At 36.8% G+C, this 60,948-nt stretch overlaps 5 protein-coding genes, 1 long non-coding RNA gene and 1 pseudogene across 15 annotated transcripts in view; 2 read left to right on the top strand and 5 right to left on the bottom strand.

The window, feature by feature from the left end:
- The first annotated feature begins 4,302 nt into the window (after window positions 1-4,302).
- Window positions 4,303-7,483, top strand: LOC113313107 (receptor kinase-like protein Xa21). The gene is made up of 2 exons (XM_026561827.1): window positions 4,303-6,955; window positions 7,071-7,483. Exons 1-2 carry the CDS (start codon window positions 4,303-4,305, stop codon window positions 7,481-7,483), a joined length of 3,066 nt encoding a protein of 1,021 aa, XP_026417612.1.
- A 3,424-nt stretch (window positions 7,484-10,907) lies between these two features.
- Window positions 10,908-12,315, bottom strand: LOC113313106 (annotated as a pseudogene).
- A 2,855-nt stretch (window positions 12,316-15,170) lies between these two features.
- Window positions 15,171-20,461, top strand: LOC113310545 (protein argonaute 1-like). 7 transcript variants are annotated; one of them, XM_026559253.1, is made up of 10 exons: window positions 15,171-15,595; window positions 15,745-15,816; window positions 15,944-16,490; window positions 17,047-17,508; window positions 17,614-17,708; window positions 17,802-17,833; window positions 17,971-18,172; window positions 18,830-18,934; window positions 19,235-19,252; window positions 19,708-20,461. In XM_026559253.1, exons 6-10 carry the CDS (start codon window positions 17,811-17,813, stop codon window positions 19,720-19,722), a joined length of 363 nt encoding a protein of 120 aa, XP_026415038.1. In that variant the 5' UTR covers window positions 15,171-15,595; window positions 15,745-15,816; window positions 15,944-16,490; window positions 17,047-17,508; window positions 17,614-17,708; window positions 17,802-17,810; the 3' UTR covers window positions 19,723-20,461. The 7 variants fall into 7 exon arrangements, with proteins under 7 accessions (XP_026415038.1, XP_026415036.1, XP_026415037.1 ...); XM_026559251.1 differs by having other exon boundaries at window positions 19,235-20,461; XM_026559252.1 differs by having other exon boundaries at window positions 15,689-15,816; window positions 19,235-20,461.
- Window positions 20,462-26,895: 6,434 nt separating this feature from the next.
- Window positions 26,896-29,392, bottom strand: LOC113314152 (alpha-latrocrustotoxin-Lt1a-like). Of its 2 annotated transcripts, XM_026562918.1 has the most exons (3): window positions 28,358-29,392; window positions 27,840-28,127; window positions 27,516-27,673 (listed from the first exon to the last, which is right to left on the bottom strand). In XM_026562918.1, exons 1-3 carry the CDS (start codon window positions 28,940-28,942, stop codon window positions 27,653-27,655), a joined length of 894 nt encoding a protein of 297 aa, XP_026418703.1. In that variant the 5' UTR covers window positions 28,943-29,392; the 3' UTR covers window positions 27,516-27,652. The 2 variants fall into 2 exon arrangements, with proteins under 2 accessions (XP_026418702.1, XP_026418703.1); XM_026562917.1 differs by having other exon boundaries at window positions 26,896-28,127.
- Window positions 29,393-30,782: 1,390 nt separating this feature from the next.
- LOC113308561 lies at window positions 30,783-33,187 on the bottom strand. The gene is made up of 3 exons (XR_003339904.1): window positions 32,758-33,187; window positions 32,550-32,622; window positions 30,783-31,199 (listed from the first exon to the last, which is right to left on the bottom strand). It is a non-coding gene; the product is annotated as an uncharacterized LOC113308561 (long non-coding RNA).
- A 9,496-nt stretch (window positions 33,188-42,683) lies between these two features.
- LOC113309500 (putative F-box protein At1g53550) lies at window positions 42,684-46,907 on the bottom strand. Of its 3 annotated transcripts, XM_026557928.1 has the most exons (4): window positions 45,565-46,907; window positions 44,982-45,077; window positions 44,149-44,883; window positions 42,684-43,538 (listed from the first exon to the last, which is right to left on the bottom strand). In XM_026557928.1, exon 1 carries the CDS (start codon window positions 46,799-46,801, stop codon window positions 45,611-45,613), a length of 1,191 nt encoding a protein of 396 aa, XP_026413713.1. In that variant the 5' UTR covers window positions 46,802-46,907; the 3' UTR covers window positions 42,684-43,538; window positions 44,149-44,883; window positions 44,982-45,077; window positions 45,565-45,610. The 3 variants fall into 3 exon arrangements, with proteins under 3 accessions (XP_026413713.1, XP_026413711.1, XP_026413712.1); XM_026557926.1 differs by having other exon boundaries at window positions 42,684-44,883; window positions 44,982-45,053; XM_026557927.1 differs by having other exon boundaries at window positions 42,684-44,883; window positions 44,982-45,047.
- Window positions 46,908-54,974: 8,067 nt separating this feature from the next.
- Window positions 54,975-60,948, bottom strand: part of LOC113310541 (SART-1 family protein DOT2-like) — a 6,116-nt gene continuing 142 nt past the window's right edge. Inside the window, exons 2-13 of the mRNA XM_026559241.1 lie at window positions 59,690-60,300; window positions 58,686-58,827; window positions 58,477-58,531; window positions 57,851-57,964; window positions 57,659-57,755; window positions 57,512-57,578; window positions 57,382-57,441; window positions 56,674-57,280; window positions 56,176-56,540; window positions 55,769-55,989; window positions 55,453-55,537; window positions 54,975-55,349 (exon numbers count right to left, since the gene is read on the bottom strand). Of these exons, the coding sequence (XP_026415026.1) occupies window positions 55,257-55,349; window positions 55,453-55,537; window positions 55,769-55,989; window positions 56,176-56,540; window positions 56,674-57,280; window positions 57,382-57,441; window positions 57,512-57,578; window positions 57,659-57,755; window positions 57,851-57,964; window positions 58,477-58,531; window positions 58,686-58,827; window positions 59,690-60,297 (2,514 nt within the window). The 5' untranslated portion in view covers window positions 60,298-60,300 and the 3' untranslated portion in view covers window positions 54,975-55,256. The remainder of the gene's footprint in view (window positions 55,350-55,452; window positions 55,538-55,768; window positions 55,990-56,175; window positions 56,541-56,673; window positions 57,281-57,381; window positions 57,442-57,511; window positions 57,579-57,658; window positions 57,756-57,850; window positions 57,965-58,476; window positions 58,532-58,685; window positions 58,828-59,689; window positions 60,301-60,948) is intronic.

Below are 60,948 nucleotides of genomic sequence, written 5' to 3'. Positions count from 1 at the left end.
GATTTGTTCTTAAAGAAGAAGTGGGCTCAAGATTTTCCAAGCCCAAACTCATTTCCCTAACCCATATTCTATACCCGAAAGCCTAAAACCCAAATCCATACCCGCTTGCGTCTTCAGCCGTCAGATTGATCTCAGAGTCATCCTACGGTCGCCCCCTTGTTGTGCATCAAAGTTTGATACATCCGCTTTTCACTACAGTTCCTAACTCCATCGAGTGCCGTTAGTTTTGTTGTATCACTTCATCCGACGGTCGCTCCTCGCTTACCTCCGCATCGCCGTCAGATCTACCTACCATCTTCACATCCTACGGCCCAGATCGCATAACATCTTCACTCGCTGCAACTGCCCAACACCCTAACATCCGAGCCATATACCCCTACCAAACACCCCCTTCTCCTTCTTCCATCGACCTCTCCCCCTCCATGCCTGTTGCAGACCACCACCATCTTCTCCACCTGCTCTGCCTTCGCAACCACCACCTCACCTGCCTCAACTACCCAAACCAACCACACCCATCCTTCTCCCATCAATCCCCTACCCCTCTACCTATCTAATTCACTAATTTCTCTTCTCATCTTTCTCTGAAAACCTAGAAGAAAAATTGATGAATTAGGTTGAGTTAGTAGAGTAATTGGAGCGTGAGAAAGCAGCAGTAGAGTCATAAGAAGATTGGGTTAGCATGCATGCGATCAATTCCAACGAATTAGGTGAGTTTCACCAAACCCTAGTTCTACTGTTTTGGGGGAAAATTGGGGGAAAACCCTAAATGTGTAATTGGGTATAAATTGATGTCTCTAGTGATGTTAAGGGGGATCTCTGGACTAGCCAGTAGAAAATAAAAGAAAATTTATTTTTTGCAATTTCAATTTCAGTTATTGCATGACAGTTGATAGTGAATGTTATATGATGTTTTGATTTTTATCTTCAATGTTGGATATTGTGTTGAATTCATCATATATAATGAATGTTATTGCTATTCACATGTTTAGCATGAGCTAAACTGCTTTAAGCTGAGGCTCAGTTGAAGCCTTATGCACTGTCAATTGACATGTTGCTAGATAGTTAACTCCTTGCCCTGTTTTGCTTGAGCAATGGGAAGAGACTAATGCTCTTAGTGCCTGTGATTGATTGTTCTGTCAAAAGACAGTCAATGCTAGGGGCAAACTAGTGAGCAAGTTAGTTTTCCTCCCATTCTAGATGTATGCATATGATTTTTAACTCAACCTAGAAATATGTTGTTTGATTAGGACAAAAAGTAGATACTAAGCCTTAGCTTAGCCACAATCCATATTTCAGTCACTCAACTTTAGTTCTGTTGTGCTTTAAGTTCAGTTTATTTCATTTACTGTTTTTCTTGTTTGATTTCCTTGCAATTTGTAGCTGTTGTGCACTGAAATCAGTGCACAATCTCACTCCTGCCCTTGGCTTACAGCCTTGGTTCCTTGCTGTTTTTATTACATGTCATTTGCTTGCTTGGTTAACTGTTTTCCCATCTTTCCCATCTGCCATATTGTTTGCTTCCTTCATTGACAGCTTAGGTTAAACTTTTAAGCACTCCTACTCCCTGTGGACTGATCCCTTTCTTATCCCTATATTATAAAGCTTGACCTTGTATACTTGCAAGAGTTTTTGTGTGTCTTCCATTCCATACCAACAAGAAGCGAATATCTCTAGGTCTACTTTTCTTCTTCTTCTTATTTTTTGCGGCGTTTTACTTCCATCCCTATTGCTGAGTTCAAGAGTGGGTAACTTGCGTTGTGCTAACTCAAGTTATATCGGGCAGTCTTATCCTGGACACATCTTCGCACGTTGGGGTTTAGCATTACTTCAGAGTATACCCGTAAAATAATGTGTTAAGGACAGCTTGTTGAACCTGTGATTCTGCCCTCATCAATTTATTCGTGGTAGAGTTGTTTGATACCGTTCTTTTTATTTAATGTTTGATAAATCTGACGTTTCTTCTATTGTTGCAAGATCCCAACATACTATTCTCATGGTAATAAATGTGAAGGAACATGGAGTGACTAACGATATTCACAAGCTAAATCATTCATATGTTTTAAAGGGGACTATCCACTAGAGAAATGGGAAGTTCATAGCCGCAGTCAGTGCTAACCAAAGTTGCAAAGAGCTGCTCAATCGAATAGATATGGGAAAGAGAAAATTAATAGTCACTACTATTGTGAATTTTGTATTTGATCGTGGTAAGACGTTGAACTTGGTATCTACATTTTCCATGGAGCAAAAGAACTCTTATTCAACTCGAGGACGAGTTTTTTTCAATAAGGGTGGACAGGTGCTGGACATCTACCTTAGTATTTCTTTTTATTTAGAACTCTAATTATTTGAAGTAAGCCTATATAAACAGGCATCCGATTATCTTAGGGTTAATGAATCCATTATCAATCAATCAATATTATTATCATTTAATACGATTATCTTTTTATCTCTTTTATCTTTTCTTGATCTCTTGATTAATGTCGTCAATTTTTATCCTTTTCATCTCTTCGCATCCCTAACAATCTCCGTATAGTCTTCTTCTCTTATCGTTTTACATTATATATGGCACCTAACATGTAAGTAAATGCATACACAGGATCATCCCCTTCTCAAAAAAGAGAGACTAATAAGTCATAGTGAGATATGAGCTCAGAGTAATTTATTGGACAGGGGATTCCAATTAATATTGGTGATTATCCCTGATCAAGTTTCAAGAAGCGACACTTTGTACTTTAAACATACCAAAAAAAAAATGCTTTTATGCACATAAGATGTTGTTGCAACTTTGTAGTTATCGTGGTCAAGAGTTGCACCCAAAGACAGAATTTTTTTTTGCGGTGAACAGAGGAGAAGATGGTAGAGGAAAACTTTTTTTAAGTTTTGTTTTACGTTTTTTTTTTCTCTCGATGTTTTGCAAGTTATAACCGTTTGATCAATAGAGTATCGCTAGATGTCTTCTTCAAGTTTAAAGTGAAAACTCTTTTATTAACGAATCATGGCTTTCACGAAAACTTTTCTCTATGTGCAAACTATTTTTTCCTTGAACGGCGACCGCTCACCATTCAACGTAGGAGCTCATGTGACTTAGAATTTTATAGAAGTTAGATATCTTTTCAAGGATATAATTGAAAAACAAACTTTAATATAATATTTTTAAAAATCAGTGTTTTGAAATCTTATAAATTTTATCTGGTTAAAAAAATTATAAAAAAATCTATACAATGGGATATTTATTATTTTAGAAAATTAAATACGTATCCATTATGAAACCACCGATGAATAATCATATATATGTACTTGGGTTTTACGATTTGGTGCCTTGAAATGTGTGCCACAAGATTCAAGAAGTCTGATTGTGTTCGTATTGGCCGCTGCAAGCTTTTTGTTCGCCAAAAGTCTGAGTGTGAACACATCTACAACTTCTTTGCAAATGCTTTAAATCTCGAAACAGGAGAACACGTAATAAGAGCGAATCATGTACTATCAGACAAAACAATAAATGATGTCAACAAACTACTAAGAAACTACAACCAGACAGCGGAGACTTCAATTAATTAAAAGATTAAAGACATCCAGCGACTAGACCTCTTGGGGTCTACTATCCAAAGACTTTCAAAGTTTGTTTATTTCTAATTTTAAAAACACTCGTAGCTACTATATAGAGTTTGCTCAAGCTTCTACAGTTCTATTATACGTCGTTATGGAATACTCTATTATGAAGTCCTGTGTATTTAGTGGCCAAGAAATATATAGAAGATGGAGGATTATTGTTATAGACCATCCGAGAGTTGTGTTTCTCAGGCTCAAAAATTCAATCATGGTTTCAGAGTCTATTACAACTGTCTCCATGTGTGGTTTTGTCGCCTACTTTGCGGCCTCTATCACCGCTTTCCTTCTGCTTCCACAGATGATAGTCTGTGATGACTTTATAAAGCTTCCGAAAATACATTCACACAGGGCCTCTGGAAACTAGACCTCCACCCAATGCTAATGAACGCAAAGACTTCAAAGGCTGTCCTTCTGTTTAGACGTATAGAACACTCCTTTTTTAGGCTCGTTAACCTATAAAACCGAACTAAGTTCAACCTTCATTTCTGTACCTTCACAGTTTCTCCGTCAGATTTTTAAGCCTCTAAATCTGTGCATGTTATGGAGATGAAGTTTTTAGCACAGCATCAAAATTCTCTTAACTTCAGTACTGTACTACTACTATTATCCAGCCTTTTTCTCCTCATTTATTTTATGTCCAAGAATGTCATTTGCATAGCCGTGATCAATGATGATAACATATCAAATGACCGCATGGCGTTACTTGCTTTCAAGAATGAATTAACTGACCAGAATCCACTCGGAATTTTGAGTTCCTGGAACGACAAGAATAATTCTCTTCATTTCTGCGAGTGGAGAGGTATTAGATGCAGCCGTCGTCATCCTAGTAGAGTCACTGGGATTAATCTTAGATCACAAGGATTGGAAGGTTCCATATCGCCTTATATCGGAAACCTTAGCTTTCTTCAAGATCTTTTCCTCGGCAACAACAGTTTAACAGGCAAAATTCCACACGAAATTGGTCATCTTTTCCGATTGAAACAATTGGATCTTTCGCACAACTCCTTGGAAGGAAAAATTCCAAACAATATTTCTCATTGGTCGACCAATCTCATACACCTTGCTGTTTTTAATAACAAACTTGCGGGAAGAATTCCAAATGAATTTGGCAACTTGTCTAAACTCAAAATCATGTTGCTTGGTAATAATAGTCTTTCAGGAGAGATCCCAAATTCACTGGGTAACCTTTCATCATCTTTTACTGCTCTTGATCTTAGTTATAACAATTTGGAGGGAAGAATCCCAAACACTCTAAGCCAACTAACAAGCTTAAAATATCTGGATTTGACTTCAAATAGATTATCAGGTACTGTCCCTTCTTCAGTCTATAATATTTCATCACTGACATCTCTTTCATTTATGTTCAATCAACTCCATGGGACTATTCCTTATGATATTGGTTTCACACTTCCAAATCTCATTGATTTTTCGATAGGTCGTAACAATTTCACTGGACCTATTCCAGGTTCATTTTCCAATATGTCTAGACTCGAGAGATTACAATTACAAGTAAATAATTTAGTTGGATCAGTCCCTTATAATCTTGGTAAGTTAAAAAATCTTATAGTGTTGCAAATTGGGAAAAATAATCTCGGAAATGGACAAGCTGATGATCTAAACTTCCTCAGTTCTCTAGTCAATTGTACCAGTTTGAGTCGGTTAATTGGAGGAGTCAATAATTTTGGGGGGGTGTTGCCTAGCTCTATAGCCAATCTCACAGAAAATCTTTTTTATCTAGATTTCAGAAATAATCAGCTACATGGAAGTATTCCTCCAAGTATCCAAAACCTTGTAGGTTTAACGACACTCATTTTAAGTTCAAACCAATTCAAAGAAAGTGTTCCTCCAAGTATTGGGCACCTTCAAAATTTGGGTTTCTTAGATTTGGAAGATAACAAACTCTTTGGTTCCATCCCTTCTTCTTTTGGGAACTTAACCCGATTGATCAAACTATCTCTCGGCATTAATAACTTAACAGGTTTCCTTCCATTGAGTCTCGGCAACTGTAAATCTTTGCAGGTCTTGGACTTACAAAGTAACAAACTAAGTGGTAGTATACCCAAACAGATTTTCCAACTTCCCTCTCTATCATTGATTCTAAGCTTAGCTAGTAACTCATTTACTGGTGCACTTCCCATGGAAGTTGGTAACTTAAAAAACCTCGGGGTGTTGGATCTGTCTAGAAACAAATTATCTGGTGAAATTCCAAGTACCATAGGCGAGTGTTCAAGCTTAAGATATCTAAATTTGGAGATTAACTTCTTCCAAGGAAACATTCCTCAATCTTTTACTTTGTTGAAAGGTCTTGATGAATTGAGTCTTTCCGCCAATAACTTGTCTGGTACAATACCAAAAGGGTTTGAAAATTTGACGCTCAGTAAGTTAGATTTATCATATAATAATCTGGAGGGAGCGGTACCAAAAGATGGGGTGTTTAAGTTTAAAAACAGAAGTGTGTTTTTAATTGAAGGTAATAGTAAGCTTTGTGGTGGTATACCTGACTTGAAGTTGCCGGATTGCCCCATCCCTATAAACCCCAATATGGAGCGGAAACAGAAGAAATCAATGCCGATCAAAGTCATAATTATCGTCGTAGTTATTGCAGCTTTGTTTTTAACTTTGATCGTGCTCTTCCTCATTCTTTACCGGAGAAAAAAATCAAAATCCATATTACCTTCAACGCCTTTGGACGTGGATAATCGGCTCAAGGTAGTTTCTTACAGTGAGCTTCTTAAAGCTACCAATGGATTTAATGATTCTACCAACTTGCTTGGTGTCGGAAGTTTTGGTTCTGTATATAAGGGTATTTTTCTTCAACAAGAGGAATCCAAACCAGTTGCAGTTAAGGTTTTACATCTTCAGCAAAGAGGTGCAACCAAGAGTTTCTTGGCTGAATGCGATGCCCTCCGGAAAGTTAGACACAGAAACTTACTAAAGATCATAACTTGTTGCTCAAGTACTGACTTTCAAGGTAATCCATTTAAAGCTCTAGTTTTTGAGTTCATGGCCAACGGGAGTTTAGAGAATTGGTTGCACCCGAATATAGGTGCCACAAATAATAACGATCAGCAGCAGTTGAGGAATTTAAACCTGGAAAGAAGATTATGCATTGCGGTTGATGTTGCTTCTGCATTAAATTATCTTCACCATGATTCTCAATCACCCATTGTGCATTGTGATGTGAAGCCAAGTAATGTCCTTCTTGATGATGATTTTACTGCACATGTGGGTGACTTTGGCTTGGCTAAATTCCTGTCTAACGGCTCCAGTTATTCTCGTCCGTTGAATGGTCAGCGGAGCGCATCCTCAATTGCAATAAAGGGCTCCATAGGCTATATCTGTCCTGGTAAGAAAAGAAATGTCTTAATAACTAATTTGTTGTTGTTGTTATATGTGAAAGCAGATCAATTAGAAAGAGTAATATCTTGTACTGGGTCTAATCTTTATTTTGGCTTACGCAGAATATGGAATGGCTGGCCAAGTTTCTACACAAAGTGATGTTTATAGTTTTGGGATCCTTCTGCTAGAGATGTTTACAGGAAAGACACCTACTGATGACATCTTTACAGATGGTCTAAACATTCATAACTTCTGTAAGATGCACGAGTTGCCAGAACGTGTGGAAGAAATTATTGATTTGCGTTTGCTCTTGGAATTAAGAGAAGATCTTAATTGTGCTGAAAATAGCAACCACAATATGTTGAGGAACGAAAGAAGAAACATAACAAGAGATGCGATGATACATATCTTGGCTTCCATAATTCAAATTGGAGTTAAATGTTCTTCAGAGTTACCTTCGGATAGAAAGAACATGAATGAGGTTAATGTGGACGTACAAGCGGTAAAAGATCAATTTCTTCGTGTTGAAATGTAACAATGAAGAACTCTTTTCACAATCCATGTATCTGTTATCGCTATCGAATAATGAATAATTTATGTTAAAGTCTAGCTATTTTTTCTTCGTTATCTGTCTCTAGACTTTCCCTCTATGGAAACTTGTAATGCATAAAATGATGCAAAATATAATATTACATGTGTATTACCAGGAGTTCACCTTCAAAATGCCATGACTAAAACCTACCCACTTGCACTATAAAAGACTAACAGATTAAAAGCTTGTACACATGCATATGAAACGATCAATGTCAATTTTCAGACCAAATGAAATTTGTGAGTATAGTGCATGCATGAAGTAGGTGAACATAAGGACAATTAATATTGTTCATTCCCAGGCAGTTTTTGACATGCATAACTAAAACTACCAAGATTTTTGAGATATTGAAAGTGATGGCCAGTAAGATACCAATTCTGCAGCATCTCCATAACCAATATTCATGAACATGATGAGAGAATCGAATCTCAGAATAACCTATCCTCGCACAAAACTCCCAACTTCAAAACCATAAGAAGCACAGTTCAACTGGACCAGTCTGGAGGCCATATTCTGAGATAGAAATTCTTGATAACTGATGAGTTGAATTGCCTAAAATCTCATTAACATGGAACGTACAACTTAACAGCTCAATCTACCTGCAAAGAGGTGTCGGTAACAGAATTGGCACAAATGCCTTGATGAATCTGAACACCTGACATCTGACAACCTCCACCTACTTCTGCTGAGAGTCTCTTTAACTCTTTACTGGACCGTTGAGATCTATAAGGGGTGGGGTTTCAAGATGTGAGTGGGGCCTGCAAAATTGATTTGAATGGTTGGATTTCGTTGGTCCACAGTTAAACTATGAAATTTGGTCCACTTTTAGCTTTTTCGGACACTGTCTTGGCTGTCAAAGTCGATAGTCCCATAACCTCTCAAAAATCTTCGAACTGATTTCAATCTTCTTCCGTATGGAAATGCTATTATCTTAAATCTACATAAAAGGCCATAACAGTAACGGAGAACGTCAAGTTACCCAGCCTAACATACAGATAACCGGTTGTGCGTCTCAGTTTTCTTTTTCCAACTGATATCGAGTTAGTATTGATACATCTAACGATAGATGGTTGAAAAGTAGTAAATATAGATGTAGAAACACTAACCCAGTTCAGTTAGGAGTAATGGTTAATATTGCATTGGAAGACACGCTCCATCTGTTGTTGGGTGCAATAATCAAAATAATAAAAAGAAAATAATAAGCAAAACTTATTGATACTTAGCTCCTTTAAAATGGAAGTGGTCGATTCGATAAAACGAACGAGCTCCTCAAATCTCTGTAATAACAACAAGACAAAACTTTGGAAAAACATAGTGAGTCACGTGTTCAACATGTTGTCCTTAAGACATTAGCGCCCGATTATACTCAAGAGTGATGCTATAGCCCCCACATGACGGATATCTCCAGGTTAAAGCACCCTACTACACCTACTACTAGCATATGAAATAGATGCTCAACTTGATCTTGGCAACTCCGAAAAAACCCTTAAGGAAAATCGCGAACGTTAAAGAAATCATTATAAAATATTTTCCCTTGAAGGTCTCTCTAAAAAATAGAGAATCCCATTTTCCATAGATTTTACTAAAGTAGTGAATTTTTTTATATAATGGAATAAAACAACTTCAGAAGAGGAACTCCCCGATGTGGGACTAAAAAGCTTATATAGTCTCTTAAAACAACTAAAAAGTGGAAACTCCACGAGATAGTAAGTACCTCGTACAATCATCCTTATCCCTAAGCAAGGATACAAGTGAGCATGACTACAGCTGAATTATCCAAGGGTCTTTAATTTCGATGTAGTTATAATTGTATTAGGTTTTGTCCATACAGGTTGCCGGACGAAAAAATTGATGGTGTACTTGGAACCATCTCCTTTTCACTAAGTATCTTAAAAAATTAAATCCAAGTTTACTCAAATTTACTAGATCATAAGCAACTATACTAGTTATACACCAATTGCATCCAATTGAATTCGGGTTTTACTCAATTTCACTACGTCATATTCACTTTCACCAATGATCAACCAATTGCATCCAATTTTACTCAATTTCACCTATTATGTTAAACCGAGTCTAATTTTACTCGATATCACTAAATCGTACTCACTTTTCCTGGCTATCCTAAAATTACTTCCAAGTTTACTCAATATTACTAGATCATGCTCAACTCTACCAGTAGGTACCCACCAATTGAATCCAAATTTATTCCATTTCACTGGATCATAATCACTATCACCATTTATCCACAGTTAATCCAACTTTAGTCATCTCACTAGATCGGAAAAACTTTCAACAATTATTCACCAATGGTGTCAAATTTTGTCCAATTTTATTCGATTTCACTAGATCATATTCGTGTTCACTAATTATCCACAAATTCTAACCAAGTTTACTCAATTTTACTAGATCATACTCAATTTTTACCGGTTATCCACAAATTATATTCAAATTTACTCAGTTTTACTAGATCATACTCAACTCACAAAATATATTCAAATTTACTCGGTTTATAGATCATATTTAATTTTATTTGTTGTCCACTAATTGCATCCAACTTTACTCAAATATCATAAATCGTACTCACTTTCACTAATTATCCACAAAATAAAAATCAAGTTTACTCATTTTACTAGAAATTTGTACTTAACTCTATTAATCGTATCTATTACATCCGTATTAAAGTACAACATTACAAAAAACTTTATGGGATTATTAAAGAAATTGGTTATCCACAAAAACTGAAATTGATTTTCTCATATGGTGTCATTTTAATTCAGAAACTCTTACCAAGTACAAGCATTGGCTAGTGGCTTTTCTGAGGGCCGCATGTTCATACGTTACTGTTTCTAGCGATTTTTGTTTTTATTTAAGGAATGGGTAAAATGTCAAAAACAACATATCCAGATTATCAGTCATATATCCACAGGAAACTTGACAGCAGAGTTGTCATTAACATCGATATCAACTACTGTGACTACGCTTGTTCCTATTGTGATGTCTAGAAACAACCACCACAATGTCTTAAGTGCTGCTTGGAAGATCCCTGACGAGCTGAATTGCAACTTTTGTCTGCATTTGTGTGTCTCACATCTCTGATGTAGTTAAAAACAAGTGAAGTTACATCTGCATCTGCTAAAAGTCTTTCTCACAACTTCAAATTTACCCATTTCATCATGTTAGAATCCTCACATTGTACAGAGCTTAAATTGCAAACATCTTTATATGTGCATTACGAGATTCTGAAGTGAGCGACGTTATTGGGATGATGGCCAGCGAAAGATAAAACTAAGGATAATACAGTAACTAGAATGTGACGTTCACAAAAAAAAAGCATAATTGTACAAGAGTGATACAGTAAGTAGAATGTGACATTCTATATAAATGTCCTTTGGATTATAATTCAATGATCAAATGTGGAACAATTTAAGACAATTTCTACTCGTATGTAAGCTCGGATTCTCCAGCACTCTAAAATGTGGTTCTGGAGATCCATAAAGAAAAAGAAAATAGAAATGAAAACAAGACGGAGCCAACTTACACCTATAATACAAGTACAACTTGCAGTAATGTAAAGAATTGATGGAAGCGTTTGATGTGGAATGATTCTATCACAAAATGCTGGCTAACAACCAAATATGCAACAACAGACAGTAAGCTACGACACCTATTCTTGCTCTGGGACGACTCATCAAAATTCGACCTCCAGATACCCTGCAATTATCACATAATTGTAAGCAACTAGTGATCGGATTAAGTAGTATTTACATCCTTACTAGAAATGGGGAAAAAGTGAATTGTAAGATATTCATACACTTCACTTTGGTGCCCAAAAATAAGTAGAAACAAAAGAACAAGAAAACTGAAAATGTACCAGATCCCGTCATCCGATCAGCTAAAAGCTTTCCTTGTTTGGGGAGGAGGCCAGATGTATTTAGCGATTTGAACACATGACCTGCAAGAAAGCAGCTATGAAATCCATCCAAAGCTACTCAAAAAACCTAACTTTAAGTAAGTGATCATCTAGTACATAAAACCGCATTCTAACCTTTATCATCATCAGTTTCAGGGAGGTTGAGTAGCCGATCGGATTCAGAATCAATAGTTAGAGCAAGATGGTCACTTGATCCCTTCCTCATGGACCTCACATGAGCCGTAGAAGCAGCAGGGGGGGGATGTGGAGTTCCTTCCAGCTGGACCCTAGATTAGCAAAAGTGAATGATTTGTATAAGCAACCAACTGTCAAGACTAAAACTGGAGACCGTATTTCAAGGTATATGTGTGTATCGATCAACATCACAACCATGTATGGAAAGCTTAAAACCCAAGTCAAAATTGCTTACAACTGTTTCAATTTCAGATATCTCTGAACCAGATGCCAATGAAGGCCCTTCAAGTATGCTCCTATCCTGGACAGCATCTGATGGAGGCAGACCCTTAGGAACTGGAACTATAAGCAATGCAACTTTCGCTGACAGCTCATCTATAAACTTTTTGTTCCCATGCAATTCAACACCCAGTTCCTGGGCTCTAGCCTTTGAATTTTCAGATTCTAGATTTAGATCTTTGATCAGCTTTTCTAAAACCGGAAATAAATTTCTTACGGTAACAGATTTTTGTTCTTTAATTAACTCTTCCCCTCCAAATTTCTGAATTATTTTCTCCAGATCAAATGCTATCTTAGACAAATCACTCTTTGAATGCTCATCTTGCATTCTCAGCTGCCTTCTCAAACCAGCTGCATTCTTTGCTTGCTTCTCATACCAGCTGTAGCCCATCTTAGTTCTGTGAGGCACAGCAGCACAGACACAGGAGCAGCAGCAGGCAGTTTGCAGGCTTGTTTATCAGCAAGCTACAGCTGGTATGAGAATGCAGCTGAGATGAGAATGCAGTGAACAAACTAAGATGCAGTAAAGAACTAAGATGGGCTACAGCTGGTATGAGAAGCAAGCAAAGAATGCAGCTGGTATGAGAAGGCAGCTGAGAATGCAAGATGGGCTACAGCTGCCTATGCAGTGAACAAACTAAGATGGCAAGCACAGATGGCAAGGACAGATGCAGATATGTTATGAACATCACTGAGCTAAAGATGTAAAGACAGCAAGATATAAGCCAAGGATCAGAAAAGACAGCAAAATGCAAGGAAAACTTTCAACTACACAACAGCCAAGTCCCCGGCAGCGGCGCCAAAAACTTGGTAGGCTGATTAGAGTGTGTAAAATGAGATATGAGCAAAAAGATATGATGAAACAAGCCTACATGGTTATACCGCAAGTGCACGGTGTCGGTTGTAGCTTGTGCAAATACGGTGTGTAATTGAAGTTTTCCTAGCTGAGTTGTCTACAAGGCAGTAACTAAAGAGTAACAGAGAACAATGAGCTAACAGTGACACAATGGCATTGAGCCAAGGGGAAAGGCAGTGAGCAACAGTGACAGAAAAGGAAAATATGCAAACACTAGGGTGTGAATCCACCATTAAATCTCATGCCAAGCTTCCTAAATTCCATTGTTTCTTGTCCCATTGGTATTGGGCAGGGATGCAAGTTCCAGCTTGCATTTGTCCCAGGGATCAAATCAAATCACTAAGGAAAATAACAGACTAGAGCTCTTTCATCCTAGCACTAGTTGGCTACTTAAAGGGACAACCCAATGAGGATGAAAGCCTAGGTGCTTCTAACTAGTTTAGGAATGATGCACTACAAGTCACAAAGATAATTCACTAAGTTGTGGCCTAAGACTAAGGTTTCATCTCACCATAGCAGTGATATCTAAAACATATAGCTAAACATGAAACAATAAGGGACTAAACAGGAACAGAACATCAAAGAGAACAGGGACATTAAACTTTACAAGCTAAACAGCAAAACAATGAACTCTACATAGGATTGGACTAACAGTGAACATGGAATGGACAGAACATGAAGTTGAAATTGGAAACAAAACAGAAGTTAAACATGAAACAGTAAAAAAAAAACTTGAGATTGAAACTAAAATTAAACACTTATAAACATCAAATTAAACTAACAAGACATAAATTGAAATTGAAACTTTAAATTTAACAGAACCCTAAAATTGGATGAAATTGAAATTCTAAAATTGAACATAAATTAAACCCAAATTTGGGGTAACTCGGCTAACCCAAGCACACCCCTACACACACAGACATCATCCTCTATTTATATCACAAAACCCCTAATTTTTCAGAAACCCTAATTTCAAAATTAGGTTTTTTGAATTTCGAAATTGTCTCACCAATTATCGATTTTGGTCTCGACCCATGCTTTGTAGCTGTCCCTTCTGCTCCAATTGACGCCTCTGCTGATCCAATTGATCCCTAGTTCGAGTTATTTTACTCACCCCAAAACCTAGGGTTTCAGTGGTTGTGAGATGGGGAAAATAACTAGGCTAGGGAGATGGGTTTGAGGTAGGGGAGGTGATGGTGGTTGAGACATCGTGTGGAAGCGGCTGTGGTGGCTGGCAGGGTTAGGTGGTTGGCAGGGTATGGTGGTGGCGGAAGTTGCAGAGAGGGGAAAGAGAAGAAGAAGGAGGAGAATTCGATGGTTTGGGAAGAAGGGTGCGTTTGTTTGGGGGTAATAGGTGTTAGTTGCTGTGGTGTGAGTCTGGCACATCAAGCTGGATGTGTCGCAAAGATTTACCGTGGGATGTGGAGATGATGGAACGATCTAACGGCGACATAGAAGGAAGCGAGGATCGACCTTTGGATGCTTAAGTACAACGAAACTGACGGCTCAAGATGGAGTTCGGTGCTAAAGTGTTTGACAGGATCTTCAGATTTTGATGCCCTATAATGAAGCGACCGTAGGATGCTGAGATGATCCAATCTGACGGCTGAATATGAAGGCGGGTATGGATATTGGAAATGGGTTTGGGTGGGGGTTTTGGGCCTTGGGTATGCTAAGCCCATATCTTCTTTAAGAACAATTCTTCCACTTCAAGCCATTTCTAGCCTTTTTGTCTTGCGCACGACATTCTTCGCGGCTTCCTTGCGTAATTCTTCTCGGCTTCCACCACTTTTCAGCTCTTTTCGCTCCGCAATTCATCCAAACTTTATTTATTACCTAAAAATGCAAAATTAATTAAGAAAAATATTTATTCTTGATAACAACGAAAATACAGAATATGGGATAAAATGTAGAATTAATGCACAAAAGATGAGTTAAATGCCAATAAAAAGGGACATATATATACTATATTTGACATTCATCACTAGTCGAAATTCAAACCGGAAGCACAAAGAAAATGCACCAAAACACAGAGAGAAAGCACAAAAAAACATACCAATTATCGAATTCACTTTTCATTTTCCCGATTCATTCTTATACATTTTTTGGAGTTTTTATATCAGAATATCGATAACAATGTCCTAAATTTATTAATATTCTTTTTCATGTCAAAAATTGATAATTAAACCGAAAACATGAGTTCGTATTAACAAAAATAGAAAGCACAAAGAAAACACACTTGTCTTGATACGTATGACACTCTTAACTTAAATATATACTGTCCAAATATTTTCATAATCCGTATGACCCAGCCTACCGCATCTTATCCGTTCAAATTCTTTTAGATAAAAGGATTTTTTCTCTCCCACTTATCTTCATTCACTCACTTTTCTCTCGTTTCTCATCTTCTCCTCCCTCAGAAAAAAAACCCAAGTCAATTCACTGATTTCCCAAATCCCTGATTCTCTTTTTGATTTCATACTGAATCCTCACAAACCCTAGCTTTAGTTCAAGTGGAAACCCTTAATTTCATCACTGATTTTTGTATCTTCACAAAGACAGCAACAAGTTTCTTCCCATTAAACTCCTACAAAAGAATCCCTCCCATAAACATAGAATCTCCGTCAAATCTTCAGGGCATGTTCTTCAGTTAATTTTGATTACCCAGTCAAATCGTTAAACCGATTTCGAATCTGACTTCAGATTAATTCTCTGTATGTTGTATTCTGAATTAACCATAAAATGTTTTCGTATTCAAAATCCTTTAAAAATTACAATTTCCTATCTTATGGAGGAAGTCAGAGTATATCGGATTGTAAGTCAGTTTGATCTATTTACTTTAAAATCTTTTGAAGCTTTATTGCCTGTTCCCATCTTTGTTTCTAAAATTTCTTATGGATCGATTTAGTTTGTCAGAAATGATCGGAGGATAGAAACTGATTTGTTAATTGGGTTTGATGGAAGGATTCGGATGTTTGGGAATCTATCTGCAGCTGGAATATGCTTTTCTCAGATGACAATTGGGTTCCATTTCAAGTTAGTTTTCTGACATTCCATATCACTATTTTCACTCTCTTATAATTTGTTTGACAAAAATACTCTTAAGAGTCTCTCAGATTTGCTTAATTCCATACTGATGAACTAATTTATGTTTATGTTTCAGATGGAGTCTAGATTCTTAACGAGGTTGTTTGAAAGAGGGTAAGAAAATGAACAAGAAGGAACTTGTGGTGATTGTACTGGATGAACTGTTGGTCTGGTATTTCTGAAAGTTATGTGCTGAACAGGTAAAAGAAATATTGGTGAAAGTTATGTGCTGGTAATGAATTTGAGACGAATTACAGAGATAGAGTTTGCTAGCCTAGGGTTCAGTCAAGGTCAAATGGAACTCTGGCGGTGCTAGAATGGAGTTGTTGGTGGATGATTGCAGGTGTCTGTAATCTGTTAAAGTTGAGGATTTTCAAGCTCCCATAATTCTGACTTGGAAGTCTGCTCGATAGGCCTCAATTTCTGTACAAAAATTTGTGATTTTGCTAGTTTCAGTTTCTGTACAGTTTTTCTGAATTTGTGTTGGTTGTCTCAATTCTTTCACCGTTTTTCCTTTTTTCTCTTCTTTTTCTTGTATGTTGAGCTGAAGTGATTTTGATTGAGAAACATCCATATTTTGAGCTTGCAGGCTTCTCTAGAAGTGGAGATTGTTGCATATGGAGGTACTTGTTCCTGGCAAACTTTCCTAAAAATATTGCCTGTCAGTTACTTCTTTCTAAGATTTCGTTCTCTTTTTATAACTATGCATATTTTGTCGCTCGACTGCTTTTGAGAGTTACGTGTCTTTCTGTTACTGTTGATTAGATGAATCAATTGAACTTCTTCCCCACTTCCTTGATTAAAATGGTTAAAATTTTAATTGACTTTGTGACTTATTGCACTGGCCTCTGATATTGTTGTCAAGATTCTAAGAATATATCATAGTTACTTTCGACTGCATTATCTAAATCAATTTTGAACTTAATATTCATATTCAAGTTCAACTGCTCTGTCAAGATTCATTATCTTTCAGGTTTTTCTTATTGACTTATATACATGAAACTTTAGGCATATATTACACTGTAGAGAAGATTAGTTTTGAAGATTGAGATTTCTAGTAGAGAATAACTGAATTTGTATCCTGTTAAGTTGGTGGCTGGTTTAATGTGAATGACTTATCGTTATTTTCAATCTTTTGTTTAACTTCTCTGTTTATTTGCTATTCTATGGACTCCGTAGGTATTGCACGCTGGAAATACAAACAAAAATGCCTTCAAGGTACTTATTATTGTAGAGTACTCTGGGATCATCGGAGTTACATGTTCTTCTGGTTCTGAATCAAATCACGTACTCGTATTCTAAGTTTCTAACTTCTCAAAATACAGGAGTAGGAGCAGAACTTTATTTACTTTGAATAGCTAAGCAGTTGTAGGCTTGAATAGTAGGCAGTCCTCTTGCCGATAGTTATATCTGAATTCTTAAGTTCTTTAACCTGTGCTCCTTGGGGTTATACAAATTATGTTTTGTTAAAGTCAAGCTGACTGGTCACTTTCTCTTCACACGGGCGTCTGCTTCTTTGGAGCCAAACTACCAGCCACTTGTTACATTTGTTGTGGTTCAAAAAAGTCATCACACAAGGTTGTTTGCAAATAACCATAAGGATCGTCAAACAATTGACAGGAGTGGAAAACATATTACCAGGTAAAATAACATGGATCAATGAAGTTTTTGTATGTGTTTGTATGAGGATGGTGCCTTTGTTGCGAAGGATTCATGAAATTTGTGCTATGGGATAAATCAATGCAGGGCACAAGTCGTCCTGCTCACTATCACGTGTTATGGGATGAGAACAAGTTTACTGCCGATGGGCTCCAGTCCCTCACAAATAATCTCTGCTACACGTAAGCGATGTCTTTTCTTTAATGTTCAGTCACTGCTTAGTCTTATTAGTATCTACCTGCCTGATCTTCTCTATTATGTTTATTTTTTTGCAGCTATGCGAGATGCACTCGATCCGTTTCAATTGGTTAGTTTGCTAAACTTTAAATGTTGTTTTTTCGTACTTTTATCATCCAGTGTGAGTTTAGCTCTGTAGTAGCAGAGCAAAAGTTTCCAAAATTACAAATTGTACTGACATTGTGCTTTTGCCATACTTTTTAATAGTCCCACTGGCCTATTATGCCCATATGCTGCGTTCCGTGCTCGTTTTTACATGGAACCTGAGACATCTGATAGTGGATCCATGGCAAGTGGTGCTGCCGGTCGTGGTGGTGGAGCTGTTGCCCGCGGTGGTCCTAGGGCTCCTGGTGCGGGTGCTGGTGCAGCTGTTAGACCCCTCCCTGCTTTGAAGGAGAATATGAAGAAGGTTATGTTTTACTGTTGAGAGGGGATAGAGAGGTAGAGGAGGGTTTCTTTCTTAGGCAGTTTTATGAACCTATATAGTACACAAGTAAAATGATTAGCGCCTTAGTACACAAGTAAAACATAAAATGATTAGCGCTAATCATTTCTTTCTTAGGCAGTTTCTTTCTTAAAATGATTAGCGCCTTAGTATCGTTTCCTCTGTGCAGTTGCTTCTTCAACCGAAAACAGTCCACTCTTAGGATGTTCAGCCATTGACATGGTAAATAGTTGTATGGTTTGTACAATGGTTTGATTACTGCAAGTGGCAAATCATCATTTCATACATTTTTCTTGTGTCTCGTATATAGTGATTGCCATTTGTTAAATTTTAGATTAATCGTTGTTCAATATTTCTAAAACAATGGTAAAAATGTCAAACAAATTTGTATATATTTTTGCTTGCAGCAAATCCCTAATTTTAGGTTATTAGATTCTCTTATATTCTTTTAGTAGGTGTTTTGTCCATTAGGACCAGGTGCTATTAGGATGTTGATTCTGCAAGCAATTATTATTTTCTTAAAGGCCATATTTTATTATTTTCTCTTTCAGGGTTGTACTACAATTGGTGAAATTTTCCAATTGTTTCATTCTTCTCATTTTGTTAACTTGTCTGGTGCAGGCTCATATTGATCAATGGATTGATTTTTCTGCCATGGAGGTTGATGCTAATATCTTGCGCTGGTTTATCCCAAGAATTAGGTTTGCTCCATACGTCCAAATAAAGGTAACTCTTCTAAATAGCATTATGTAATATTGATTTATTTCCTTGTGCAAAAGGACTTCTCTTGTCTTAAAATTTTAAACGTTTCCGGGTCTTAGTAAAAATTGAAGTGTTACTGTTATATTACATGTTCATGACCAGTATTAGTGATGTATGGAAGTAAGCCACAACAAAGTTGATTCTTTACTTGTTCATATCTGTTACTGGAGGCACCAGAATGGTTATCCTGTAATGATTAAGGTGTAGATTAAAGTGTATATTCGTAATCAAGACTTGCTGTTTAACTTATATATGTTCTTGCAGGTTGCCTTCAGGACAAAGGTATTCCACCCTAATATTAACAGCAGTGGGAGCATCTGTCTTGATATCTTGATGAGGCAGACAAGATGTTGGACATGGATTCTGAGCCACAGATTCGGAAAATTGTTAATGAGATAGGATTATTGCGCGTAGTTTTCCATTTTCAGGATCCATTAATTCTTTGTTCGTTGATGTTTTAAATTCCTGCATGCTTTTGTGTTTTCGAACTATGATTTGTTATGAACTATTTTTTGTTTCCAGATTTTGGGTTCTTTGATGATACATAGAAACCTAATTCAGGGTAGTATTTGATCCATTCATCTTTAGCTTTTTTACTCTAGTTACTGCATTTGAATGAAATTTCTGCTTATTATATTACTGTAGTTTTGTTTTGTTGTCTTTTCTTCATTTTCTTCATAGTAGCTACATAAGCTTGAATTTTGATTAAGTTGCTTGTTTTTACAACTTGTATGCAGAAAGAGATGAACTAGATCAGTGAGCAGGTTCGCCGAGGAGAAGTCAACTACACACCTGAGGAAATATATGCAATGGTTGTTGATCCACGTCGTATAGGGGCGAAGCGTGCTCGTAAGTCAAAAGTTGCTGCCCGTTTCAGTTTATATGAGAAAAATGAAGCACGGATGGTTGCTCTCCAAGAACAGTTGGACTCTGAAAAGAAGAAAGTTGCGAAACAAGACAAAGAAATCTCAAAGCTTCAAAAGATGGAGCGTAATCTCAGAGAGTACCTGGATGATGTTTTGCAGAAGCTTGGTTGTCAACCTGTGCCAGATTATTCAGAAGATGAGTCCCAAGATGAAGGTGAACATGAAGTTGATGATCGATTTACTTGGGATGATGTGCAAGAAGACGAGAACAACTATGCTGGGGACGATGATGACTTGCAAGAAGATGAGAACAACTATGTTGGGGACGATGATGATTTGCAAGAAGATGAGAACAACTATGTTGGGGACAATGATGATTTGCCAGTAAATGGATGTGCCGATGATAATCAAGAGAATGAATTGTCTGGGGAGGATGAATAGACTGAATGTTGAATGTGCAGTTTTATTTTGGTGAACATACAGGTCCATTACCTTCACTGGCTCTTTTTGTTATTTTTTTGTTTGGACCTATATGCTTGGGTTGGGATACTGAAATACATACAACGTCTAATTAAAGAATGGTTTTTATAATTGGAAGTGGATAATTATAATTATAAAATCTTAATTAGTAATTAGTAATTACCTCCGGTATTAATTTTTAAATTGTAATTAATTTTCGGATTTTCTAAACCAGGAGCACAAAAATTTGGTTGGTTGCTTGGTCTAGCTATGAAGCAATCAGAATGTATTTTGATTGCTCAAAGGTGCTTGGTCTAGCTAAGAAGCCATCGGTATTTCACTCTCTAGTTTAGGTTGGTCTATCTATGAAGCGATCGGATTTCACTTGCTCAAGTATGGTTGGTCGAACTCTAAAGCAATGATTATTTTGCTTGTTCTAAGGAGGTCGGTCTAGCTGTAAGCGATCATTATTTTGCTTGCTCTAGGTAGATCGGTCTAGCTATGAAACAATGAACAAAGAAGACAGCTACATGATAGTTGGTTGATTATTAAAGCAATTGCCTACCTGCTCTAGACCTATAGAGATCCCACCTTTTGTAACTCAAGAGCGAGAGCCAAATTAAGCCGCTGTAAGTGTTAGAGCGACTCAATATGGGCTTTTCCAACCAAAACTTCCGGGTTGCTTAATCCAGTTTTGCTTGTAGTGGGAAAATTTGGTAAGATCCATAAGTAGTTAAAAAAACACTATATTATGGGATTGATCATCTCATCAGTTGCTAATATTTATACAAAATAGGAAATGGCCTTTACTAGCGAGGGAAAAATGGTTAGCGTTGTACCAAATTCAACTTGCTATTATTTAGCAAGTCCACGGTGTAATTCTATGGAGAACAAAGTTAAGTGGGAGAGAATGGGGTCATGCAAGATCAAGAGACATGTACCAAGGTAACAATATTAATGCACATATCATAAAACCAAATTGCATTAAACTATCAAAAAACTAACTGGAGAAATATTTACGCAGGTATAAGCTAGAATTGCGAATACAAGAGGACTCTGGAACTGGAACTGGAACAGCAACATTTGTTATCATAGGATCCGTTTGACAATGAAAGGTTCGCAACGTTTATGCCAATTAATACGCTGATGGGAAAGGTATAAGTACCGACCAATGATAATACATAACATATTTTTCTAGCATATGACGGCACCAAACTGAAAAATAGAAAGAAAAAAAGTTTGCAGAGAATCTGGGTAGAAGATGTAATTGACATATTGTCCGGGCGCACAAACATATTCGAAATCCAGATTATCGGGGGAAAAAGTTCTAAACAGGACTGTTTATGTGCAGAATAAATGATTTTGAAACTTCCTTACAGGAATGTAAATGGTTTTTAGTTTACTCTCTTCATTTAGCTTTTCAAATGTTTTAGATGCAGCAGTTCTGAGACACGCCATTAAGCCGTTTGAGGAGAGCTCAAAAGAAAAAGAAATTACAGAACAGTAAAGGTATTCCAGATATTTTTTTTATGGAGATGGAATTCTGACTCCAAAGTCCAAATACTTTAGTTGAGCTAAGTTTCTCTAAGTTCAGTCAAATATTTTTGGTCTACTATCAAAAAACTAACTGGAGAAATATTTACGCAGGTATAAGCTAGAATTGCGAATACAAGAGGACTCTGGAACTGGAACTGGAACAGCAACATTTGTTATCATAGGATCCGTTTGACAATGAAAGGTTCGCAACGTTTATGCCAATTAATACGCTGATGGGAAAGGTATAAGTACCGACCAATGATAATACATAACATATTTTTCTAGCATATGACGGCACCAAACTGAAAAATAGAAAGAAAAAAAGTTTGCAGAGAATCTGGGTAGAAGATGTAATTGACATATTGTCCGGGCGCACAAACATATTCGAAATCCAGATTATCGGGGGAAAAAGTTCTAAACAGGACTGTTTATGTGCAGAATAAATGATTTTGAAACTTCCTTACAGGAATGTAAATGGTTTTTAGTTTACTCTCTTCATTTAGCTTTTCAAATGTTTTAGATGCAGCAGTTCTGAGACACGCCATTAAGCCGTTTGAGGAGAGCTCAAAAGAAAAAGAAATTACAGAACAGTAAAGGTATTCCAGATATTTTTTTTATGGAGATGGAATTCTGACTCCAAAGTCCAAATACTTTAGTTGAGCTAAGTTTCTCTAAGTTCAGTCAAATATTTGCCCCTTTGAAATTGTACATATCACAGTACTATCTGTGGTTGCAGCTGGCAAAATTTCTTAATCAAGGTAAGGTCGTATTTGAAGAATGGGATGCATTGCTTGCCATCTTTTGTCTAATTTATACTCCCTACTCCCTCAGTTCCACTTTAGATGATGTTTTAGGGTTATTTTTTTATTCCACAATACTTGAAAGTTATCATATTTTTCCACAAAACTACCACCAATACCCTAACATTTTATCTTGGAACTATAAATTTGGTTTTAAATGTACTAATATCAATTAACGATGGAAGATTTTTTATGAGAATATAATTGAAAAATCTTCATATCTCTCTCCATTTCTTAATCTGCGTGAAAACTCCAAAAACATTATCTAAAATGGAACGGAGGAAGTATTTTAACAACAATTATTGTCGTAGAAGAACAATTAGATTATTTGGGTCAGTTATTTGTGTCACTAGCTAGAAGTAGTTGGTTAAACGTTAACTATATTTGTCCCTTCCAGTTCTCTGTGACCTATTGATTCATGGTCGCCCTAAATTAACTTTATTTCATCATGTTTCTCATTAGGGTAGATAAACTATATATGGTACCATTCACGGGTGACATGGATGCAACTAAAACATACGTAGTTTTTGGTCTTTACCATTTCAGTAGTTAGTAAATAATCAATAGTTTATCATAATGGTCTAGGAGGACTGGAGGAGTCTTTTAACTCTTGGAAGTGGTTCCAAGTAAGCGTGTGATTTCACTTTTCTATTTGTCAATAGGTAGCATTAATTTTTGTATATGAAATACATTTGTACAATGATGATTTATGTGTTGTCTGTTCGAGAGCGTTGGAGAAAATAATACAAATTAAAGGAGGAATATTAGTGGCGGTGTTTCTAGCAAAATGCAAGTAACTCAGGGGTTGGTGTAAATACAGGACAGGAAGCACGATCTCCATATTCATCCTTGGGCTCTCGAACTTGCTGTAACTCTTAACTAAACCTCTTGAATGTGATTTATACCATGTTTCAGCATTCACTTACATTACTATAGCATCAGTTATTAACTTATGATGATATGCTAAACTGGAGAACTTAGCTGTAATTTCATAAACAACCCATTAGTAAGGTCCATTGGTAGCACAAATCAATTTATGAGACGTGTACCGGAAAACTATTAATTATATAAATGATTATGTAGTTTTCTTGAAATAAAAAGATGTGTCTAATGCATCTTTCTTTGGCAAGGTTAATGCAGAAATGAGTAATCGCTCAAAGTAGTATTTTTTCCTGGAAATCTATGGATTATATGGTGTGATTTGTTTGAGTTAATATATGAATTGTAGTTCTGTGGCATATAGGATAACTACCTTGAAAAGTTCATAAGAACAAAATGTAGTATGCAGAAAATCAGCCATACATTTAAAATAACTCATTCCCATGGGATTCCTTCTTTAAAATCTTTAGCAATATCCACACCTTAACTCATCCAACTAGCCAGAGGAATTCAAATTCCAATTCACAAAAAAGTTCCTTAGTAATGCATATCCATAAGAAAGAAGGAATTCAAAATCCAAAATTAATAATTACTCGCACAAGTTCCATTAACCTTTTTCCTCATGGGTTGTATTAATTTCATAATTTGGTTTTGCAGGGCTTATATTTCTTAGGACTATGTACGGAACAAGGATGTTATTTTCTGACCACAACTCATATTGACAGAGAGACATTATTAATGTATACCAAGAGAGCAAACTATGAATAACATTGTATCAGTATCCATAAGAGATTTAATCCGAGTTTTTAAAACTCTGCAATGCAATTCCTATACAAGTAGATACTATATTTTGACGCAACAGGAGAGACCCAACTCCGAGTTGCTAATTCTCAACGATCCTTATACAAGTAGATACTACATTTTGACGCAATAGGAGAGACCCATCTCTACACCATCAACACAAATACTAAATCAGTTAACTTATCACGTGCAACGCACGGGCAAGACACTAGTGTGGGACGAATAATCTTAACATCTCCCTCACGTGTAGCCTCTTAGGGACAATTAATCGGGTGACGCGGAGTAAAGACGCGATCAAATGACTCGTCGCATATAGCCTGCTCTGGTACCATGTTAAAGTATGAGGATATCCAACTCAAAATCAATTGGCAATAAGTGGAAAAGCCCTAAAAATTATAAACTGCATGATCTTAGATAACTCAAACAATATGAGACTAATAATCTCATGGCTCCCTCCCATAGTCACCGTTAGTGTGGCCCTTGTTGGTGTATGTGATTCCAATTTTTTGTATACGTACCCTACAAAGCACCAACTTACAACTTATTTAGGGAAAAATATAGTTTAGTCCTTTTTTAGGTGGTCTTATGTTTGTTTGGTCCTTTTAGAAACACCTTTTCCATTTGGTCCATAATTATTTAAAAATATTAAAATATCTAAATCACTCTTTCTCTCTCTTAAATCTTTTTTCTCTCTTAATAAAAATAAATAAATAAAAACTTAAATATATTTTAAACCATATGTCCAAAAATGATAAATTTTATATATTTGGAAAGCCCTCGGCGATAGCTTTCCAACGAGTGTCATTGCAGTTATGTTTCGGAGCTTTTAATTTTTGCCTTTTTTTTAGCTATAAAATGAAGTAGAAATGAAGTCTGTTTTTATATGGACTTCATTCCTGAAATGAAGTCTGTTTTTTTAGGTATTTATATAGACTTCATTACTAAAATGAAGTCTGTATTTTTTTTTTATGTTTTTATATGAAGTCTGTTTTTTTAGGTTTTATATAGACTTTATGTCTGGAATGAAGTCTGTTTCTATATGGACTTCATTTCTGCAATGAAGTCTGTTTTTTTTTTTTTATATAGACTTCATTTCTGAAATGAGTTCTGTTTTTTTAGTTTTTCAATATGGACTTCATTTCTGAAATGAAGTCTGTTTTTTTGTTGAATGAACTCGTATATAGTTCATTTTATAACTAAAAAATAAGTTAAAAATTAAAAGCTCCGAAACATAGCGACAATGATACTCGTTGGAAAGCTATCGTCGAGAGCTTTCCGAATATATAAAATTTATCATTTTTGGACATATAGTTTAAAATATATTTAAGTTTTAAGTTATTTATTTATTTATTTTTATTAAGATAGAAAAAAAAAAATGAGTATTGATGACATCATCTTGTGTGGGTATTGTCTATCCCAGAACACTATAATTATTATTATTAAATAGGACCGAACAGACATTTAACCAAACTTTTCTCTAATATATTATTCATCTAATGGTATTTCCTACCTTATTCATGCATTTCTTTCTGGAAATCCAAACAACCTACTCTACCCTAGATAAAATCGACGGACTTTTATTTTTCCCGATTGGTAAACTGTAAGAATGATCGACTGGTGAAGGACTTGTCCATTCAAAAGTCAAATGATTAGTAAATCGTAGAGAGTATACTTTGTCAAAGCCGATTAACCAAACTCCCAAAGGTCGCGTTGGAAACTCTGTCTGATCATTTGACTTTTGAGAGATCCGAAAAGATTACTACTTGGATTATCAGGTTGAAATTAGAATAATCATGCGCTGTCAAGAGTGTCAACTCTCCAATTAACGGTGTGAATTCCTAAAATTATATGTGCTGGACTGGAAATAAAATAGTCGTCCCTACTGTCTAGGCTAAACACATCTTAATGAATCAAGTTGACATATATGTAACCATATGTAGATTGATGAATGATTTACAAAGTGGATCTTCTTAATTAGATTGTATCCTATTATATAAGGTAAAATTCTTTCCTTGAATGTCATTGATATTTTAAAAGTCTTTGGAAATCTATTGCTGATTGGTGGTAGTAGTTTTGCAGAAATCAAGAATGCGGCATGGATGCTGGCGGGTCATTAGCCTGCAGATCTGGCAGGGGAAGACCCAACACCTTAATGTCAACTACTGTGCACGAGCTTCGATACGCTAGCATTGGTTTCCTCTTGGGAAGCTATAGATTCGTTATTATCCATAATCTATAAAGGAACAATTTCGGTATCGAACGCTTCAGTTTCCCATTTGGAACCATTTTTGTAATTTTAGATATGGTTGAGGGTTGAAAAAAAGATGTGAACACCATCCAGCATTGTGAATCTCCTCAAACTAGTCATTCAATCTTTTAAGAAATACTAGCCAAGTTTAAATAATCATATTTCTAGTTTGATCGTATATATATATATATATAGAAAACTCGCTACAAACAAACTTGTTTGGAAACGATTTAGTAAGATCAAATAAAATTCATTCATGTGTTGAGGACAATAGTCACAAATATAAATATACCAAAAGATCCATTTTGGCACCATCATCATTGAAAATCTCAGAGATTGAAGTAGAACTTAATAACATTTACATTTTTTTTTTGGTATATCAAGCTAACTACGCGATTACAACACTTTTTTGATCGAAACTACGCGGTTACAACATGCATAAAGACATTTAATTAGTTATATATATCTCTAATGTAGCTGTACATATACCCAGAATAACGAAAAGCACAGATGCCAACAACAAACAAAATCACTTTTCCTGTACCTTTTGCATCTCTGCTGAACAAGAGTCCTTTAAGGTAGTAACTAATAACTCCGGTATGGTGGTGCTTCCTTTTCTTTCTTAGCTTAACTATAATCCATGCAGTCCAAATTAAGAGCCAAAGTGCTCCCAACGAGCAGCAGACTCCGAAGAATACATGGAGTACATAGAACATCATATGCGCTTCGGTATCGAAAAATGGCACCATAGACTGTAATGCGACCAAGTAACCAAAGGCGATGCATCCAATCGAAATGCACATCAACACAACAAGAATTCGAACTTGGGCGATCGATTTTTCCTTTAGAAACCCGCATATGACCAAGAACATTATAAGCAGAGACATAGCAAACGCAACTCCGTTAGTAGCCATGTAAATCTTGTAGCTGGGTGGGTCTGTATAAGCCATTATAGGCTGCCCAGCATAGCGTATTATATAAGGGAAAAACATATAAATACTTCTATCACGATCGGTACTATTATTAGGGAGGTTGCGAATAACACCATCGTACCACACACCGTATACAGAATGAAACACCAAATCTTCGAAAACTAAACCATCCTTGTATGCAGCTGCATAATCACGCATAGTATTTATTAGAGCCTCCGCAAAAGGATAACTATCTATATGAGTATATTGACTATATCCGCTTCGAAAGTATTTGGTGTAATCAGAGGTGGTACTGAACATTCGATCAAGATAATAAATAAAAGTAACAGGATCAGTTTCGGAGCTAACTTTAGAATCTTCTTGCCATAACCCCCCTGGTGGGTTCATTGCAGCTTGAAAGGCAATTCCTGCTACCAATGTTGCCACCACCATTAACGCATTCACCCTGTCTCTCTGCGAATTCTGATCATTATTATTAGGCACAGCTCCATTCTTATGCTTCTTGTCGTTTCCAAAGTACTCAAGAAACCTGGTTTCTAGATTTTCCCTATCAGCTGGTGATAAAGCTTTCAAGGCATCCTCAACTTCATTTACTTCAGTGTTTATATTGCTGCTCTCAAGTAAATACTGTATCATCTGCAAATACAATTGCATTAATAGGTTTCAAGATGCATGCACTGTATATACTACTCCCCAGAAAAAGCGTTCACTTTTACAATTTGGCCGATTTTAAGGAGAAAAATAAATAAATTAGAAGTATCACCTTTCCTGAAATGTCAATGAAATTTTCTGAAAAAAGAAAAAAGAAGAAGAAACAACCAAATCTCAATGAAAATCTTATTAATAAGCAAAATTCAAATGTATACCTCAGTTTTTCCTGTTTCGGCAGCAAGTTGTAAGACTGTTTTGCCATTATTATCCTTGGAGTTGATAATAATTTTTTGGTCCAGATCCCGTGCAAACAAAAACTTGTCTACCAACAACTCGAGCGTCTCGATATTACTGCTACTTTTAACACAGAAGTGAAGTATGGATTCACCATTTTGACAATTCCTCAGATGAATCAAATCGGGTCTTTTTTCCATCAGTGTCTCCATGATCTCAACTCGATCATTCATAGCTGCTAGGTGGAGAGGTGTTCTTCCATCATTATCTTGAATTATACAAGCAGTAGACCACGCCTTGAGCAGCAGTTTCACCATCTGAAGACTTGCTTTCGCTGAAGCAAGGTGAAGTGGAGTCCATCCCCGGTTGTCTTGTTTTGATGCAAGATCAGGTTTCAGAGACAGAATGTTTTTTGCAAATTGGATGTCACCAGACATAACTGCTATGTGTAATGGAGTTCTACAGAAACTTGAAGATACCGCATCTAGATTATCAAGACGAGAGTCTCTAAAGATGTTTCGGCAGTATTCACCAACTCTCTGTGACATCTCTAGGAGCCTCACCATCTTTCTCCCTTGTTCTTTTCTCTCCAGTTAAAATGTACTTTCGCATTTAGATTTTTAGGAGGAGTACGTTATATAGTACTTAAAATGTAAGTGGCCACTTGCCATTTTGTAATCATCTTATTGACAATCATCAAACAGGCAAACATATCATAAATCTTTTTGTAACAACATGCATTTACGTTAGAGAATTTTTATCAAGAAATGACTTGGGTGAAGATAGCATGGTGTTATGCTCGATCGCTAGCAGATTCATGCATATGATTAAGATAGCTAGAGCGATGGGGTCGGTACCGGAGCCAAATCTAGTGACATTTTGTTAAGGCTCACTCCGTGAAGGTAAGGCAACAGTTAAGGCGAGTACTACAATCGCTGGTCAAGTCTTTTTTCAAGTTGTAAATCCAGTTTTAGATCTTGTAAGGATGCGAAAATAAATTATTTACGTCAACTAGATTCGGTCCAATTTGGGCGCCCCGTTTTTATTTTTGAAACCTATTTAACTAAAAAATCTATCCCTCCAAATCCACTTAATCATTTTCTTTTCTAACGAAAGGCGGGAAGTTAAGAAAATAAAATAAAATAAATAGTTGGGTAATAAAACTGTGTTTCAAAATTTTCCCAATTTTTATGATGTGTCAGCATTTGAAAATGGGGAATATACTTCATCCTAGTTGCACCGCAATTCGGGTGGTGCTTGTCTCATTTTGATACTGATATATATTGTTTGTTTCAATTTTTTGGTTGCTTCGTTCTATAATGAATCTGAAAGAAGAAACTTTCACAATGAAATGAATTTAAATTAAGGATTAATAAAATTTAATGAAATTTTTTCTCAACGTTTTCCCACTTTTTTGTTTTTTAATAGTGTTAATCTTGTACGTCTTGTAAGTCCGGTCCTCTGTGTTATATAGTACTCCCTCCGTGAGTTTCATAAGTGTGGGTTTTCAAATTTTTTGCCAAAACAGATTAAAATGGAAAGGCTATATTAATTATGTGTCCCTAGTTTTAACATCCTACAAATATATCCTTATACTACAATAAATATATTTCTACTTTTTAATAATCTTATCCATTTAAAATTAAATTACCTAACTATCCTTAACAATATAATATTTTCTTGTATATCAAAATGGAACAAATTTCTTCCTCTACTATTTCACCCGTACCACCACCATTAGGACCACCTCACGTCCACCACCACCAACATTTAACTACCATTCTACCACCACCGTTCAACGGCCACCACCTACCAACCACCAACACCACTAATATTCCACTACCACTCCACCACCATTGCACCACCACCACCAGTCTGTCACCACGACTGGCGCCACCGCCACCAGCACTGGCGCCACCACCACTACTAGTCCGCCACCACCACCACTGATGCAATCACCGCCAGTCCACCGCCGCCACCACCTCCGCCGCCGCCACCCACCCACCGCCACTAACAATCACCACCACTGATGCAATCACCACCTCTGCCACCACCACCACCACCGCCGCCACCCACCCACCACTGGTTTAGGTATTTTGTATCAACAACAGTAGTTGATCCAGTAAAAAAAGGATCAACAACATATATTGACTTAATTTAGGGATCAACAACAGTAGTGATCCAAAAAAAAGGATCAACAACATATGTTGATCCAAAAAAAAAGGATCAACTACTGTTGTTGATCCCCTAAATTGGATCAACAATGGAAGTTAATCCATGTAAAAGGAGTCGACAACCAGAGTTTACAGAAAAAATTGACATACGAGCGAGTGAACTTGGTGTGAATCGAACACGCATCATCTGACATGGAGTCAGTCATGCTGCTATTGCACCACAAATTCCACATTTGGAGAATTTATATCTATAAAATGCATACATTTAAAGTACAAGCATAATGATACTAATCCAAATGTGCTCAAAAGCAGACATGTTATTGTATGCGAAAGCATGTAAAAAAAAACTAGGAGACTTAAAGTTAAAAAGATGTGTCAGCAATTATTCAAATTAATATGTGAATGAACAGTTGGATCTAATGCTTATTCCTAGTGAACTGAGGCTAAAGAAGTTCTTGAGAAGAATGGAAAATTCGTCTCCCCAGTTAGCATGTTATATCTTTTTCCCAATTCTCAAACACGGTAAAATACAAAAGTTTACTTACTGATGCCATAAACATTGATAAAAAGCTGACTTGCAGCGTGTTATCGTTTGAATTTGCTTTAGGGCAGTTGGCCAGTTGCTTTTACTTCTGTTATGTGTAAACACCTGCACATTTAAAAATGGTTATCAATTATTTTTCATCCCATCATTTTAGAGTAATCTAGAGCCAAAAATATTTATGACACTAGGCAAATAATACAAATTACTAAACCTCCAGATAAAAGTTAAAAACACAAACAAAATGAAACTGAAAATCCACATCTGAAACGACATGATGATCAAAAACAGTATATAAGAATTGCTCAGTACATGCCAGACGATTTCTCAAGAGTCATCAACACCTACGAAAATATCATAAAGTATTAAACAAGACAATCATATGGAACAACTATCATCCTCCAATCATATCAAAGCAACCACCGCCACCATCACCGCCGCCACCATCAGTTCAGATAAATTTTGTATCAACAACGGTAGTTTATCCATTTAAATTGGATCAACAATGGGTGTTTATCCATTTCAGTTGGATCAACAGTGGATGTTTATCCATTTAATCAACCATCATTTAAGTAATCTCTGAGTACTAAACTAAAGACAAAACACACCAACAAAAGCAATCAAAACTGGTTATAATTAAAATGATTCAAGATTACTATTACAGTCAACTCATATGCCGCATCATTACATGGACAATATCACTGGCATATCTCATGGACAGTAGGGAGCTCTAGGTATATATCATTGGCATAAAAATGTGTTTTAACATTCTAAACTAACAAGTCAATCAAAATTGCATTCATAAGGAGTATAAGACTAGCAACCTTAATATGTTCATGATAGTCACTGGATAATTAAATTAAATTTCCACTTTGCATATAAACTGTTCCAACTCCAGTACTTTCATTTAGAGGAGCAGTACTTGCATTTTGCATATAAGCTGCTCTTAATTTCGTCTTCAAGTTATGATGTTGCAAAAACTCTCAATTCAACCTGAGATAGTAATGACCACTGCCATTATTCAACACAATCTTTATGAAAACCTATCATTTCCAGCGCTTATTTCAACCATCGAAACTATTAGTCTATATACTAAGTAATAACACCATTGCTTGCAAGTATATCATCCATTAGCAAACTTGATAACTTGAGTCCAATTAACAACCCCTTGTAGGTGCTGGTCGAAATTAGGAGAATTCTACTTCAGTTACCACAACCACCACCACCACCACCATCAACAACTAATATAACAGTTGATTGTGAATCCAGTTAGAAAAATAACTTAGATGAATATACTAATTGAGATTCCTTATCCTCCACCACCACCATTAAGAAGTATCACCATTATTAACATCTCCCAAAAACCACAATCACACCCATCTCCACCACCACAATGACTGCAACCACAATAATCTAGAAATTGAATTTGGATATGTATAATACAACAAAAAATCATACCTTATCCACCACCGGCAGCAACACCATCAGCAGCAGCATTACTTTTTGAATTCTAAAATTACATAACCAAAACCTAAAGAAATCATCCAATACTCTCTAGATCAATCAAATCGAGATAAAACAAAAATTCAATCTAAATCAAATCATATAGATACAAACATGAAATCAGTTTTGAATAATCTCTAAAACCTAAAAGGAAATGGCATACCTCCTCCTCCCATGCCGCCGCCAGAACCACCATCATCATAGTTACTCCTCTCTCTTCGATAATTCGGAAAGTTTAACTATAATATTACCAGAAATCAAAACCAAACCTAAAATTAGATCTCGATATCGTTGAATCTGATTTAAAAAATTAATATTTAGACGAAGAAGAAGATGAAGAAGGGGGTTTCATCAGTTGCTGATAATTGTGGATCCAATCTTGAATCAGTTGGCGGCGACGAATGTGGTGGTGTTGTTGTGCAGAAGGAAAAGAAGATGAAGAAGAAGAAAAGAAATATCAACCTCTGGTTATGATGTTGGAGTAGGGATTGTGCAGAAATCATGAAAATAAAATTTAAGTGGCGCAGCTGGTGGTGGTAGTTACAGAGGTGGTGGTGGTGGTTGAAAGAAAATGAGAGAAGAAATGAAACTGAAAAAGGAAGTGAATCGATAAGAAATTAAAAGAAAAAGGGTAAATATGAAAAATAGGAAAATGTTGATGGACCCTTGATGGGCTTATAGATGAAGATGGATATATTTATTATTTGATAAGGATATTTGTGAAGTCCATCAAAACAAGGGACAATAATTCAATTTCCACAAATAAAAAATCATTCAAAGCAAGTAGCATTCGTGAAAGACGCGCGATTGGGATAGTAAAACTGATTGGGGATAGAAAAAAAGGATAAAAACCGGATCCAAATATCAAATCAGGGTCACCCCTTATCTAAGTATTTTACCTAATTCATAATTTACCCCTTACTAATTAGGTTTAGTGCTTAATTATAATTAGGAAAAATCTTAAATATTTGTTAAAAGATTAGTATGTGTTATTATTTGTATTTGGGTGAGTGAGGTGAGAGTAGAAGGAGGAAAAAAGTATTTGAGAGGGAACTTATTTTGGTGAAAATGGAAGATGATTGTGAAGAGAGAATTGTTGTTGTTGAATCTTTAGCTCAACTACAACAAGGAGCATATCTTGAATCTTCAGCTAATGACAACAATTCACAATTACAACTCTTTGTTGAGACAACACCCTTGAATGATGATTTTTACGAGCATGGATAGTTTTTTGAAGAACCTACACAAGAAAGTAAACTTGCACAACATACAAGCATCCCCAGTATACAGGTAAAGCTGTTAAGATGTTGAAAATTTGATATTTTTCCTCTAAATCCACCATTTTTGTAGCTGAAAAAGCTCTCTGCTGGCATGGATGTGGTATGAATACAATGCCGGAAGTAGCTATACCGGCATGGTACTCATACTACGGCCATGCCGGCAGCCCGATATTCCCCATTTTTAACCCAACCCGGCATAGTATTCAACCAAAAAACTATACCGGTACAAAAGTTACTTTTTACCTACCACGGAATATTCTATGGAATATGCTACCGGCATGGTTAAATTCAAAGGTTACCATGCCGATACTGCATGAAAAACATACAGGAAGCAGTGCCTTCCAAAGCTAAAAACCGGCATACTAGATTAATTAACTACCAAGCCGGAACTGTGTACCGGCGTGGAACCGTAGATGATGGAAATGCCGATACATGCACCGGCATTGTTCAATTCTAACGTTACCATGCCGGTACCTTCAAAAAACATAAAGGAAGCAGCGTTTTCCAAAGCTAAATCCCGGCATGGTATATTAATTATGGTCCACACTGGAAATATGAACCGTCGTGGAACCATAGGTAACGAGCATGCCGGCACTTCTGCTTCAGGCGTTCATTTCAAATGAAATATGGATGCCGAAAACAGTTTCAAATTTGGACTTCATTTTTGGTTCAGTTAGATCATGCCGGAACATTGTTCGTGCATGCCGAAACTGTGGTCCGACATACTATTTTAATTTATTTTGGAACTAATTTATTTTCTTTTCATTCGATCCATAGGTTGTCACATATATTGATCCAAGAAATGCAAAACCGTTTCATCGGAATACTAGAAAATTCCTCTGGTATGTTAATAAAGAATACTTTTCACCTAGTATATTGAACTTTACTAATGGATTGCTTCTAATGAACCTTATAATCTCCCATTTTTTGCAACGTAGGGAAGAAAATCTCCAATGGAAGCAAGTGCTTGGGTTAAAGAGACGGCTCTTAAGAACATGTGTGCGTTGGTGAGGAATACCCAACCTTCAAATAATCGTTTTGAGATGGTTTGTGTGAGAAGTGGGAAATACAAGGAGAAGAATAGCCACAAGAGAAAGGTTTATGTATATCCAAAGAAGAATAAAAGGGTATACAAGACTCGTACGATGAAGAATAATTTCCCCTTTAAGCTTGTATTTTATTTAAGAGACAGTGACAATGAATGGGATTGTACAGTGTTTTTCGGCCGCCAAAACCACCGGGATCCGAAATTTTTTGTTGGTGACTCCCTAGTTGCGAAGTTAAAACCTCATGAAATGGAGGATCTAAAGAGATTGACCAAAGAACTTATTAAACCAAGAAAAATTCTCAAAGGGTTTAAGGAAAAGGATTGGACGAACGTGTCTTCTCTAAGTACAATTTATAACGCACAAGCAAGTATTAGGAGGGTTGAATGGGAAGGGAGAACCTTTATGCAAGAATTTGAGAAGATAGTTTGGGATCAAAACTACACGCGAATCATTAAAACAAGGTCGGACAACAAGTCCCTTCAAATATTCATTTCGCATCCTTTGCTTTCACAATTGGCACATACATGTTGTTGTTTTCTTTTGATGGATTGCACCTACAAGACAAATAAATACAATATGTCGTTGTTCAACATCGTGGGGCAAACATCGGACAAGGTATCATTCACATTGGTTTGGTGTTTAATGGAAAACGAGAGGGACTATAATTATCATTGGGCATTACGACAATTGAAATTAATCTTCCGGGAAAATCAACTTCCGAGGGTCATTATAACCGATCAAGATGACGCATTAATGAATGCAATATCCGACGTCTTCCCGAATGCACAAAATTTCCTATGTACATATCATATACCTCAAAATATCATAAAAACTTTTCATGCCTTGTTTGAACCCACTAAGACGGATATTAACAAGAGAATGATTGTTCAACTAGAGGAAGATGTCTGCAAGAATAAACTATCACCCGAAAAAGAATAAGATGAGAGAAGCAAGATCAAACAACATGTGGACAAAGAACATGAGGAAAATCATAAAAAGTGGTTGGAATTTTTAAGAGATTGGGAGAAAGTTTATTGTTCTCTTACGTAGGATATGTATGAAAAGAGATTGGACAAGTTTATTTCCGACTGGAACAAAGTTTATCTGACTGCCGTTTGGTATTTTCGGACTCAATGGTTGGATAAGTTCAAGGAAAAATTTGTGCGTTCATGGACAAAACGGTATAGACACTACAAGAATGAAGCAACTAGTGTAGCGGAGTCTTCTCATGGGAGATTTAAAGATCTCATCCAGTCCGTATAAGGAAACATGCTTACAGTCACCGAGGAAATGGATCAATACTAAGATTGATATCGATAGGATCAAGAAGGACTTTGAGAACAACTCAATGGAAAGGATAAGTTCATATTTATAATATGGTAAGTTGCTCCAAGGCATAGAGTTCAACGTATCTCACTACGCAATAAAACATATGACGAGAGAAATGAAAAATGAGATAAACTACGGCAAACTAGGTGATTTGTGTATTTTCCCCGACATGTCTTCATTGGGGATTCCGTGTCATCATATGCTTATGAAGTACGAAGAGGTGATACCTATTGAGGTTATTGATCTGTTTTGGAATAAACTATCTCCCCCCCCCCCCAACCCTCGCCCATCCTACCCCACGAAAGATCCAGGACAATCACCATGGGATACGAACGAAGCAAAAGAATTCTTCGAAGCTTACTCATGTGGCAACTCGGTTATCCGAAAAGTCTTGTTGAGCCAACTAAGTCTAATTACATGCCCATGGACAACACAAATTGAAGAGCCAACAAAGGGAGATCCACCCGGTATACTGCAATCTAAAACGGCAAGGAGAAAATTAAGGAAAGAATTAAAAGAAATGAGTCAACGTGAACTCGAGGTAAGTAAGAAACGAGATCCAACAAGATGTCATATTTCGTAAGCAAGGTTAGCGGAAGAGCCGGTGCATGGTTCAACGATGCAATTGACTGTCACAGAATCACACTTCACATAATTTTCAACCCAAGCATATAGACCTGAATTTCTTACTAATCTTTGGACCTCTTCACATTCCTTAGACAAATCCGAATGAGAAGCGGCTTGGTTTCGGCAAACACGCACATCCTTCTTATGATCCTACAATTAGGTGATAGTAAGATTAAAAGATTTTACATAAATACACAAGAATACATATGCACAAGATAAAAAAATCTTACATAGGTTTGATAGATAGTACGATCCGGCGTGTCCTGGTAGCCAAATAGAATTCTCGGATCGTCAACTTCACCCCAAATTCTACCACGAGAAAGGTCAGGTATCATGTCATCAGAATGAGGAAGGTGGGAACCTTTAACTTTTACTTTGTCCTTGCCTTTGCCTTTGCCTCGTGTCGATTATTGACTTGGCCCACCCACTTCGCTTTGGCTTGCTAATTGACTTGGATGAACTCATTATCTTCCTCCTCACTTTCCTCTTCATCTTCCTCATTGTGCTCAACTGTTCCAGTAGGTTCATGAATAACAAGTCGACTACGGTCAAAACGAATCTCCCAAATTATCCCTCTTGTATCATCCCCCAAACGCTTGTTGCGACCTTGATCTTTCCCTCGAGGAGGCAGATACTAAGGAGTATCAAGACCGTCCTTCCTTCTTTTCTTAACGACAACATCTTTAGTTTTTCCTTTGTTAGCTTCCTTGGATCTATCCCTATATCAAAATACACACGAAATGAATATAAGACAACTCACTTTCATTCTTAATACCGGCATAGATTTACGAAAAACAAACCATTCCGGGACAAAAAATGGCATAGTAATTTGGAAAAAACAGCATGTCGATACACCATTCCGGCAGTGAACAATAATTATCGACAATGCCGGTAATTTATAGGTTTTTCCTGGATACCAAAAGAGCACTACCGGCACAGACGAAAAAAATTCAACTCCATGCTGTAACCGGGTACCGGCATACAATGCAACCTAAAGTCAATGACGGTACTGATAACAATTTCTAGTGGTTTCTTGGATACCAAAAGATCACAACCGGCATACTTGAATTAATGTAAACCAATGTCGTAACAAACTACCGGCATAGTATTCAACCTAAATTTAATGCCGGTACAGAACATCCAGTTTTAGGTGATTTTAGCATCCGTACCGGTATTGTATTCATACAAAATTTAACGTCGTTAAAAAATATCGACATTGCCTTCATTCTAGTTTGAATGTCATAATCCAATACCGGCATTGTGTTCATATTAAAATCAATGTCGGTACTCACTGAAACTCAACTGTTTGAGTTAGGGATTGCGATTCTAACCCAAACCCACTGCTATAAATCGATTCAAACACTTCTAAAACGGTTCAAAATCATTTACCTTCTCACAGAAGCCATGTTTACGAGAAGTTGATTGTCCGAGTTCTCTTCTTCTTCTTCTTCTTGCTCTTGAGCAATCAAAGCAAGCCTTTGTTATAATTTTTTTTGAGCAATCGATTTTGACTTCGATTGGGCATCAAATTTCTTTCTTGGAGGCATGGTTATGATTCAGGTAGGTTAATCAACGAAGAAATTTTTGAATCGACGATTAATCGTCGATGAATAAGAAGATTGAAGAATTTTTCTTTTCAAACCCTAAGCCTAGTGTGCCGGAACTGATTTGAGAGAATGGGGGATAAATGATTTGGTCTTTAGGTTTTAATTTATAGTAGAAAGGGTATTACAGTCTTTTCATAATGTGTTTTAATTAACCAAAGAGTATTTTAGTATATTCATACCCATAAATCAATCACCCCTTAGAAGACTAACTTGGGGGAAGTAATTTATATCCCCCAATCTCGCGTTCTTCGTCAAACCTTTTTTTTTTATTTTTTTATAAATTAGGTATTTCATTTTACATACTAACTTGTGGCTTTAGCAGCCGTTACAACAGTATTATAGCCATCTACTATAGTTAACAAATTAAAGGTATTACAAGAAAAATAAATTGTAGATAATAAAAGGTAAGTGATAAAACCACCAAAAGATGTTGGAAATGCATATGTTACCTCGTTAAAAACCTTATCAAGAAAAACCCATTCCCAAATGGATAAAACCTTAACGAAGGAAAAGAGCACAACACGATGAGTCCTAAAGCATATTCTAAAACTAAAATTACAAAACTAACCATTTGTAATTCTTCAATAATCTAAGAAGCATTCGTTCTCCATCGGTACCCAATGGGTAGTCTTCTAATACTAGCAATATGTAAGATTGCAAGTTGTGAAGATTGAGCGTCTTTGCTCACGATAGAACTATCAAAATGGTTTCTTGAGCCCTTCTATCACGAACGAGTCTGATAAAAGTGCACGACGGCCTGTACATGAGAGAGATATCTTCTTAATGATTGAGGATAACGTTTTAGCCTTTTCCACAATCGAAGATTTGGTTGTTGAGAGTTGCATCTTCGAAAAAATGCAGCCATATACAACATAGCCAATATTGATTTCAACATCATGTTGTTTCACATGAGCATTCAATTTCCTATTCCAAGAAAAAACACAAAAGTAGGTTAAAATATACACCAACCTTATACAGACACAATATATTTTAAAGTAACCAAACCGAAATTTCTAAAACTAAATGAAAAACTTTACAAGGTGTGTGCAAATTAAATAGCCTAGTTTACTGTCTAGTCTCAACTGGTTCAGGGAAAAATGGAGACAACTTCACGTAAAAAGAAAAAAGGAGCAATCTAGAGTCAACTAATAATCAAACCTACTGTACAAGAAGTAAGAAAATAATGGTAACCAGACATACAGGAGTTACAGGATGTACCAGCTAGAGGATTATTGTGATACATGCGACCATAACCCGCTAAATAGTGATAGAAATAAGCAACACAGTCTGACGGTTACATAATATAATTCTGCCATGTATGGTGGGTTTCTCTTAGGTTATAATCTTGGAATTTCAGATATATATATATATATATATATATCAATTTATATCCTTTTGTTTGTATCATGGGTAGAAATGCCACATATTCGGCCAGATTGTTACTCGAACCACCATTTGGCCGTCATTCAAGTATGTCACTCCGACGACCAACTCAGCATTCAGGCTAACCAAATCTACCGATCGGTTAGCGGTCAAAATCAATGACCGGTCAATGGTCGGTCCGCACCCGGTCAATGATCAAAGTCAACTATCCGTCAATGGTTATGTGATTGGAGTGTTTCTATGACTCCACGTCTTTGGGGAGGGTTCTGTTTCTGAGAAACAGGTAAAGGTTGTATTAGAAAATATTAGTCCTTACAAGAGTTATGATTGGCTATTTAAGAGACCAATCCTGCTATAGTGTTACACAGACTTCTCACACACTTACAATTACAAGAATAAGTTCAGTCAACTAATTCTGACTTGACTGAACGCACACACTTTATCTAATAGTGTCTGGTATGTCGATTGAAGTTGCTGTATTAACTTCTGTCAAGAACGAGTTGCGTATTTTAGACCTTGATTGCAGCAGTAGTTTTTGTCAGTTCAACCTCTAGTGTACACGCTAATCTTGTGGTATTGTCCGTCATAACTTGGCAAGTTGTTTCTTGTACCGATGCTATTCCTGGGTAGCTGCTTACAGGTAACATACAAGTTTGTCATTTTGAATTTTAAACTGCCTCATTTGATCAAGTATTAACTTTTTTTAAGTGTATTTTCACCCTTGGAGAAACTATTTAGTTTGTTCTTGTCTACAATATTCTTGGGTCATCAAACTGCTGCAGACAAACTCTTTGAGATTTTAGGCACATAACATGGCAATGCTAGTCTTAGTAAATGCAGCCAAATTGCGGAATGCGGGGGATTTCTCAGTAGTATGAGGGAATATATTTTTTCTTACTTCTTACTGTTTATCTGATACATAATCACACGGATGTAAATTCATAGTTTTTCATATTTTTGTCTAGTGTATTGACAGTGCATGGTAGAAAGTTAGAGGCAGCTAGTGTTGTCCCCTCCTAGCCAGGATTAGGACGTGTTAATCATCCGTAAGGAGATACACAAAGAAAGCCTTTCACTATTTTGAACAAAGTAACCTCACCTGATTCATGATTCTCAACTCTTCTAAGTTCCAACACTTAACACTTTAGGATATGAAGTGACTTTATAAGCTTAACCATATTTGCAATTGCAAGATTAACCAGCGTTGGCAATGATGGTAAAAAAGGATAAAGGCCTGAGACTCTGCGGGATGGGATACCTGGCATTGCTTAGTCCATGACTGTTTTGTGCACGATTGTACTTTGGGACTATTACTAACCCTTCGCAGAGCAACACCAGTTTGTATTTTGGAGGTAGCATTTGCGCAGCATCAAACCCTTTGTAGTTATGAAGAATTTTAAAAATCAAGATTTCTTCTTGGAAATTGCCTCCTGTAAACCCATTGTATACGTTTTACCAAGATTTGGCTTCATAAGAGCATTCTGACCAATTTGTACATTTATTTCTTGCATGTTAAGTTTAGCAGCAGCAAGCATCCATTTGTTAAACATATCCTATGACTGTTACTGTTCTCTTATATGCACTGCTGTCCCTATCTGTAGTGAGCTTCTGACTGTCTGCAGTAAAGACTGATACCATGACTGCAGAATTTATGAACCTGACACTAGTTTGTACTGCATTACATTAGATATGGTGCCTTTTGAACTAAGATGATCTTTATAAAAAGCATATGTAGCACCAAAAAATGATAACGATCCTTAATATCAATTTGGAGCTAGAATGGCATGGTTTAGTACTTAGTTGCAGGAAATTAGAATATCAGTTTTGGTTCTTTCCTTAGAAAGGAAACTTAGATTTAGATTGAGTTTTTAAGGATGAACCAGTAAAAGCTGGAGTACACAGCTTTATTTCATATTTTTCTCTTCAAGGAGTACTATTTTCCGAGTCGGTATGCTTGAATTTGTTGCTATTAAGGTTTACAGTTCCAATGCAGTACACATCTTTTCTCCTACACACAAAACACTCTGAAGCTGATGAGAAGTCTCTTGTATATGCGTCGAAGTGGAGCTTGACAAATCCTCAGGAGGAGGCTGACAAATAGGTTGGCCTTCAGCTGAGATCAAGACTGGTTCATTGAGTTTTACCTCCACTTGATAGTAATCTCTGAATAGAGAATTTGCGCCAACAAGAATGCACTAAACAGGAGTAGCTTGCTTATCAAAAAACAATAAATTTCTAGATTTCCACATACCCATAGAATATTAGAATCGGAGCAGCAATTTTTCTTGCAGTCTCCCATATCGAGCCAGCCAGCTATAGTAGATTGGATCATAGTAATAGGGTACTTCCGTTACTCTAAACTGCAGGTGTTATGCAAAAAGTTGTGGTAACACAGTTGCCCTAATTGTTCTGTCCTCTGTATTGCTGTGCAGTGTAAGGTTGCCTGTGACCTGCCCAAGCTGGTTGAAGGGCTTACGCGTCTGTTCAAATCTGATTTCTATGGCGTGTGTACCATCGAGTAGTCGCACAAGCACATTACTACTGGTGCTGGAGCACTCCATCTTGAGATCTGACTTGCGGGACGATTTCATGCAGGAATTCTGATGTCTGACCCTGTTGTTTCATTCCGCAAGACAGTGCTAGGATAATCTTCGAGAACCAAGTCTCCAAACAAGCACATCCGTATATGGAGGCACGCCCTCTTGAGGATGTACTTGCTGAAGCATTGATGATGGCTGTATTTGGCGAAGATATGTCTTATTTTGAGGACAAGAAAATAGTTAAGTGATTTCTTTCTTCTTATTTTGAGGACAAGAAACCAAGTACAGATTCCCAACCACCAAATCCAGCATACAATAATATATTCAAGACAAACAAATTCAAAATACATTGATAAAGATTTGATTTAGCTCCGAAAGAAGACTTTATCCTCTTTGTTTAGAGGCTTCCAAACCCATATGGCAATATCTCCCAAGTCCCGATCACCAAATACAACACAATGTTAAAAGGACTTGAAATTATAATCCAGAAATGCCTTCATTTAACAAAATAAAATGGAAGATCTTCACAAAATTATAACTCAACGGACATCCAGTCACTAAGTGCTGTAAAATTACTCATCCATCGTTCTTTATCACCTGGCTCCACAGCCAGATTTTCTTAAAGTTTTGACTTCTTAATATCATTCTTGAGTTTCATTCAGAGACTTGATTCTCCAGGTTTTATTTCTCAGCCTTCTCTCGATCATTGATTGATACCAAAAGCCGACTGATACTAGAAGCCAATTTTGAAGCCTTCTCTGGACTATTGATTCTGTAGGAGCAAAGCCGCCATCTATGTATCCTACCGCTCCGGATGGAACCAAAAGGAACAAGTAGACCATAATGGGGCAAGTTAACTACATCATGTGAACAGGGTTGCAAGCTCTCTGTCTATCTAGAGGAAAAGTTAAGCCAAACCTTGACAGTTCAGTGCAATATATCATAAAAATTCTGCCAACGCGTTGAAATTGCTTTTTTCCCCATGTAAACGGGTAATCACCCAAAGACAGATAGCTTGGCTACCGAATACTATCTTAACCCCTCCATAAGCATATTTCACCAGTTAAGAAATCAAAAACCATTTCAGAATCTTTAAACCAGGACATGGGAGAAGGAAAAGGATATAGTCCTGCATACCATCACTTAATCGACATATTATTCATTTTCATGCTAGAAACATCATATTTTCAATTTTGGAAAAGTAGAAGTACCAATACTTCCAACAACAGGACTCAAATATATCTACAGTAATCATAAACTACGTGATGGCTATGCCGTGGGGGTCAAAAGAAAAAGGTAAGTGCTGTGACTAATCTAAATAGATTCTCCGTCTTAATATTGCAAGTTTAATTTCAGATCATAAATATTGTGACAGAATCCAAACAACCTATATACAAAAGAAAAACCCTCGAAATTGTGATGCCTTTAATTTCTTGATTTTCTAAGAACCCTGTCACGATCAGTGAGAGATGTTTCATAATGTTTGGACATGGATCTCCTCCAAAAGCTCAGGAGCTACAGAAACATAATTCCTGTCCAACGCACCTCTGAGATAACATTCTAAGTTTTAAGCAGAACAGAAGAGTATGCTTTTGTGCCTAGTAAATCCTTATCCTCAACTCTGTAGACCTAGCAAATGTTTAACTTGCTCGAGTTGGGAATAACTTTCATGTACTCTATGGGAGCGATATAAATGTAAAATGCAAGAACATCATAAGCAAATGAATTTAAATATGTACCTTTTCAAATGCATCGTACGATTTGTGAACATGGTAACTCCTCTAAAGCCTGCGGGAACCTTCTGGCGTTCCAAAGCAGGCAGACTTTATCGACAAAATGCTCTGCCCTGGGGCACACCTTAAACAAGCTTCGATCTTCTTGAAGTAACATCGGCACAAAATTTTCAATAGTTCTCTTAAAAAAAGATGTCCCGTTGAACCACCCCACATTCATCAAAATTACCAGTAAATTTCCGGCTGATTTCAGCCATTAATGAAGAACATGAAACAGATATTAATAAGACTTAATATTTTTGGACAATCAATGCTATCAAGAAGTTTAACATGTGCTACCATCTCTGCGAGGTTCTTCCATAATTACTTTGTATTTATCCTTGTCGCATCAACCAACAATACATTCCTAGAGTTAGCAGAAGCACAAAAGGCTTATATGGAGGCCAACAACGAGTTATGATTTTGAAACAGTTATAGGCTATCATTGTGGGACTCCTTAGAGTGCTTCAGAAGCTTTTACCTCGGAAACTGTGAGCTAAGGATTCTTCACTCGGATCTCTCAAGTCGCTAGTAATAGGAAAAGTAAAAATGGTACAGAAGCCTAAGGAATGAGACATCGATAACAGTTTTGGCAGAGCTAGTGTTGGGCTACTGAATAAAGCTTACATCCATATCCATGCTATTGCGAACAGACTCAGACATCTCCAGAAACTTGTGTCAAGAAATGGTACAACTTGAAACCTAAATGAATCAGAGTTAAGGAAAGGGAAAATTAATACAACTGAAACTGGAAGTAGGAATTAAGTATGTGGATAACTAAAATTTATGTGCAAACTCACCCATTAAATGAAGATGCCAAAATCCTCGATGCCAACAGAGTGATTGTTCTTAATGCTGGTTGTAGCCTGCAACTGCAATGTACCTTGCTCATTGATCTTTCCCATAGAGATGGAAAAGTAGCATATTGACGACAAACAATTCAGCTGGTTGTAGTTGATGACAGAATGATAACATAAATCATTTTAGTTATTACTGAGAACTGTGCATAATTGACTCTCCTGTTCTTGTGAAATTTGTGATGGATAAAGACACATTTCAAAAGAGTTTATGCTTCCTCGACTCCCATGTATAGACGAAATAGTCATTACATTGTACATCACACACCCATCGAAATAGGGTAGTGTCACTAACAAAATGCACACTTAACAAAGCAATAGAGCTTAACTAACATAAAAACCACTCCCATAAAGTTGGGAAGACGATACAAAGACAGAATAGAAGTAATCCATGCATACATGTTACTCAGTAACACAAGTCAATAACATTTAGGTTCACACAAAGGTTACTTATTCAACTTCAAAATTAAACTCACAAGTCTACAGAATGATATGAATATTACTTCAGAAGCTCAATGGAGATTACCAGTATACAAGTGCGTACGCAGTGATCTCATCCTTTTACAGCTGCTTCAATGGCTGATCATGGCTTCTATTGACTCCATTGTTTTTGTACCTTCTTCCCCTAATTCCTTCAACGAAACTAAGGTATTCTTGTGAGGCAATACTTGAACTACCAGTTTCTTCAAATCCACAAGCCATTTAGAGGTTGCGGCTTTTAGGTCGTAAAAGTTGAGATAATTATCCCAGAGGCATAAAACACCATCACTCTTTGTAATGGCTAATAATTCGATATCATATATTTCAAACTCTCGACTCCAAATGAATGACTGATGTTCCTCTCCCTGATCTTTCATGTCGTGATTGCCATTCTTCTTTTTGAGTAGCCACACGTCATAACTTACGACTCCTTGGATAACTGAACAAATAGCAAAAAAGAAAACCCCATCCAAAACCCCTATTCTGTTACCTAAAGAATAACTCTCTGGTGGCGAGGGAGGTGTCAAAAGATTTTCACAAAAGATTTCCTGAGACAAATCAAAGGCAATGATTTCGGATATATCGTTTTTCAGCTTCAGCCAACAAAGAGCTCCATTAGCAAAGATACCTTGTCTATGTTGCCAAGAACAATTGTTGATATGACAATCGAAGTTTCCAATGTTTCTCCATCCAAACCCACTGCCTAGAGTATAAATGTGGACTTCGAGAAGATGGGTCTTCTTCAACATAAACATTCCTACAACTTTGTACTCATTGGTCGAAGAAACATAACCAAATCCGCTCATGGAGACAATATACTGACTAATATTACAATTTATCCTGATTTCTGGAAGCAAAACATATTCTTTGGTGATGGGGTTACATATGCAATGAGGTCGTACTTTCAAAGATGTGCCTCCAGAAGCAAGACAGATCAAGCCATTACATGAACCAACAATTCTAGTATCGATAAACGGGGATATTAAATTAATCCTTCTAATGCTTTCAATTGGTGTAGACTCATTATCTTGATTATATTCAAAATACTGAAAATTTTCATTATTTCCTATTTCAGACCGAGTCATAGCGAGAAAACTTAGCTTACCAGAATCAGAATCAGGATTTAAGAGATGATGATGGAAGTGCATCTTTGAGAATGATGGGTGAAGAACAAGATTTCTCCAGGTTTTGCTTACTAATTTGCATCCCAGAACTGATTCTATTGGTAAACCCGTTAGAATCTCTAATGCGATTTCCACAGGGAGAGACTTGAAATACTCCATGAACGAATGATAAAACCCTGGAAGTGGAAGAAACGAGGATTATTATTCAGAAAGAATGGTTTAGAGAGATCTCAATCTGGGGTTTATAGGAAAACGGAGTGATGGAATTGGGGATTTATTTTTGGTCTGGAAAGAGTTAAGCAGGGAAATAAATATAGAACCGAAAATTGTGTTGTAAATAGTCCCAGGTGCAGTAATTTCTTTTTACTCTTATTTCGTGTAAAAAAAATTGTAGGGTAGTCTGGGGTTAAAACGGGTGAGTACATGGTGGTTTAGCTACAGAGCCGAAGAGCCTGATTTACTTTCCTCAATGCTTCTCTACGGTATCAGAGCCGAAGAGTCTGATTTCCAATTTTCTTTGCTTCTGCCGTTAAATCTGTAATTTTTTTTTTGAGTTTTATTTCTTTGTTTTGTAATGGATTTGATTCCTCCTAATATAATTTCTCGTATTGTTCCTTTGAAACTCCGGGATCATAATTTCCTAACCTAGAAAGCTTTACTTTTACCTTTATTCAAAAAGTTTAATGTAATCATATTCATAAATGGATCTTATCTTTGTCCTCTCAAATACGTCTATATTTCGTATTGTTCCTTTGAAACTCCGGGATCATAATTTCCTAACCCGGAAATCTTTACTTTTACCTTTATTCAAAAAGTTTAATGTTCTCAGATTCATAAATGGATCTTATCCTTGTCCTCTCAAATACGTCTATACTACTCAAAATGCATAACCTATGGAAACTATTGATCCGGAGTATACTTACTGAAATCAAGAGGATCAAATTTGATACTTTGGATACAATCAACAATATCAGAAAATGTGATTACTTATGTTGTTAGACCAACAACATCCTATGATCTATGGAAATCCATTGAGGAAAGATTTATTCATGTTTCTTCAACTCATGATGGAACTATCTTCTTTAAAACAAGGTAATACTTCAATTGTTAACTATTTGAATGAAATAAAGAAGATCTCAGATTCGCTTTTTGTTGATGGATCTAAAATTGGGGATAGTGAAATGATGGTTTATGTTCTTAATGGTCTCGATTCTGCTTTCGACTCTTTATTTACCTTCATTAGAGTTAGAAATCCACCAGTTAAAATTGGAGAGCTTCACAATCTATTAATGAGTGAAGAAATTATATTGAAAGATAGATCCAAAACATTTATTCAACTTGGTGAATCTAAAGCATTTACTGCTTTTAGACCTCACAAATCATAATATGTTCAGAGATTCACTCATCCTCCATCATACTTTCGACCTAGATTCAATTACACATTCATACAAACTCAACCATGCAGAACACCTCCACTATCTCAATCTTTTCCTTGTCAAACGTCTCCTCAATTTTCACTACCCTCCACTTGATCGGCTTCATCTTTTCCTATGAGAAATCCTTATAATGCACAAGTTACACCAATAATGTCACAAGCTCAAGGCTCCCTGCCATATATATTTCAAGAATGGTCATCCATCTATTGAATGCGGTCGCAGAATGAATTTTGCATATCAAGGTATGCCAATCCACATAATTTGCATGTTGTGATGGCTACCACTGATATTCTTGATGGGAATCCTTGGTATGCTGATAGTGGAGCAACAAATCATATTACTTTAGATTCTTATGATCTCACTGAGTTCCAATCCTATAATGGTAATGAACAGGTTTCTACAACTAATGGTGAAGGTATTTCAATATCTGAAATAGGTACTTGTACAAAAAAAAATATTAAAAATAAAGTTATTTTACCAAATATATTACATGTGCCTACTTCTTCTCATAAATTTCGTTCAGTTCACAAATTTACTAAGGCAAAAACTGTAATATAACTTTGAGGCTGATAAATTCTATATTAAGGATCTCAAATCTGGGAGGAGTATTTTCCAAGGGCATAGTAGGAATGATCTTTATCCGAAGCATCTGTCGGATACTTCTTGTGCTTCTACAACAACTGATACTTCAGATGCTTCTTCTCCTACTAATCTTGCTGATGTTCAAGTTTTTGCTGCGACTCTTCACAAAAGACTTAGATACCCCTATTTTCAGTTTTTACAAAGAGTATGTCATTGGTTAGCTATTAACCTTTTGAAACAGCCTATTTTCTACAATGATTGTACTCTAGGTATATCACATAAGCTTCCCTTTGAGGCTTATTCTTTTATGTCAAGTAAACCATGGCAACTATTGCATATGGATTTATGGGGTCTAAGTCTTGTATCATCTAATAGTGGATACAATTACTATTGTAACATTATCATTGATGATTACAACAAATATTGCTGGATTTTCCCATTATTAAGGAAATCATTGTTTCAGTCTTTATTGGTTTTGCAACTCAGGTCCATAAATTTTTTGTATTGAACATTAAGATAATTAGAACTGATGGAGGTGGGAAGTTCATATCTACATAATTTCACTCTTTTCTTACTTCTAGTGGTATTCAACATCAATATAATTGTCCACATACCCCTGAGCAGAATGGGGTGACCGAGTCCAAACATAAACACCTAGTGTGAGTGGGAAGAACTCTATTACTTCAAGCAAATTTAGCTGACTCTCTAGGTTGATGCTTTTCAGATAGCAAATTATTTTATAAATAGACAACCAATTGCAAGTTTGTCATTCATTTTTCCATATAAAGTTCTTTATGGTTCTTCTCCTAATTACGATTCATTCAGGGTGTTTGGGTGTGCTTGTTATCCTTGGTTAAAGCCATATACTCAATCTAAACTGAAACCTAGAAGGAAATTGTGTATATCTCTTGGTTATTCTCAATGTCATAAAGGATACAAATGTTTTGATCCTAAGACTATAAGAGTTTATTTGTCCAAAATTATCAAGTTTGATGAAGCACATTTTCCTGCACTTGCACGCAAGCTTTTTGATTAATAAACACGTAAGTGCGACACAATTATACCCATATTTACATTAGTTAGGACCCGTTATTTTGCTAATAATATTATTTTAGTGTTTTTGTAGAAAATACACACAAATATGATCACCAGAAGAATCCGATAACCGTGTCGTAGTTGGTATCCGAGGAAGATGAGCCGTCGGCTAATGTGGTAATTAGTTATGGGGATGTACCACTACTTTGATTTCACAGCGAGGAAGTCATTAAGCAAGGCAAAGAGTTAGGATGAGTCAGGCCCAGTTGGAGATACAATTGACGTGGCCTCATTATCACCATATTTTATGTTGTTAATAGGGGTGAGAAAAAGATACTGTGGATTTCAGCCGTATCCATCCGTAAAATTGCTGGTGAAACCCAGTCCGCAAGTTTTATAGGCTAGATACGGGTGGGATTTTCAAATCCGTATTTTTAACGGTTTGGTTGCGGTTGGACTTTGAGATCCACGAATTCACCCGCACCATAGGCACTAGGTTTTACTTTGTTTTATGACCGGTGAGAATCAATCAGTTAGGGTCAACCAGAACTGAAGCAATGAGTTACTTGTCTCTTCTGATACTGGTGTGCCATTTAGAATGGAGGTAATTCTCTTGCATTGTTTCTATTTTGTGGATTATTTCCACAGATTCCATATCGAGCTTTAATCATCTTCCTTCCACTATTAATATTAATTGGTTGCCTTTTGTTATAATATTGTCGCGTGATAGGAACTGTATGTATCGTTGTTATTAACCAGGATTAACACAGAGAGCCAACACGAGAAATTATGCAGATGGGTTCTTTGATAATGCCAGCAACAGCACATGGCTTTTATTATCAAGATCAGATGGTAAGCATAGAAGGTTTCCTCCATTCGTTCTCTAGTAAACACTATTTACTGAACTAAAGAAATGTCCATCTAACCTGTTATCTTATATAAGAAGTATTAGTTGCTCCTCCTAGCTTGCACCAAGCTTTTTGGGGGTGGTCTTCTTCGAAGATGTGATTATACATTTCTTCCCCACATGATATCCATATATTTGCTTTTCTTTTTTTTTTTATTATATCCGTGGTTAATCTGCATCCGGTCCGTCTCATCCACTTATCCGTGGATGTCAAATCCCTGGATAATTGGGCTGGACATAGTTGGATTTTCCAAATCCGCGACTTTGACGAATTGGGAAATGCTCTTTTATTATTCTAGCAGCAGCTTGAGTTCTTATCGAAGAAGATGGATCTCGAATGAATTTCGTGGCACATTTTCAGTTCTCCAAGCAAGCTGATACCACGGATTGTCCTTACTGACTGCAGTTAGTGCCGGCGGTGGTGTTTGTGTTTCTTCATGATTTACTTGATGGGTTTCCACCCAAACATGGTGTTCAGTAATGGAGTAGAGGTGAATCTGTATGAGAAACTCTTGAAGATGCCGAGATGGTGAAGCGAGTCTCAGTCCTGGTGATGTTCTACAACAGCAACAATGGGTATGATCTCCAATGTCGAAGCTGGGTTTCGCTGGTGGAGTTAACTGGTGGTGCTGGTTTGTTGTGGGGCAGCAGCAACATCAACAGATGAGTTCGATGGGTATCAGCTGCCGGTGGTGAAGGGTTCAATGTAAATGGATGGACGTTAGTGCCACGGAGGAAGATAGCAATTAGAGTTGGTCTGAGCCGTGCAGTCGATGGAGGAAAGTTGGTTTCTGTCAAAGAAGGTTAAGGGAGATATAGTCGACGAAGCTTCTATGGAGTAGTTGTTAGTGTTTTCCCAAGTTCGAGATGGTTATCAGTGAGCAATGCAGGAGGTGATTGATGGTGGTCATTTGCCAAGAAGAATATGGTATCAGTACTCGAATATTTCAGTCGGGAATGGAGATGGAGCTGACTGTTTCCATTGTTTTCAGTTAGCATGATCAGGCGGTGGCAATGGCAATGGTTACTCGGATAGGGACTCGATGATGGGAGGGAGAATGGATCGTTGAGTGAGTTGTGCGGTGATGGTGGTATTGGGATCTGTCTGGAATAGCTTTACAAGCTAGTTGAAGATGGATTCTAGGAGGACAAAGAAGAGCAGTCGAATGGAAAATGACTCGGCAGTAAACAAAATACATTCAGAAGATGATGAAGTTGCTGCATTGTCCTGAACGTGGAAGCAAATATGTGATTGTGTTCGACTGGTAGTAATGGGTTTCATGATTTCATCCATTGAGGCAGTGGTGGTTGTCAACAGATCTGTGAATGTGAATCGAACAGAAACGGACGATGTTTGTTGTGGCTAGATTTTGAAGGGTCAACGGAAAGGAGTTGGATTTGGACGTTAGGTCAGTTGTTGGACCGTAGAAAATTTTTGATGGGGGCAAAATTCGAAGGAGGTATTGGGGACAAATGATATGTTGACGTATGTCTTTGATTCCCATGAATTCTGTTTCCAAAAATACCAACAACAATTAAGAAAATTTTTGTCCCCCATACCCCCTTCAGATTTTAGCCCCGTCAAAAAATTTCTAGTTGGACTGGGCCTTGGCAGATTTGCTAGGTCTTAGCTTTATACTGTCGCAGCAGACTATTGAGGGACGAACAGAAACTGAAAAGAGGAGGCCGGCTGGAGTTTTATTTTCGGGGTACTACTTTGGAGGCGACGACGGTCGGCTCCGGAGCCATAGAGAAGAAGACGGTTTGAAGTTCCATTACCTCGATTCCTTTTCGATTTGCTATTGATTTTCTTTCATTTGTTTAAAGCCATGTTTGGCTAGACTTTTGTAACTAGGGTTTTTGGGTTGAAACCACTTTGGGTATTAGGCTAATTTGAAATGATTATATAGCATTAGACCATTATGATTTGAACTAATTAATTCTTGAATAATGTTTATTGATTGATCGAATAAATAAGTTGTTGCTTCACCGATTTTAAAAACATATGTGCGTAATTGATAGTGTTACAAAATATACTTGTCTTATTATTTGATGATCCATGTTTCGCTAAAAACTTTGATGGGTTATGCTTACAAAAGCCATATAGAATTTGTGAATCTATATTTAGTTTCAACCAGCCAGCTTTTACATTCATATGCATCTGTGATGTCATCATATGCATCTGTGATGTCATCACTTTCAACCAGCCAGCTTTTACATTCCTCCGGAAGATCAAGATCGACAAGAGACTGTAAATAATCCAACATTGTATCTTTCATCTGCGACTTACAGAAATCCAACATTGTAGCTTTCATCTGTGACTTGTGAAACTCCAACGTTCTAGCTTTCATAGCTTTCATTTGTGACTTGCAAAACTCCAACAACGTAATTTTCATGTGTGACTTTAAAAAAAACAACAATGTAGCTTTCATCTGCATAATAGATTCAAGCAGTAAATTAGCTTTCAGTGGCACATAAAGATTATTGACATTGTAGTACGGTGACCGGAGTTCAAAACTAGAGTAAATATATATAATCAAATATATACTGCTTAAAAAAACATGAAAAAAATAATATATAAATATATGCATGTAACCTTGAATAATTGTTTTTTGGCTTCATAAAGTTTAATGCAGCTAATGTAAGAACCTAGTAGGAATTCACATTCATGAGCATCGAGTTGTGAATCCATTCTCTGCAAATCTTGTGTGGATTCATGCAAACCATGACTATCGGCATGCACCTTGATATTTTCTTCCTCCCGGTCTAAAACTGCTTGTTCAATCATGACAGCCATAGCTAAAAACACAACAGCATCTTAATTTGGTTAATAATACATGCATAGATTTGATCATGGAATTACCTATATATGAGCATCCGATTAGAGTAATCAAAATCTAGGGAACATGGTTGCTTCTAATTCTCCTGTGTGTGTGGATGAGAAAGAAGAACCCTTACAACAACAATGGCTGCATGTATTTATAGTTGCGAATTTTTCTCCTTCTCCTATTAATTAACCATATCCCCTGCAAAATTGCATGATTATTCACGTCCTTTTGAAATTTTGCATGAATTAACCACCATGGCCATAATTTTTTCCTTTCGTCCTTGGAAGAAAAAGATTGTTGCTACTTGTGCATGATCAGTAACCCAGTACTTGTGAATTTACCCTTTTAATATACCGGAGACAGTTGATTTTCACTTAATTTTTTGCCGTCATAGTAACCAGATGCTGTCTCTTTTTTCATGATATTTTTTGCCTTTATTGAAGTTTGTTTGGTTCCGTGGGTGAGTTTTTATGTACTATTAGCTGTGATCTTCCAACTAACTTAATAAAAAAAGAAAGGTAAATGAAGTTCTGAAACTTTTTTCCTTTTTCTTTTTTTGTTCTTTTGTGTGGAGGTATATTAATAAATAGCTAGATAGACATGTTGGCCAAGATGGCTAGAGGCAAAGGAACAAAAATTCTTCCAACCTAATGCTGGATTTAATTAATAAATAGATGAATTTGTCTCGTGGGGGTTTACAGTGTTGTCTCGTGAGGTTTTACAGTGGATATACCCCACAAAATCCAAGACACTAAGTTGTAATCCATCAACCCCTGCATTAGCCTCCTGAATGGGTTGTACTACGTTTTGACATTGTGCTGGATGCAGGTTCTGGTGCAAATCTGATAGTTGGTGGTAATACCCCCTTTGAACACAAAATGTGGTATCTTGGGTTACTCCATCAACTGCTAGTATTATTTCTTGATGTGCATAGAGTCGCTTCCATACGCCATTTATGTTGGCTGATAACATGTAAAGTTCTCTACAATTTGTTGGGATTGTCATTCCGGATTGTATCATTGATTTCTAAAAGCACTTCGTTACCATATTTGCTGTCTTTGATTTTGAATGACATTTTTTGTTTTTCAAATCGCTGGATGTCTTAGCCTAATTCTTATTTCTTCACAGCTGAAAATGGAAGGAAGAATCGCTGCGTTCACAATTGAGAAAGGTAGAAGATAAATGAAAAAAGATGCCCAAGCATGAAACCCGTTCAGCATGATTCACAACAATATGCTAATTTAATTGTCGGACTCCTGGAAGATGTGAAAAAGCAGACAAAGGAAATCCAAATTTTGCATTCCCTGCCCCGACTCCAGCTATCCAAGAGAACCTCTTTTTAACAGTTTTTGACTTTTTTAGACCAGACCAGTCAAGATATTTCGTAGGTTTGGCGGGGCCCTGTGTACTTGCCAACTTTAGATCGTGATGAATCCAATTCCAGACCAGGACAACCAACTCGTCAAAGTACAGGATCTACCTAGCTGATGCTGTGAGCACAGAGGACTTGGGAACGGGGAAGGTGCATTTTGCTAGTGGCAGACTGGAGAATCCACAATTTAATTCTTGAAATCAAAAATTATTTTACATTTTTTTACCTCCCGAGAGTTGCCGAATTACAATCTGAACTAGATACAGTCAGTTGATAGAATGAGTGGAGTGTGGCTTCTTTCACCTCCCAGCAATATCCCTACTCAATTGCTGGAAGATGCAATTGCAAACCATGTAAAAACTCCTACTTCTCGTTTAATAAATTTCTGCAGTTTCACAAAAATAAATAAATACTGTGACTATTGATTTAACATCCCGCTTTTCTATGACCTATATCAGTTCCTAGGCTTCTTTGGAGGACCCATGCTAGTAGAATCATCTCTGTCACTGGTATTACCCTTGCGCTTGATTCCTAGGAAATGCTCAACCTGAAAGGAAAAATGTAGTCAATTCATGTCATACATAGCCATTATACTAAACATTAGAATGCACAAATCCTACCATAAACACGGACGGAATGAGTTAACTGACCTTGGTGTTGCCAAGCATGGGTGTCAAGCCACCACCAGGAAGGTCTGAAACGGTGGCAAAACCACTACTGGGATCACTAGTTTGCCTGGAAAAGAAAGTATACTATATTAGTAAAACTCCAATCAACCAAAAGAGAAGAACTCCAGCAAAATCCAAAACCATAAGCAATATCTACGACGCCCTTGCAGTTACAGACCGCTTTAGATATTAGAGCAGGCATAGACAGAACTCTTAATTATTCAGTGGCAATGAGTGGTAACCAACTTTGATCCTACAACAATCCAACAGCAAAAGCAAAAGGACGTAGATAACATACCCTGGCCTGACATGCCCACTTAGTACAAGATACGGAGTCCTCATCCGAGCTTGTGCCTCCCTCATTCGCTCCATTGACTGAGAGGGTGTGTCGGAATTTTTCATCTGCTTCAGCTTCATTTCTTCTTGATACTGTTTCTGGCGTTTTTCTTGCTTCATCTTGCCCGGGCCTTTTCCGTGGAACTTATGAGAAATATTCCTGAAAGCTTCTTTTGGAGTCATCTAGGAAGGATGCGGAGAAAATAAAATGAGATCAGGACATAATGAAATAAATCACAGAGTAAATGTCAAATTTTTTTGATGCTTTGTAACTAAGTTCCAGGAGGCCTTATAATCTAAAAAGTAGGTCATCAGATAAGAAAATGAAAATATCAAAAAGAATGTGAATATATCAGAAGAAACACTTACAATTCTACCAAACTCGTCTCTCCTGATAATCTGAATTTCCTTTGACCCATCATTGTCGTATATCCCCACCAGCTTACTTCTCTTCTTGTCCATGTTCCTGCCCCCCCATTCCACAGTATCCTTAAGCGTTCCCCTTTCTTTAAGGAGCTGAAGTGTAGCTGATAAACCTTTACCAACAGCAACTTCATGGATGGTCGCATCTGGTAGAATATCCACTTTCTCCTCGTTAGTCAAGCGCTCATCTTCATTGACATCATTTACCTCTGTCCAACCACCTGTCTCAACATCTTTTATTTCTTGATCAGAAGACTTGGGGATTTCATCTTCCTCCATGAAAACATCTTGACCTTCGGGTTTATCAGCTTCTGAGAAACAAACAGTAAATATTTATGAATGAGATAAATAAAAGAGAAAAATCAATCAGAAAAGATAGTGAGTAAGACATCACAAAGTTCTTTCAAAAGGAAAAGCCTAACAAAGACAAACAATAATATTTACCTTCATCAAGCTGAAGACCCCAAACAAACTCCTCTACTTCTGTAAAGACAACCTTGTCATCTTCTACTTCCTCAGTAGAGGGCGTTTGACTTTCCGCGAACTTGTTGCTCGCAGTAATAGCTGAAGAAACTGCCTGAGCTCCAGATGCAGCATTTCGCTCTTTTAATGCTAGCTTTCTAGCTTTCTCTAATGATTTGTATAGTTCATCATCTTCATCTCCGAAAACAGGGTTATCATCTTCAACCGCGGGAACTATCGAAACTTGCTCAAGACGCAATGCTTTAGATGCCTCTGCTGCCTTCGCAATTGCAGATTGGTATGCATCACTCCTTTTCTGTGCCTCGGATTTCACTTGCTCTTCCTTAGCAGACTGCATCTTCCCGTCTTTTCTGGAACCACGATCCCCAACACCCAACCCAACAGAGATAGCTTCTGCTTCAAGGGCATCCAAATCCAACCTCTCTTTCTTCCGCATAGATTTTTTCTTCTTGGGTTTTTTAAATTGAAGCATCTCTTCTTGGGTATAGTAGTCAGAAGAAATTTTCCCTGAAGATGTTAGATCTTCAAAACGACTAATTGTGGAGACACCATGCAGTCTTTTACGAAGCTGTCGAAGAACAGATAAAGAAAAACAAGGAATATTATCATCTGCGGACATTCTAGCTTGCCATACTGAATAGAATAGAACCGTAAAGAGATGAAAACTACCTCCTCCAACTTTTTCTCTGCTTCACCAGTAAAACGGCCGCTTGCATCCAACGTTACCACCTGTGAAGTAAAATAATAAGAACCAGCAAAAGGTATTGACAAAACCATAGCCAAGATGAGAGAAAATAACCTCATCATCAACTGGATCATCATACTGGGGAAGCATTTTCTTTTGAGACATGCCATCAACATCAAACCTAAATGAAAATTTGGCAACAAATTAGTCATTGGAAGTTTATTTGCACCGAAGCAACACAAAGAATACCACAGATCTTACTTGTCATCGTATGTTCCAGTCCTCTTTTTAGCAGCCTTGTAGGCGTCATCTCTTAGTTTCTGCTCTCCAATCTCCACATTTTCAAGCATGTCAACCTCTGGAACAAAAAAAAAAGAGTTCCTAGCTTTAAAATTTCCCAAAAAATACAAAAAACACACCCAAAATGGTATGGTAACGGCTAAGAGAAACTACCTTCGTTAAGGTCGCCGTCAGCAAGTATACTCTGATCCTTCAAAGTCAAAACAACTGCTCCACCTTCAACTACTTTATCAAGTCCGTGAAGAATTTTTACTCCCGCTAGATCCTCTATTTGTAAGTACGCAAGAAAATGGCAAGAACAAGTTGCATAAGTTAAACTGTACTAGTTCAAATTCATATTAAACTATCATTCAATTAAAAACTTGTAAAAGTAGTATTTATTCAGGGAACAAACTAAGAATGACTCATCTAGGAGGACAGAATTCAGCTCCAAATGTTTGCTGAAACTTATGTTCTATCACAATCATTTGGTTGAGATGGTGGATAACCTTTGCAGCATTTGCCTAATGCAAGATATCCACACATTAGGTGACAGTACCACAAATAGTTCCTGATCTGCCTTCCCTACCTTCATTTATCGTGTCCTCCCTAATACTTAGTCAGACAGTAACAAAACTCTTCTGGATTAGTAAAAGTAAAATCATTGTTTTCTTCTCAATAAGAGAACCGAGAACGTGTTATGCTACAAAGTTTTCCTAGGCTTCAGTTAACTGTCCTATACTTAGGTCACTTGGGCTAATAAAAAAGAAGTGTTCACACTAAAGAGTAAAACGCTGTACTTGATAGGTGCTGATCCCGGCCTTCATCTCCACTTTCTACTTCCTCAATGTTATCCTGAGAAGAAAAGATGGAAAGATCAGTAAGCAAAGATGTGGTTTTAAAGATAAAGAACTGTAAATAAACCAGTATAATATACAGACATATGAGCCATGTCACACTTAACCAACTGACACGAAAGTGAAGGACAATAGAGCAGAGACAAACTAACCTGCTCCTCGAAAACCTTTTTGAGTTGTAAAGCTTTCTCTTTCTCGGAAACTTTTTTCACCTCGAGCTTGCGGCTTTTAGTAACCCATGACAGAACTTCAGAAACGCTTTCAGATTTCTTCTTCAACCTCTCTTCTTTCATTCTGCAGTAATGAACCTACTTAGAGAAGAGATTCAAATACTTAATATTTGCTGGAATCTACAAATACCAGCACTATTTTACAATTAATCTTTAACAAACAAACACCTAAAGGGTGACAGACAAACATTCAAACTACAAGATTGAAAATATCAGAATCCATTTGCTCCTCTTTATGTCAGACAGATGCCCAGATCAGAGATTATAGACAAAACCCCATTGAGAGACATGATTCTTTTCTGGTAACAGAATGCCCAGCTAACTTCTAATGCTACTTCGGTATAAACTTTACATTTAAGTTTAATAATGTAAGGTCATATCCAGATGTGTCCTAAGATGGAGTTCAATTATGTGCACACTCCTCTAAAGAGTGTATATTTGACATTTCTTTTTGATTGGTTGATTAGTAAACTGTTGGGCGCATTACCCTCCATGTTTAGAATCACGACCCTCGTTACATAACTACCTGAAGTAAATCAACGGCGGACATCGAAATGTTACGTGCACACTCTTTAAGGAGGTCGCACAAAATCGGACTCCCTAAGATGGCAGGGCAAAGGCAGCAAATGCACTCGTGGCGAGAGAATATTCAATGGTAAAGAGTTATTATTTTTTAGTGCGGCATAATGCTAAAAAAAGATGCTCTAGAGAGTTCTCATTTTTGGCCACATAATGCATTAGTAAAAATTTGATGATACAAGTTCATCCAACTATATTGCTGTACCCTGTTAATGGGGACATGAATTAAAACCCTTAGAGGAGAATAGCTTCAAGAATGTGGAATTAGGCTTTTTATCTCGTCCAAGTTTTAAAAAACAAAATGGTATTTAATTGGTCGTAAAACATATTAACATAATTTGACTTACTCTTGTATACGCTCCTTTATTTGTGAGGTTGATAAGTGTACTCCCGCTGATGCCGTTTCATTCTTTTGTTTCTGCTCCTTATAGCTGTCGTCACTGTCGTCTTGTTCGATTCGCTTCTCATCCTTTCTACCATCCTTACTTCTATCATGACCATCTTCACGACTTCTTCCAATTGCCCTATCTTTAGACCTATCTTTATTATCGCGATCAATCTCTTTCTCTGTATCTCTATCCTTTCCTCTACTACTCTTCTCTTTCTCTGACTTATTATCGCGTTCCTTCTCCCTCTCTCTGTCTTTATGTTTCTCTCTTTCTCTTTCCTTTGGCCTATCTCGTTCCTTCTCTCTATCCTTCCCTCGTTCTTCCTCCTTTCTATCTCGCCCTCGATCATGATGCTCTTTTTCTATATCTTTATCTTTCGCTCTACTATCCCTGTCTCTTTCTTTATCTCTACTACTTTTCTCCTTTTGGTCGTACTCTCTTTCCTTAACAACCTTATCTCTAATCCTTTCTTTCTCAGGTTCCTCTACATCTTCTCTTCTATCCCTGCTACCATAATCCTTCTCTTCTCTTCTACTACTACTACTTTTCTTACGTTCCTTGCCCATTATCTACAATTGAAGAAAACTCCAAATTAAGCAAAATCCAAATAACAGGAAGAAAGCAGAAAAAAACCGATCAAATACCAATTCAAGGAGACCCTAATGCTTCCCTTGATAAATAAAATCATCGCAAAGAATGATTTCAGGTACTAACAGGAAATAACCACCAGAGCTCCACCACATTATTTTCATGCATCAAAAAAACTATCACAAATATAATCAATAATGTGATACCAGGACAACTACAAAAATCCTTAATCTTGAATTTTGACAGATTTTTTTTGTTTATAACCTCTAATACCTAATAAGAACTCTAAATTCAGCGGTTCTAAACAGAAGTTTTTTTCGTCGGAAACCTCTTGAGGGAGAAGTATTGGTAGTTACACAATTTATCAGAGAAAACTACAGAATCCCTATTCATTTCACCTGACATATCCCAATAACCCTAAATTAACAACTGATTCAAGTCATACATTTAAAAAACAACCTAATTAAACGAAGATAATCATGTATTCATGTTGATACTTGATTGAAATTCAACTAATTTCAAGTATAAACCCTAATTTATTTACAGAAAATTTTAAACCCTAATATAACAACTGATTCAAATCAAACACGCAAAATACTAGAATTATAATCATCGAAACATCATACTTC

The sequence above is a fragment of the Papaver somniferum genome, chromosome 9 (genome assembly GCF_003573695.1).
Source record: "Papaver somniferum cultivar HN1 chromosome 9, ASM357369v1, whole genome shotgun sequence".
Taxonomy (NCBI): domain Eukaryota; kingdom Viridiplantae; phylum Streptophyta; class Magnoliopsida; order Ranunculales; family Papaveraceae; genus Papaver; species Papaver somniferum.
Note: the sequence above shows the minus strand (reverse complement) of the source record. Positions and strands in the feature narration are given on the sequence as shown.

What these genes read in the sequence shown, in the direction of transcription:
- LOC113314152 (XM_026562917.1), bottom strand. Translation starts at nt 28,942, where the DNA reads ATGGTGAGGCTCCTAGAGATGTCACAGAGAGTTGGTGAATACTGCCGA. An exon ending in CCGAAACAGGAAAAACTGAG is followed by an intron (nt 28,128 to 28,357) that starts GTATACATTTGA and finishes TTGTATTTGCAG; the next exon opens with ATGATACAGTATTTACTTGA.
- LOC113309500 (XM_026557928.1), bottom strand. Translation starts at nt 46,801, where the DNA reads ATGGAGTATTTCAAGTCTCTCCCTGTGGAAATCGCATTAGAGATTCTA.
- LOC113310545 (XM_026559248.1), top strand. Translation starts at nt 19,780, where the DNA reads ATGGTTGTTGATCCACGTCGTATAGGGGCGAAGCGTGCTCGTAAGTCA.
- LOC113313107 (XM_026561827.1), top strand. Translation starts at nt 4,303, where the DNA reads ATGGCGTTACTTGCTTTCAAGAATGAATTAACTGACCAGAATCCACTC. An exon ending in CATAGGCTATATCTGTCCTG is followed by an intron (nt 6,956 to 7,070) that starts GTAAGAAAAGAA and finishes TGGCTTACGCAG; the next exon opens with AATATGGAATGGCTGGCCAA.